Genomic DNA, 72,089 nt, shown 5'->3' with positions numbered 1-72,089 from the left:
GGTTAAAGGAAAATTAAGAAAGGAAATTAAGAAATTAAGAATTAAGAAAGGAAGGGACATTCCAATAGAGAACATGCACCCACAAAAGAGTTAAACCATTCCAAGTAACAAAGTACACTTCTAAAGTTATTCAGCCCTAAAAGTGTCAAAACAGATGTAAATGTATTGCAGCCCAGCCTTGAAGTAATTAAAATACCACACATGGCCAATCACTGCGACTACAACACACGCCAATAGACATCAATGAAGGTATGCAATTAAAATGTTAACCTGTGGGAATTAATGGTAAATTAATTAATTAATTTGTTTTGATATTTAATGCATACATATATATTTTTAGTGATAACAATTATGCATAGTTATTACTTTTTGTAAAACATTTATGAATTAAACGTAATAAAAAATAACTTACAGATTAGTGTTTCCAAAAATATAAAAGATATTTAAATTCATTAAATATATTACTTTTAACAAAGTATCCTAAAATTTCAATTCAAATAAAAATTGTAGCGTGGGTGGGTAATTTAACTTGTCAATTATTCTTTCCATTTATATTTTACATTAAAATATATTTGCATATTATTGAAAAAATAATTACAGTTTATTACATTTGGCAATACTTTCCCATAGAAGGACTCCACCGCGGTGTCAGAAATATCCACCAACAGATGAAAACTTACTAGTAGTAACTTTACACTCAGAGGGCCCTAGTCACAAGGGTAAATTTACAAGTCTAGATTTACTTATGTGTAAGTTTAATCCAACACTTTGTAGTAACTTTACTATTTTTGGCTATTCACAATTTCATATTGTAAAATAACTCCTAAGTGTATATTTATATATCCTCGTACTCTGAAAAAGGGGTTGAAGCATAATTTATTAATGTAAATTCACTTCTATTAACCTTTCACACTTTGCCAGAGGTCTCCACCAATGAGGTAAAGTATAGGGAAAAAAAGTAAATACATTTATTAAACTTTAAAAAAGAGTAAAAGTAATTCAGTGTTAAACATAATGATTTCATATAGTTTATTAAACCTATAACAAAAACCGTTACACCACTATTATTGTAAAAGTGTGATAAAATATTAGTTAATTTCAATACATTAAATCAATGTTTATTTATTTACAGATTAAAAAAAAAAACTCTAACCAACCACAAAGCTTTTATTTTTTGTTATTATCTATTAAATATTACTAAAAGTTATTTATTGAGGTAATTGTAATTACTTTATTTTTTCATAAACTAAAATTGACATTCATTTTTAAATGTTTAAATATTTATAATTAAATAGTATTTTTTCTAATTATACATAAGTTTTTTGCATTAAAATTTATAGAAACATATCTTTTAAAAGTCGAAATAAGTTAATTTATTTTAACATTATTTCCAATCAGGTTTTATTCTAAGCCCTGTCCTCCATTATTTTCGATGGAAGGGTATTGAAGTTCCATTGGTTGACCATGTGTGGTGCTGGAATTACTCCATGTCTCAGCTGGAGTATATTTATGATTATTTGGGGACCTTTTTGGCTTCAGTATTTTTAAAAGTGCAGTTTGTGTCCAGCAATTGGCTTACTCTTTTGTGGGTGGCTGTTTGACCCTCCCTGTGTCCCACCTACACCCACCCTTATCCCCTACTTTCACCTCACCAATCCCATATAATTTCAAGTGTTCTCCATTTTCCAGCCACTCTTCTCCGTTCCTCCCACATTTACTACAAAAATGTTGGCATACATATGCGTAGATCTCCGCAACTGGGGCAGAGATCCCCATGTAGAAAAGATCGGACTTAGAGATTTACCGCACATAGGTAAGAGCATCGCATTTTGAAGAAAATGTGTAGTACTATTGTGGTACTCATAAAAAGTACCTACAAATGTAGTTTATGAGTAAGCCTTTTAAATTCTGTCGTAGGAGTCTCCACCTTTTTACTGGAGGGAGTGGAGACTTTTCAAATCTACACTTAGGTGATGAATACCAAAAAAGTGTAGAGCTGCACATAGGTGTAGGAACAGATGCAAAATTAGTAAATCACACAAGTAGATTTACCCATTGTTAATTGGGCCCTATATTTTAAAAAAGATTTTCTAAAAGTGCTCAATTAAAAAAAAAATGTAGGCCTTTATGTGTGGTGAGTTTGTTAATCACTATGGACCAATTAACAAATTAGGCTAGGTCTGGATTACATCTGGAAAATGACCTCACATACACCCACCCAATTTATGTGTGATTCAGAAACCATAAACATGTATATTGATATGAAAAGAACCAGTACCATTTATACAGCTTCCAGTGTTCCAGTGTTACCCAAACAAGCTCATAAAAAGTAGTCCAAGCCACTATTTTATCTGGATTGCACTACTGCACTGCTCCATGTTTGGGGTTACCAAGAAAGGCCATTGCCCGATTGCAGAGTCCAAAATTGGGCTGCAAGACTCCAGTCACGCACAAAGCACCAGTCACCCTTAGTGGGCCCCTTGGCTCGCTCTACCACTGGATTCAAGCTAGCCTGGCTTATGATATCATGTAACCGGTCCCAGGATGCTTGTTTTACGGTCCAGGGAGGACCTGGCCTGGCAGTTCAGGCTATTCTGTTCCCATGGGGAGTAGGGTTAAGACTGATTTGCATATGGATGGGTCCAAACTAGGGTCGCATGGTGAGCAAAAAAACGATGGATTTAACCCAGAGCTGTGACTGGGGGTGAATGTTTGACAATGTTTAGCATTCCGTCCATCATCTTTTTGTGCTGCTACAAAGCACTATGAGCCTGATACGCCAATATTTAAAACTCAGCACTGATTGCCTATTAAGAAGAGAATATTGTTCAAAATTGCATTTATGTCCCACAAGCCTATTATAAGCAGGGCACTGAAATTCTCTCTGAGAAATTTGAGATCTATCTCCGGTGCAGGCCTTATCCATCTGTGAATGCTTTCCTCTTCACTGTTCCTTGAGAAAGTTTTGCTCAAAAAGGCGGTAGGGCACCGCACTTTAGGGCCCAATCAAGAAAAACTTTATTGGGCCCTAAAGTACGGAATGTTCTCCCCCTACAACTAGGGGCTGAAACTAATCATCTAAGGTTTCATAAAGACCTGAAAACATTGTTGTTTAAGTAAACAGGTTGAGTGTTTCAGTCTTATAGCCCCAGGAAACCCTGAAAGAGTAACAGTCCCCCTTTATAAATGTATCTCATCACCATCATCATCTATGTCCGTGGTACTCATAGTACAGCCTGCGGGCCACCAGCGAGCCGGCAGGCCTTCCTTGTCGGCCAGTAGACCTTGCAGGCAATGTAATGGCGTTTTTAGGTCTCGCCTGACCCAGCGCATGCGCTGGTCTGGCAAGACTTATTGAGAGGGCTCCAAAAAGTGATACCTGGCCAGCCTAGAGCTACAGCGCATGTGCGCGGGCGCGCGCGCCGCGCTTTACCGTGATTACTTTCACTTTAGCGGCCGCACGGCCGCTTTGATGTTTGAGCGTGATCGCGATCACTTTCAATTTCGCGGCCGCTTGGCATAGCCAATAGGTCTCGCTTTTGGGACCTTATAAGTAGTTAGTTATGCACTTATAAGGTCCCAAAGGCGAGACCTATTGGCTATGCCAATGCTTGTTATAAAGAGTGTCAGTAAACACGAATGAGGGCCGCTAAAGCATGCTCCGGTGGCTTTTCTGTTTTTACAGTTCCTCTGTGACTTCATGCATGGAACTGGTGGGAAGAAGGGCCCTTTAAAAGTAGGCAGTTGCGCTTTCACAGATGACTTTTAGGGGGCCTTTCGGAAAGTTTCGTGCTTCCTTTGTTGCCGATGAGGTCCCCCCATGCACAGCCCTGACGCTCTCTGCAGCCTGCTCTCTCTGACACCATTAGAGGCTGCAGCGGGGAGCTTCCCTGGATCGGGCGAGCCTGCTTCCCTCCTCACTGCCTGCAGAACTGCTCGGTGCTCTTCTCACGCTGTCTTCAGCCTGCTCTCGCCTGCACTCTCCAACGACGTTATGACTTCAGCAGGGGGCTCCCTGGATCGGACCAGCCTGCTTCCCTCCTCGCCCTCCACAGAACCGCTTGGTGGTCCATTCAAGGTAGGTACGCAGGGTGCATCCTGCTTGTTTTTCCTTCTTTTTTCCACTGCTTTCTCCTTCCTTCCTTCCCATTGTTTGGGTGCTTTCTTTGCTTTTCTTTCCCTTTTCATTACTTTTGTCTTCCTTCTTTCCTGTTTTCTGAGTTTTTTCTCTTTGCTTTACCCTCCCTTTTCACTGCTTTCTCCTGCCTTTCTTCCCATTTTCTCAGTGCTTCCTTTGCTTTTCCCTCACTTTTCTCTGCTTGCTCCTTCCACCCTTCCTGTTTTCTGTGCTTTCTCTTTGCTTTTCCTTCCCTTTTCACTGCTTTCTCCTTCCTACTTTTGTGTTATCTGAGTGCTTCCTCTTTGTTTTGCCCTCCTTTTCACTGCTCTCTCCTTCCTATCCATTTTCTGAGTGCTCTCTCTTAGCTTTCCCTCCCTTTTCACTGCTTTTTCATTCCTTCCCATTTTCTGAGTGCTTTCTTTGCTTTTCCCACCCTTTTCACTGTTTACTACTTCCTTCCTTCTCATTTTCTACGTGCTTTCTCTGCTTTTCCTTCCCTTTTCACTGCTTTCTCCTTCCTTCCTTCTCATTTTCTGCGTGCTTTCTTTGCTTTTCCCTCCCTTTTCACTGTTTTCTTCTTCCTTCCTTTCCGTTTTCTTAGTGCATGTCACTATCTCAGTGTAAGGGCCACCTTTGTCATTGCAGTTTAGTCAAGTTTCTGTACAATTTTCTCATTGTAATATTTTCAATAGCCCATTAAACCTACAATTCACAGCAAAACAGTTTTGCGACTCAATCCAGCTCTAAGGTTATGCATGCCATTTATTTCAAATCATATTTCAGTGACACATTTTCTGCATAAACCACTGGCTTTAGGAAAGCCTCCTGTGTTTTGTTTGCATTGCGCCCAGGTGGATGTGACCATTACCGGTACACAGGCTTCCATAAGTTATGTCATAAGTTCCCATTTGTATTTCATATTGCTGCATTCTTGTATAGCTGCATAGCATGCTTAGCAGATTGTATTTCCCTTTTCTGCACAAAGCAGTAATTTTTAATTTAGCGGTGTCATGACTGTGTCTGGTCTGTATCTATAGTTGCCTACAGTGTTGTGATTTGTCAGTAAAATGTATATTAGATTGGTGGGTAAACCGTCTTGCGATCTTCATATTTTTTTTACCATGCCTGGGATAATTGTCCACAATAATTCACATATGATCTCTATAACAACTTTCCACACAACGTTGCAAAAACAGCAAGTTTCCCTTTGGAAATAGTTTTTCATTTCTTTTTTTTCGCTCCTCCACTCCTTAATGACCATTTCCCATATTTATGCTTTCAGATCTCTTTTAGCCTCAATATGCTGTCATGTCAAAGCAAAAAATTCCCCACCTCTCAAATCCAAAACTTTATGTGCCCATCCCAACTCTTAAATGCTTATATGATGTGTAACCCCAGCTATATATAGCTTTACTTATTTTTGTAATGTAAAAATAAGTAAAACAAGGGTTTATAGTAGTTTTCCAAAGAGATCTTTACAAAAGAATTAAATGTAGTGCCACATCACCCCACCAATGTTAGGAATATTATTTTTGAGCCCCCTTTATCAGTATCATATTTACTGCATAGCTAGAGAAATAATAATTATTCTTTCTTTGAGATGGTGAAAACTTACTGAAATAATGCAAAGTACACAACCCCTGAAGCACCAGCTTTGCTCTTGTCTATGGCTTTGTATCTTGTGTGCTGCTGCTATTCATTGCAGCCTTTCAATGTCGGTGTTGCTACCAACTTCTAGGACTATTTCCATGTTCATTACAGGCTCCACATTTTGGGTTTGAAATCTGGATCCATACCCAATGCCAATATGTGTTGTATCAATTAAATGTTTCATTGCAATGTGCATGCCTCACTTTTTACACATTACTTTGGTGTTGCTCACAGATGTCTGTAGCGAAACACGGTGTCGGTCCATCGGTCGTGAGGAGGTGTCGGTCCATTGGTGGTGAGGCTGTGTCGGTCCTTCGGCTGTGAGGCGGTCTCAGTTGATCGGTTGTGAGGCGGTGTCGGTCCATTGGTTGTCAGGCAGAAAATCTGATTCCTGGTTCTTGTTAATTATTGCACAGTAACAAACAAGCTGGAGAGCTCCGCAATGACCAGTTGCCAAGCCTTGCAAATGACCCAGATTGATACAGAGTGAACACAGGGCATTCCGGGCAGCTTCGGAAGAAGAGTACTTGTTTGTTGAATGCCCAAAAGAGAAAGCCACCTGCTTGCTTTGAAAAGAGAAAGTAAATGTTCTTAATAGGTATAACCTGGAATGGCTGTACAAAACTCTACACTCCGGATACACTGAGAACTTCCCACTGAACTCAAAACTGCATGCTGCAAAAGTGGCATAATTAAAACAATTGCTTCTTTCCCAGCAGAAGATCTTCCTTTGCCAGACGAAGGAATCTGACGCTGTTACAGAAGCATCATTCAAAATATGCTAATTGCTTGCCAAACATAAGAAACCATTCACAGAGGCAGAGCTGGTGAAAACATTTTTCCTTTCAGCAGCTGAAATTCTATTTGAAAACAACATTAGTAAAGCCAGCATTTTAAACGAAATCGGCGCATTACAGCTATCAGATTCCACATGTGTACGCAGAATAGAGGCAATAGGTGAAAACGTCCAGGAGCAGGTGATCAAAGCAGTCAGAAAGTCACCGTTCTTCGGCATTGCCATGGATGAGTCCACAGAGATAGGTGATATAGGCCCCAGGTATTAGTTCAGGTGAGGTATTTGAACCAATTGGTTCATCCCAAAGAAGAGCTCGTGTCCCTTCTACCACTGCAAGGGCACATAAGAGGAGAAGATAGACTGGGCAGCATATGAAAGTACTTTGAAACTCGAAAACAACCTGGACTGACCCACTGGTGAATCCTTTTTTAAGGATTCAGCTGTGGGTCAGTCCACTATGTTTTCGAGTATTAACCAGGTGATAGGGACGTACCCCTTTCATGGTCCCCGCTCTCTTGTTTGTTTCTCGCAGGTACTTTGAAACACATCACATACCATTGAAAACTCTTAACAGCCTCACAACAGATGCAACTCCTGCCATGGTTGGCCATGACAGAGGCTTTGTATCTCTGCTAAAAAAGAAGCTCACCGGACAGACTGTGATAGACTTTGACTTCATTATTCATCAAGAGGTTTTGTGCCCAAATGAAGGCACAGAGAACTGAATAATGTCCTAAATGTTGCAGTGAAAATTGTTATTTTTACTCTTGCCAATGTCTTTACCTATAGACCTTTTAAAGAAATGCTGCAGGATTCCAAAGCTGAATATACAGACCTCTTGATGCACACTGACATGTGATGGCTAAGCAAAGGGAAAGAAGTTCTGGAGTGGTTCATCGCCTTGCTTCCCGAAATTGAACTCTGTAAACAGTAGAGGTCAATCATTCCCAGAACTAAAGGATGTGAAATGGCTTATTATGCTCTATTTTCTTTCAGATCTATTCACACACTTCAATGCTCTCAATTTCATGCTGCAAGGCACACAACAGCTTGTGTGCTCCATGATGAATAGTATTTACTGATTTGAAAGTAAGCTTGTGCTATTCAAAGATCAACAGAATGATGTTTATTTCACCCACTTCCCCAAACTGTTGGCTGTGATGCAGAGGATTTCAGATGCACAAGAAATGCTGTCAAATCAAACTTGGTGCATGTCTTGAGGAAATGTCTGGGGGATCGAAAGGTGATTTTCTCAATTCAGAGCCCTCACTCCTCTGTTCAGGCTGGTTGAAAACCCCTGGATGCTGAGTGCACAAAATCTTGACATTGTTGAACCTATTGGCATGAAAAGGGCGCAAGCAGTAATAGAGCTGATTGATATACAGCACAATTCAGCGCTCGAAGCATCTTTTCTGGGCCAGGCACCAGAAGAATTCCGGAAAATTGTGCCTCCTGACAAATTTTCTCTTCTTTTTACAGTTGCCCAGATAGTAGTTTGTATGTTTGGGGCAACATTTGTTTGTGAAAGTTTTTTTTCTACAATGGGAATCGAAGAGTAAACTCAGAAATAATATTATAGACTTACATCTGGATCGGCTCTAAAGGCTTGATGTTTCAGACATAGTACCAGATTACAGGACACTAATAGGAAACATGAAATATAAAATAAATTCCTAGTAAATCTGTCTTTAATTTACCTATTTTTCAGACTCAGTTAAACCTGTGCTGCATTGGCCTGTGCTGAATATCCAGTTAACGAGAATTGCCATGCAATGTCTCTTAAGATTGCTATTGTCTGATAATAATAATGTACTGTCAAAATGTCCTCCCTGTAACTTTGTAGTTACATCTGCTTTCAAAGTACAGCATTGTATTGCAATGTTTTGAAAAGGTGGTGATTTTTTATTTTTTTACTCTAGGCCCGTTCCCACTGATCCCACCAATGCAGGGCCCGGCCAAAAACCAGACTATAATTTTGGGCCCGAGAGAAAATTTGTGAGTACCCATGAACTATATACTCAGTGATAATTATATTTTTCGAATTTAGTTACCCTAGTAAGCATTCCTGCACATGTTACAGTAGAAACCAGAGAAATCACATACACATATAAGCAGCACCTGTAGGAAAGTTCCCCTTTTTGCATGGTTATCCCCACTTTTTGCGGGACACATGAGGCACTTTGGTTTGGTGTGCCTTGGGTCCCTGCCAATCAGGTTCCCAGGGCCTGTGTTCTTTCCCAAAGCTTTACCTTTGTACTTTTGTACCCACAATTGGCACATCTCTGGCCACAGGTAAGCCCCTTGTAAAAGGTACCATGGGTATCAAGGGCACTGTGACCAGGGAAGGCCTCTAAGCGCTTCAGCCAGCACCTATTGTGCCACTCTTAGGGGCCCTGTACCTTAACACTGACACACTGCGTGTTTTGGAGCAGAGAAAAGTGAAGAGTCGACATGGCACACATCCCTGTGTGCCATGCCTGCAATGCACTGCTTGTGGCCTAGGTACACCACTCATTTAACAAGCTGCACTAGACCAAAGGTGAGGATACAGTTGCATGAGCACTATAACCCTACAGTGTCTAAGCCCATTCTTAGACTTTGTGAGTGCAGTACAGCCATAAAGAGTATATTGTCTGGGAGTTGGTCATTATGAACTCCATAATAGCTTTACTGAAAACTGGGAAGTTTGGTAGAAAACCTCTCAGCACATTTAACCTACACTTATGCTGGTATTGGATTTAATCTAAAATGGACACAGAGGGCATCTTAGAGATGCCTCCTGAAAAACTACCTGCCCTGGGGTGGTTCCTGAATGGCTGCATGCCATTTGCCACCACCAGACAGGTTTCTGGACCCCTGGGTAGAGAGCCTCCGCTCTATGGGTCCAGAAACAAAGCCCATCCTGGGCAGAGGTGTCATGTCTCCTCCCTCAGGATGGGCTGGGTCCATGAAAGTGGAAGCTTCAAAGACCTGCCGCCTTTGTAAGCTGTTCTTGCATTTTCCGCCCCAGCAACTGGCTCCTACCGGTCTGAGCCCTACTTTGGTCAGAAGAATTGGCTGGAAAACCGAGCTAGAGGTGTTCCCACTTTTGCCAACTCCACCCCTCAGATGGGGGTGGCGAGGTGAAGCACACATCTCAGTCCTCTCCATCTTAGAGATGAGGGGACCCAACCAATTAGGAAGAGGCTCATGCCCCCTCCCACTGGGGAGCGGCATAATAGGGGGTGTACTCACCCCTACGAAGGGAACCATTGGTGCCGACCTGCACACCCCTGTAACGCCCCTAAATTTAGTATTTAGGGGCGACCTTGAGCTTTGCCTCCTCAGATTTGAGGAAGAAAGAAAAAGGACCGAGGAGCCATGCTGGCCCAGGAAGAAAAGGACACCAATTGCTTTGGCCCCAGCCCTACCGGCCTGTCCCAACTTCAACCTGATTCCAGCAAGAACCCCGGCATATCCAGTAGCCAGCAGCCCCCCAAAGCCCGGAGTACCTGCCCAGCAACACTTTTAAAGACTCTGTTACCCATGAGCACCCGGATTTGCTCAAGGAAAGACTTCCAACACAGAACCCGAATGCAGGCAGCTCTGCTTTTCTGCACCACTCTGCACCGGACGCCCACGGACAGAGTTCAGGTGTCCCAACACCACCAGGAGGTCGCCCTAGTGATCCTGACCTGGGATATAGTGAACCCCGACCGCCCTCAAGCTTCAAGTCAACGCTTGCAGCCTCAACCTGGAGCTGGTAAGAAGACCGACACCAAAAGACGCCCTTGCACCTGACTCCAAATGACCTTGAGTACCCAATCAATGGTGTCCAGGCATCCATCAAGAATCCAATGGACCTCTCCAGCCGGTGGTCGCCTTTAGGAAGCTTCCCTGCCCGAGCCTGCAGCATCTATTTTGAACCGAAGATCTCTATTGGAATCCACAGGGTCCCCGAGGTTTCCTTGGCACTCTGCACCCTGCCGCCCCTGTGCCGTTGGTGGTGCCACTAATATGCTGATTGTTGCCCCCTGCAATACTGTTCTTAACCCCAGAAGCTTTGTTCCCACCCACAAGTGCCCAGCTCGTAAGCAGCCCCTGATCGAAGTCCCTCTTTGACCCATTTCCTAACGTTGGGCCCCTGCACTCTTCCCCTGACTGTCCCAGTGCAGCTGGTGGTACAATTTGAGTGCCCCTCCAAACCTTGTGGAACCTTGACTCAAGCCCCAAAAATTATTCTTGCAGGTCATGTACTCACCTGCAAAATGATAAACTTCTTTTCCCCATAGGAACCAATGTTGTGAAGTTTTGGTCCTAAAAATGTTCTCTGTCGAGCCTACTTTTGTATGAAAGAAAAGTAACTATATTGTAAACCGTAAAACGGCTTACTTACTTTTGTATTGCAGGATCTATGGTGTGATATCTAGATAAATCACCCTGCATAGTCGATGTAATCCAAAAGTAATACAAAAGTAATTACTGTGCAATTTAAACTGTTTTTCAAGCATATACAGACCTGCAAGTATTGCAAATCCATTCCCAATTGCATGTTTGTGTAAAGTTTTACAATTGAAGGTATATTTACCAAGTAAGTCTTGCTTGGTTCTAGAAATAAAATTTAAGTATACCTTTTTTATACTTATTCAATTGGTCAGGATTCTGTCTCTGAGTGTGTGTAATCAGTCCTTGATTGAGTGAATACAATAAATGCTGAACACACCCTCCTGATAAGCCTAAAGGCTGGCCCACACTACCACAAAGAGAGCTGTTAGTACTTATTTAATTTAGCCTCCACTACTGGGGACTCCCTGGACTCTGTGCACTCTATACCTTACTTTGGTATAGTATATACAGAGTCAGCTTCCTAAAGCACCCACTTAGTTTAACTTAGTGGGGATACACAAATATGTGTAAATGCATTATCCTCAGTTATACATAATCTTCACCCGTATAAGGTTAGGAAAACAGGTGCACGTGAACTTTCTTCTGTGAAAAACATTCACTCACACCCACTGTAGGATTGCTCCAGTTACACCTACGGATACCAAAATGTTCTTTGAATTATTCCAAACAGGTATGACATATGGCAGTGTGAGTGTGTAATCACAGAACAGAAAAATTACAATGGTTTATGGGAAACCTAGATAAAACAAGACTGCCCTGTAATCAGCAGAGAGGTTATATAGGACAGCTTTACAACTAAGGGCCTGATTACGATGTCGGTCGGAAAGCCTCCGACCGACAGTAAGAATCTCCTAGACCCACCAATTACGATGCAGAAGAACCATTTAGTCATTCCAAATCGGTTTCGATCAGCATTCAGAGAATCCGACTCGGTCTGAGCTAATTCAAACAGCTCTACTGACCGTTACAACAAAATGGTCGCACACTGCTGACCTACTTGCGTGTTACCCCAAAGAACTGTGGTCCCTGTAGTTTAGCGTCGGCGGATACACCTATGCTCGTGTCGTGAGTGCAAGTGTGAATAGCGTTAGCCATCCCTGGACACGTGTTTCGAGGTAGTTGCCTCTCGTCAGCAGGGAGTAGGAAAGAGTGTAGGGTTGCAATGTAAGCTGCTAAAATCATTATCAGGTCCAGTACCTCACGTAGCAACGCAGGTGCGTAACCTGAGTCCGTCGACTCCCCGGCTCAGAGAGCCACTAAATAGTTACAACAAAATGGTCGCACACTGCTGACCTACCTGCGTGTTACCCCAAAGAACTGTGGTCCCTGTAGTTTAGCGTCGGCGGATACACCTATGCTCGTGTCGTGAGTGCAAGTGTGAATAGCGTTAGCCATCCCTGGACACGTGTTTCGAGGTAGTTGCCTCTCGTCAGCAGGGAGTAGGAAAGAGTGTAGGGTTGCAATGTAAGCTGCTAAAATCATTATCAGGTCTAGTACCTCACGTAGCAACGCAGGTGCGTAACCTGAGTCCGTCGACTCATAGGTGTATCCGCCGACGCTGACCTTCAGGGACCATTTTCATTGGGGGAACACGCCTGGTAGGTGTAGCAGTGTGCGACCAATCTGGTTTAACTTTATATTCAGGCTCCCTTGAGCCGGTGGAGTCGACGGACTCATGGTTACGCACCTGCGCGCTACGAGAGGTACTAGACCTGATAACGATTTTAGCAGCTTACACAGCAACCCCACACATTTTCCTACTCCCTGCTGACGAGAGGCAACTACCTCAAAACACGTGTCCAGGGATGGCACACGCCACGCATACTTGCATTCACACTCGAGCATAGGTGTATCCGCCGACGCTGACCTTCAGGGACCATTTTCATTGGGGGAACACGCCTGGTAGGTGTAGCAGTGTGCGACCAATCTGGTTTAACTTTATATTCAGGCTCCCTTGAGCCGGTGGAGTCGACGGACTCATGGTTACGCACCTGCGCGCTACGAGAGGTACTAGACCTGATAACGATTTTAGCAGCTTACACAGCAACCCCACACATTTTCCTACTCCCTGCTGACGAGAGGCAACTACCTCGAAACACGTGTCCAGGGATGGCACACGCCACGCATACTTGCATTCACACTCGAGCATAGGTGTATCCGCCGACGCTGACCTTCAGGGACCATTTTCATTGGGGGAACACGCCTGGTAGGTGTAGCAGTGTGCGACCAATCTGGTTTAACTTTATATTCAGGCTCCCTTGAGCCGGTGGAGTCGACGGACTCATGGTTACGCACCTGCGCGCTACGAGAGGTACTAGACCTGATAACGATTTTAGCAGCTTACACAGCAACCCCACACATTTTCCTACTCCCTGCTGACGAGAGGCAACTACCTCGAAACACGTGTCCAGGGATGGCACACGCCACGCATACTTGCATTCACACTCGAGCATAGGTGTATCCGCCGACGCTGACCTTCAGGGACCATTTTCATTGGGGGAACACGCCTGGTAGGTGTAGCAGTGTGCGACCAATCTGGTTTAACTTTATATTCAGGCTCCCTTGAGCCGGTGGAGTCGACGGACTCATGGTTACGCACCTGCGCGCTACGAGAGGTACTAGACCTGATAACGATTTTAGCAGCTTACACAGCAACCCCACACATTTTCCTACTCCCTGCTGACGAGAGGCAACTACCTCGAAACACGTGTCCAGGGATGGCACACGCCACGCATACTTGCATTCACACTCGAGCATAGGTGTATCCGCCGACGCTGACCTTCAGGGACCATTTTCATTGGGGGAACACGCCTGGTAGGTGTAGCAGTGTGCGACCAATCTGGTTTAACTTTATATTCAGGCTCCCTTGAGCCGGTGGAGTCGACGGACTCATGGTTACGCACCTGCGCGCTACGAGAGGTACTAGACCTGATAACGATTTTAGCAGCTTACACAGCAACCCCACACATTTTCCTACTCCCTGCTGACGAGAGGCAACTACCTCGAAACACGTGTCCAGGGATGGCACACGCCACGCATACTTGCATTCACACTCGAGCATAGGTGTATCCGCCGACGCTGACCTTCAGGGACCATTTTCATTGGGGGAACACGCCTGGTAGGTGTAGCAGTGTGCGACCAATCTGGTTTAACTTTATATTCAGGCTCCCTTGAGCCGGTGGAGTCGACGGACTCATGGTTACGCACCTGCGCGCTACGAGAGGTACTAGACCTGATAACGATTTTAGCAGCTTACACAGCAACCCCACACATTTTCCTACTCCCTGCTGACGAGAGGCAACTACCTCGAAACACGTGTCCAGGGATGGCACACGCCACGCATACTTGCATTCACACTCGAGCATAGGTGTATCCGCCGACGCTGACCTTCAGGGACCATTTTCATTGGGGGAACACGCCTGGTAGGTGTAGCAGTGTGCGACCAATCTGGTTTAACTTTATATTCCGGCTCCCTTGAGCCGGTGGAGTCGACGGACTCATGGTTACGCACCTGCGCGCTACGAGAGGTACTAGACCTGATAACGATTTTAGCAGCTTACACAGCAACCCCACACATTTTCCTACTCCCTGCTGACGAGAGGCAACTACCTCGAAACACGTGTCCAGGGATGGCACACGCCACGCATACTTGCATTCACACTCGAGCATAGGTGTATCCGCCGACGCTGACCTTCAGGGACCATTTTCATTGGGGGAACACGCCTGGTAGGTGTAGCAGTGTGCGACCAATCTGGTTTAACTTTATATTCAGGCTCCCTTGAGCCGGTGGAGTCGACGGACTCATGGTTACGCACCTGCGCGCTACGAGAGGTACTAGACCTGATAACGATTTTAGCAGCTTACACAGCAACCCCACACATTTTCCTACTCCCTGCTGACGAGAGGCAACTACCTCGAAACACGTGTCCAGGGATGGCACACGCCACGCATACTTGCATTCACACTCGAGCATAGGTGTATCCGCCGACGCTGACCTTCAGGGACCATTTTCATTGGGGGAACACGCCTGGTAGGTGTAGCAGTGTGCGACCAATCTGGTTTAACTTTATATTCAGGCTCCCTTGAGCCGGTGGAGTCGACGGACTCATGGTTACGCACCTGCGCGCTACGAGAGGTACTAGACCTGATAACGATTTTAGCAGCTTACACAGCAACCCCACACATTTTCCTACTCCCTGCTGACGAGAGGCAACTACCTCGAAACACGTGTCCAGGGATGGCACACGCCACGCATACTTGCATTCACACTCGAACATAGGTGTATCCGCCGACGCTGACCTTCAGGGACCATTTTCATTGGGGGAACACGCCTGGTAGGTGTAGCAGTGTGCGACCAATCTGGTTTAACTTTATATTCAGGCTCCCTTGAGCCGGTGGAGTCGACGGACTCATGGTTACGCACTTGCGCGCTACGAGAGGTACTAGACCTGATAACGATTTTAGCAGCTTACACAGCAACCCCACACATTTTCCTACTCCCTGCTGACGAGAGGCAACTACCTCGAAACACGTGTCCAGGGATGGCACACGCCACGCATACTTGCATTCACACTCGAGCATAGGTGTATCCGCCGACGCTGACCTTCAGGGACCATTTTCATTGGGGGAACACGCCTGGTAGGTGTAGCAGTGTGCGACCAATCTGGTTTAACTTTATATTCAGGCTCCCTTGAGCCGGTGGAGTCGACGGACTCATGGTTACGCACCTGCGCGCTACGAGAGGTACTAGACCTGATAACGATTTTAGCAGCTTACACAGCAACCCCACACATTTTCCTACTCCCTGCTGACGAGAGGCAACTACCTCGAAACACGTGTCCAGGGATGGCACACGCCACGCATACTTGCATTCACACTCGAGCATAGGTGTATCCGCCGACGCTGACCTTCAGGGACCATTTTCATTGGGGGAACACGCCTGGTAGGTGTAGCAGTGTGCGACCAATCTGGTTTAACTTTATATTCAGGCTCCCTTGAGCCGGTGGAGTCGACGGACTCATGGTTACGCACCTGCGCGCTACGAGAGGTACTAGACCTGATAACGATTTTAGCAGCTTACACAGCAACCCCACACATTTTCCTACTCCCTGCTGACGAGAGGCAACTACCTCGAAACACGTGTCCAGGGATGGCACACGCCACGCATACTTGCATTCACACTCGAGCATAGGTGTATCCGCCGACGCTGACCTTCAGGGACCATTTTCATTGGGGGAACACGCCTGGTAGGTGTAGCAGTGTGCGACCAATCTGGTTTAACTTTATATTCAGGCTCCCTTGAGCCGGTGGAGTCGACGGACTCATGGTTACGCACCTGCGCGCTACGAGAGGTACTAGACCTGATAACGATTTTAGCAGCTTACACAGCAACCCCACACATTTTCCTACTCCCTGCTGACGAGAGGCAACTACCTCGAAACACGTGTCCAGGGATGGCACACGCCACGCATACTTGCATTCACACTCGAGCATAGGTGTATCCGCCGACGCTGACCTTCAGGGACCATTTTCATTGGGGGAACACGCCTGGTAGGTGTAGCAGTGTGCGACCAATCTGGTTTAACTTTATATTCAGGCTCCCTTGAGCCGGTGGAGTCGACGGACTCATGGTTACGCACCTGCGCGCTACGAGAGGTACTAGACCTGATAACGATTTTAGCAGCTTACACAGCAACCCCACACATTTTCCTACTCCCTGCTGACGAGAGGCAACTACCTCGAAACACGTGTCCAGGGATGGCACACGCCACGCATACTTGCATTCACACTCGAGCATAGGTGTATCCGCCGACGCTGACCTTCAGGGACCATTTTCATTGGGGGAACACGCCTGGTAGGTGTAGCAGTGTGCGACCAATCTGGTTTAACTTTATATTCAGGCTCCCTTGAGCCGGTGGAGTCGACGGACTCATGGTTACGCACCTGCGCGCTACGAGAGGTACTAGACCTGATAACGATTTTAGCAGCTTACACAGCAACCCCACACATTTTCCTACTCCCTGCTGACGAGAGGCAACTACCTCGAAACACGTGTCCAGGGATGGCACACGCCACGCATACTTGCATTCACACTCGAGCATAGGTGTATCCGCCGACGCTGACCTTCAGGGACCATTTTCATTGTGGGAACACGCCTGGTAGGTGTAGCAGTGTGCGACCAATCTGGTTTAGCTCTACTGACCGTGTTTTCGACCGACCGATTATGATGTTGGATTCCTACAGCCTTTCTGACTCGGTCTGTCTGACATGAAAAGTCTGTCGGAACCTGACTTTGGGGGCCCCTAACAGGCCCCACTTCACCACCCCCGCCGCTGTGTCCCCTGTGGCCCAGCCCCCTGTCTGCCCACTGCCCATTCGCTGCCCCCGCCTCCCGCCTCCCAGCTGCTCTTCCCTCCCACCTCCCATATATGCCGCCCACTGCGCGGTGAGGAGAGCGACCCTTGAACCACCAGGTAGGTCGCTCCCTCTCCGCACAGCTCCGCCTGTGTGTCCCTGCCCCAGCTGCCACTGCTGAGGAAGTTCTAGGCCCTCCTCCACCCGCAGGCTACCACTTGCGCCTCATCCCTGGTGGCCAGTGCTAGGCCGTAAGTTTGTTCATCTTCCGCCTTATTGTTTTACTGTATTGCCTCTATTTTCATTGTTGGGTCTGTGACTGCTGCTGTCTGCTTCCCCCGCTGCCTGCACGTGGTCCTTGTCTGTTTTCTTTCCTTCTGTACCCCTCGCTGCCCCCGTGTCTCTCTGCCCGGTTTCCCCTTCTGTTCCCCTCGCTGCCCACATGTCTCTCTGCCCAGTTTTCCCTTCTGTTCCCCTCGCTGCCCCCGTGCCTCTCTGCCCGGTTTTGCCTTCTGATTCTTAGCTGCCCCTGTATTTCTGTGCCCTTTTTGCCTTCTGTGCCACTTGTTTTTTCACTGATTTTGTGCTCTTTTTGCCTCCTGTGCCACTCGTTTTTTCACAGATTTTGTGCCCTTTTTGCCTTCCTTGCCACTCGTTTTTTCACTGATTTTGTACCCTTTGCCTTCTGTGCCACTCGGTTCCCCCTCGTTTTCGTGCCCTTTTTGCCTTCTGTGCCACTCGTTTTCCATTGATTTTTGTGCCCTTTTGCCCAATTTCTTTGCCCTTTTTGCATTCTGTTCCACTCGTTTTTCCCTTGTTTTTTGGGCCTTTTTCCTTCTGTTCCATATGTCGTCCCTCACCGCCCCCGCCGCTGTGTCCCCTGCGGCCCCGCCCCCCTGACTGCCCATTCGCTGCCCCCCGCCTCCCAGCTGCTCCTCCCGCCCACCTCCCCATATATACCGGCCGCTGCGCAGCCACGCAGCGGAGGCGCTTTGCGGGCATGCCGCTGGCATGCTGAAGGCACGCCTAAGGCAAGCCCGTCTGTGCCCGTCCATGCCTGGACCGCACCCAGCACCAGAACCCCTGGCCCCCACTCCCGCCACTACGACCGCCGCCACTACGATGCCAACACGCCCCATGCTCTCAACCCCGGACGGACCCCTGCTTCAAGACCGCCCCGAAACGCACACACGGTCCTTTCACCTGCCGGAACTGCAGCTACACTAGCCTCAGAACCGACGAACCACCCGCCAAGAAAGACCGCACCCACCTGCGATGCATACTACTGAACACCCGCTCCGCGCGCAAACACGCCGTCGAGCTCTGGGACTTGCTCGACACAACATCCCCGGATGTCGCCTTCCTGACAGAGACCTGGTTGAACGACTCCTCCGCACCCGATATCGCCATAGCCATCCCAGACGGCTACAAGATCACCTGCAGAGACCGCACCAACGGAGTCAGAAGAGGAATCGCCATCGTCCACATCAGGGTCTCGACTAGCATAGACGACGCGACCAGCACCGCCGAACACATGCACTTCCAGATCCACACAGACCCCAACTCCACTCTCAGAGGCACCCTCGTCTACCGACCCCCCGAACCCCGCCCCCAGTTCAGCGACTCCATCGCCGACTTCATCAGCACGCACGCCCTGACCTCCACCGACTACATCCTCCTTGGAGACCTGAACTTTCACCTTGAGAACAACAACTCCACAACCCTGATCCATAACCTCGCCAACCTCGGACTAAAGCAACTCGTCACAACGCCCACCCACTCCGCCGGCCACACGCTCGACCCCGTCTTCTCCTCAAGCCCACACGTCTCCGTCAGCCACACCACCGAACTCCTCTGGACCGACCACCGCTGCATCCACTTCACCTTCCAGAAACCCACCACACACCACCGCACCCAACAGTTCCCCGCCGCTGATGGAGCAAAATCACCGAAGACCAACTACATGCAAACCTCGCTCTCAGCCCACCCACCGAACCCTCCAACACCGACAACGCTGCCCACAGCCTCAGACGCTGGTTTGAAGACTGCGCCAACACCCTCGACCCGCTGAAGAAACCCCCACACAGAGACACCAGGAAGGGGGCCAGCTGGTTCACCCCAGAACTCCTAGCCTCCAAGCAAGCCTGTCGGAAACTAGAGAAGAAATGGCACAGCGAACAAACTCCGGACAACCGCACAGCACACAAGGACGCCATCCGCAACCACCACCACCTCATCAGGGCAGCCAAGAGAACCTCGTTTAAAGTCTGCCTCTACAACAATGCACACAATAGCAAGGAGCTCTTCAACATCATGAAGGAACTCTCCAACCCCAGCTCCAACACCAACGACATCTTGCCGTCACAAGCCCTGTGCGACTCCCTCGCCACCTTCTTCCACCACAAGATAGCAGACATCCACAACAGCTTCAACACCCAGACAGACCCAACAGACAGCAACACAACAGACCCTCCACACACCATCGACCACGACCCCCTGTTAGCCTGGGCCAGCGTGAGCATCGATGACACCATCAAGACCATGAGCACAATCCACTCCGGCTCTCCGTCAGATCCCTTCCGGCACCATGTCTTCCACAAAGCAAGCAGCTCCATCGCACCCTACCTGCGCAACGTCATCAATCTCTCCTTCGAGACCGCGACCTTCCCAGAGAGCTGGAAACACGCCGAAATCAACGCCCTACTGAAAAAACCAAAGGCTGACCCAAGAGACCTCAAGAACTTCCGGCCCATCTCTCTGCTCCCCTTCCCGGCCAAGGTCATTGAGAAAAACGTCAACAGACAGCTAACCCGATACCTCGAAGAAACCAGAATCCTGGACCCTTCCCAGTCAGGGTTCCGCAGCAACCACAGCACCGAGACCGCCCTCATCACCGCCACCGACGACATCAGGACCCTGATGAACAACGGCGAGACTGCAGCATTCATTCTCCTAGACCTCTCCGCTGCCTTCGACACGGTATTCTACCGCACACTACAAGCACGCCTCCACGCCGCAGAGATCCGAGACAAGGCTCTGGAATGGACTACCTCCTTCCTCTCCGGCAGATCCCAGAGCGTCCGCCTCCCCCCATTCCAGTCCGAAGCCTCCGAGATCATCTGTGGCGTACCCCAGGGATCCTCCCTCAGCCCGACACTGTTCAACATTTACATGGCCCCGCTCACACACGTCGCCTGACAGCATGACCTCAACATAATCTCCTACGCCGACGACACTCAACTGATCCTCCCCCTCACCAAGGACCCCATCACCGCCAAAGCCAACCTCCACGAAGGAATGAAGGCTGTCGCCGACTGGATGAAGACCAGCCATCTGAAGCTGAACTCCGACAAGACGGAGGTCCTCATCCTCGGCCCCAACCCTTCAGCCTGGGACGACTCCTGGTGGCCGACGGCACTGGGAGCAGCCCCGACACCCACCGACCACGCACGCAACCTGGGAATCATCCTCGACTCAACGCTCTCAATGACCAAGCATGTCAACGCCGTCTCCTCCTCCTGCTTCAACACCCTCTGCATGCTCCGCAAGATCTACAGATGGATCCCGACAAATACAAGAAAGACTGTCACCCAGGCCCTCGTCAGCAGCAGACTCGACTACGGAAACGCCCTCTACGCGGGAGCCCCAACCAAGCTCATCAAACGACTACAACGCATCCAAAACGCCTCGGCACGACTGATCCTTGACATACCACGCCACGGCCACATCACCCCCCACCTGAGGGACTTGCACTGGCTCCCCGTCAGCAAGAGGATATCCTTCAAGCTCCTCACCCACGCACACAAGCCACTCCACAAGACCCGCCCAGCCTACCTCAACAGACGGCTCTCCTTCTACATCCCCAACCGCCAGCTACGCTCTGCCAACCCCTCACTCGCCACCGTCCCGCGCATCCGAAGAACAGCCACCGGCGGGAGATCCTTCTCCCACCTCACCGCCAAAACATGGAACACCCTCCCACTGAACCTACGACAGACCCAAGACCTGCTGACCTTCAGGAGGATGCTCACGACCTGGCTGTTCGATCAGTAGCGGCCCCCCCAGCACCTTGAGACCCTCGCGGGTATGTAGTGCACTTTAAAAATGACTGATTAATTGATTGATTCATCCTGAGTCCTCCGGTTTGAGGTCGAGGGGGTATCCAAGGGACCCCCCTGTAAAACCATGCACAGTGTGGCGGACACCATCGGGTGCCCACCACAGGGTGCAAGGTTTTCCGCAGACACACATTTTCCCCATTGGAGCTTGTGTTGTCGGTCAGAACACCGGTTCCCATTGAAGTCAATGGAAGCCCTTCCGAGCGGTGTCCAGAAGCATCATAATCGGTTGGCCGGAACCGCCGCTGAGTCGGTCGGGTGTTTTGGTTTCCGACCGACATCGTAATCAGGCCCTAAATGTAGCTAGTCATCAAGTCAATCAGTCAGGGGGATAGAAGAGGAAAAGGAGGATCAGGAGAGGACTTCTCACAAGAACATGAGTGCTCATTAAGGGTGTAGCAGTTCAGCGGGTTCATTTGCCCCTGCACTGAACAGGCACAGCTTCAAACAGAGCGGCTGATGAATATCATATATGAAAGTCTCAAGCAATAACACTGTATGGCATTGCATGACAAAGCACACCACAGCATGACATGAGAATCACTGTAAAAATGTGGCCATTTCAACATCAAGAGCCTCAAGGAAATAAAGCATGTAGGATTGAAGATATTTGACTGTGGTGTGTGAAGGAAGTGACCCGATTAGGGCCACCCGGATCACTCGCGACCACCTCTCAGCCTTCTTCTTATTGAAAGTACACTCGAGTGGAGTTCGGTCTGACCAGCCTTCTTAGATTGCTGCAGAGGGACTGACTTCTGCCAACAGGGCAACATATAATGTACATTTTCAGGATCGCATAAGACATGCCCAGACTGGAAGTTTCCAGTTGGTAGCCAGTGAACAATGGAGATACAGAAGGATGAGTTGCAATCCCACGACATGGTACATGTTATCTCAGTGACAAGGTTACTCAGCCTGTACCCGCCACTCTCTAAGGCCTATCTAACAAAAAAGGTATGCGATGTCAAAAACAGTCTATTCATTAGCACAGCAAGCTCAACCTTGGAAAAATAATACAGCAGCTGCTTTCGCTGAGGCAGACAAACGAGTGAGACAGAAATTAGTTTCGGTCATGGCTCAAATTGGCGGCTCAACTTAAAATGGTGCAGCGAATGCTAATTTTAAATAGCGCAATACACTAGCAGAATGGATGCATAACATTTACATTTCAACATCTGTGTGGCTTTAGGGGCTGATTACGAGTTTAGCAGTGTTCCTGTAGAACTGCCGCCATTGTGAAACCAGTAAGACCACCAAGTCTGTGGTGCACCCACCTGCCGGATGCCAAGTTGAATCCACGGTGGGCGAGCAGCAGCGGTGTCACAGTGGCAGTCTGTTAGGCTCACATGAGAGCCTAACAAGTAGACCGCTGTGGAGACAGCGCATACTGCACGTTTCTGCACAGTGTGGCATACACCATATCGTGCATGCCACACAGTCCAGAAACAAAGGTGCAGATATAAGGGGGCATAATATGTGCCCCCCTGCATGCATCCCCATGGGTAAATTCACCCACTGGGGCCCTGTTAGGGCCCCAGTACTTGCAAGTCTGCCACAAAATGGGCAGTGGAAATGCAACTTGGAATATACTCAGCGGTGCCGGCATCAGTGCCGCCAGCATATTCCTGCCCCTTTCCATACCGCCACGAGATCCTGGCATGAAAGGAATGATTCACGCAAAACATGAGGCAGTAGGGAGAAAGCGGTCACCATCTGCAACCACACGTGTGCCCCAATGTGTCTTTGCAGACCTCCACAGGCAGGGGATTGAAGTCCATGAGGTCAGTGGCTGCCAGCACAGTGCCAACTGTTACTCTCACACTGAAAGTATGGAGCATGACTTTAGGTAAGAAGGTAAGGTTCATAGTGTATAGAAGTGGGAGGGTCGCAAAAAAGTCAGGAATGGGATTTTCCAAATACTACGACTGGATTGAGATGGGTGATCGTGATGGTGGGGGGATAGTGCCATGATGCCAACTACTAGATTTTTTTAAACATTCATTTGACGTATAGAAAAGGGTTATTCAAGGCGATGGGCAAAGAGAGCATGATGTCAGACATTTTTTGTCCATGTGGCTAGGAAACGGTGTGCACTGCTGAGGATGCTGGGCAAGGATGGCATCATCAGACCTCTGTTTAACGGTGCTTGTAAACCCTTGGTGGGAAAACAACATGTTACCAACATTTTCCCAGTTTCTAATGAGAAAGTAGATAATATAAAACAAATCTGAGTATTTATAATCACGTGAGGATCGAAATGAATATATATTTAAATCATAATACAGCATGTAGACGCAGTATGCCGTATTTATACTTCCAATATTTGTAATATATTGTAAAATCTTTATCAACATCAGAAATTAATTTTGAATTTATGAAGCTTTGGTAACCCTTTCATATATCTTCCTTTCAGCTTCTCCTAGACCAAAGTTGAAGTTATATCATGCTTTAAATCTGCAACCTTAGACATGAAAACATACATCTAATATGTCGACATGACCTTTTAGTTACCGAGGGCACATCACTGCCCACAGGAGGAACAAACAACCTTCGGGTTTTTTAGTATGACAAGGGTACCGCCACAATAAAGATACCCCTTCTCTGGTATCCCTTAGCCATTTTTATCCTTTACATACACTTTCACCGTGCACATAGGACCCACCCCACATGCCCACACTCATCTAACGGCTGTTCTCAAAAAGATCTCCGCTAAAGTGACCCTTAGGGGGACCCGTAGGGCATTGCAGCGCCGGCTGATGAGGAGTAAACACCCGATGATGAAGCATGATATCCTTCGTGGTGTGTGAGGGCAACGTGAGACAAGACTTGTCGTTCCCCCTGCAGAGTGGGTTCTAGACCTAGGTTTACCCCCTTTCTTATTCCGCTACTTCTTTTACTTCTCTTGCTGGTGAGTGGATGACTTTTTGTCACCCCCACCGACGGAACAGTGACCCTCTTTTTTGGTTTGACCCCTAAGGTTAGCCCTGGACATCCCAGAGGGCAGGGTGCAATGCATTTAAAAGGAAGGACATGTACTTTTAAGTAGTAGCTGGTAGTAAAAAACTCTTAAATTCGTTTTTCACTACTGCAAGGCCTATATCTCCCATAGGATAACATTGGGATTACCTTTTTACATTTTACAAGTGTAATTTTCAAATGGGAAGATGAAACTGATTCAAGTTTTGTGTTTTTGGAATCGAAATTTATAATCCTAATTTATGGTAAAGTTGGATTTTAAATAAACATTTCGAAAATGCCACTTTTAGAAAGTTGCCATTTTCTTTCTTTAGCTATTTGGTGCCTGTAAACTGTCTCTGATCACAAGACTAGGTGCAGTTGGGATTTGTGTATTCCTCCTAGACAGCCACATATAATGGGATTTTAGGTGTGTCTCAATGGGCTATCGCTGGCAGGGTGGGAGGGAGGAGCTGGGCACAATTCCATTTACACCTGAACAGGCTGTGTCCTGTCCACAAACAAAGGGCTGCATACTCCCCTGTAGTGGGTCTGGAGCACTGTTCCCTTTAAGGTGCGCGCGCGCGCACCTCTCTTCCTGCTAGCGCGCACTGCCGTGTGGAGCACACGCACACACCGGACATCTAAAGAGAGTTTGCGCCGCCGCTTTAAAAAAGCGAGCGGCATGAAAAACTTCCTGGATGCGGCGTTTGGACTCCGGAGTGCAGGTAAGGCTGGCTGTCTGGCTTAGGGCTTGGGGCTGTTAGGAAAGCGCGGTGCGGGGCACATTGCATGCCTTTGTCTAAGTATTCATGTTAATCACAGCTCGTGAGGGGCTGTGATTAACATGAATACTTAAACTAAAGCGCACAATATGCCCCGCACTGCACTTTTCTAACAAATGAGTACAGCAAGTTTAAAAACACAGCGTGTACTTTCAGAATAAATTGAAAGTACACGCTGTGTTTTTAAACTTGCTGTACTCTTTTGAGTAAAGCACTATGTCCCAAAAAGGAGGCAAGTTTAAGGTTCAGGTACCCATAGCTGCCAAGGTTTCAGATTGCTATGTGTGACATTTTTATAATTTTAGTGGAATTATGAGTGACATTTCAACGACTATGACTTTCTTCGCAAGCAATGAAAATGCGGGAAACATAAATATCAGAAACTACAACCATTTCAGCAACGTAACTGTGACACCAAAAGCAATTTTATATAGCATAGCAAGTCAGTGCAACAGTAGGAGATCAGGACGCACACCACAACAAACACGGTTTCAGGGTGTCCTCATAGCTATGTACGTGTTTTGCATGTCAGATTCCGTCCATTTAAGCTTACTGCAGGGTTTTTTTTTCTTCAGAAAAATCCTCAGTCCAGTCCAGCCCTAGCTCGATAAGCTCACAAACAGACAAAACACTGACCTGACCTGCCACCTCAAGATCGGAAAGCACTGGTGGCAGAACAGCAACGAAAGAGATAGCTGCAACCTCATCTCAGGGGGCAAATTGCCATGGTCTCGGCTCTACCCTTTGTGCGCTGACAAAAAGCTTGAGGCCAGTGTAGGATTCATTGAAGCTCCGGGCAGCCCACCCGTCCAGCGCCAAGTTAGCTATAGATTCTCTCATTGTGGCCAGTCCAGACACAACCCCTTTCACCCTCCAGGGCACAGGCTTCCTCGCTGTACAGTTCTGGGGTCAGGAGGAGCAATCTGCTGCTCTCAGTGCTTGAATGTCTGCTGCAATTGTGTAGTGCGCATTCACTTTACAGCTGCAAACTCTGTCCTGCACCGGATAACCTAGCGGTGCTCTGGCCTGTGTCACCCGAGATTCGCTGTGGGTGGGCCGGATCAGGTGGCACCACCACTGCTCCCTGATAGCTTCATTCAGCATAGAAGCGCTACGGCTTAACTACCGAGCCGGGCGCTATACCTAAAATGCGTGACTTTCCATTTCAGTGCGGTGATGTGGGTCACCACACTGAAATACGTTAGTCCCTCGCCTGATCTGTGGCACTTGGCAGACATGCACATAAATGATGCTGTTAATGTCGGTATCTATCACACTGTGATTGACTGCTGAGCCCATTGGTTGCTCCTCAGCGCTGCAAAGTGCCCATGGAGCTATGTTTAATGTGATGCTCCTGTTACTGAGATCTTCGTGTAACCTCCAGCGCGCTGCGTTTTTTAAACTTGCTGTACTCTTTTGAGTAAAGCGCAGTGCGTGGCATATTGTGTGCTTTAGTTTAAGTATTCATGTTAATCACAGCCCCTTCACGAGCTGTGATTAACATGAATATTTAAATAAAAGCACACAATCTGCCCCGCACTGCGCTTTACTCAAAAGAGTACAGCAAGTTTAAAAACACAGCGTGTACTTTCAATTTATTCTGAAAGTACACGCTGTGTTTTTAAACTTGCTGTACTCATTTGTTTTGTTAGTAAAGCCCAGTGTTGGGCACATTGTGTGCTTTTGTCTAAGTATTCATGTTAATCACAGCTCATGAAGGGGCTGTGATTAACATGAATACAGCAGTGAACAATCAGGGTTATGGCAGAATAGAGCAGAGAAAGGTGGCGTTTCTGACTTAGTAAAATCTTATGATGGTACCACCGTTGGCGTCTTGTGCTTTTCTAAATCTGAAGTGTACATGTCTGTGTAACCAATTCATGTCATGCAGAGGAAATACATTAGAGGGAACATTGGTCTGGAGCCAGGGCAGGAAGGCAAGACCTCTGTGCACTTCAAATGCATGTCTTTGAAGACTCCCCTATTTCAAAGGCACCACTGGCTATAAGTACTGGACCTCAGCCACCACCACTGTAGTACACTTCTGGACCTGTCGATACTCTACCAGGAAGAAGGACTGCTGCTGCGTGGTTGAAGGACTGCCACTCTGCTGGACTGCACTCTTCTGGGCTCCTTTTTTGCTGTGCTAATCTGCTGCTGCTGCCCTCTCACCTGGGTGAGAAGGACTGGACCTGCATCACTTGACCCCAGAACCTAAAGTGACTCCAAGGGCTAGGTGGCTGGCCTCCTGACCTGAAACCTCAGGGGCATAACAGGCTTCCTACTCTTACACCTAGACTGCCATCTGTGAGTCTACCCTGCCAAGTGGTGCCACCCCAGTCCTGGACCTTTGGAAGTGTACCTAGGGTGCTTTCCAGTGGAACCACTGCATCTTCTCTGCTGAGCAACGCATCACTGAGCAGAAATGAAACAGCTCCGCAACTGAGCAGCGTCTCCCCGAGCAGAATCAGCACATTGCCGCTGCTGCATTTTTTGGATCCACGCAAAAGACTTGCATCACTGCTACCTCCCGCATCTTGGGACCAATGCATCGCCTTCGGAACCGCCAAAACTCTGCATCGCAGCTTCACCGCTCATCAGAATTGACACATCACCTCTGCTGGGCCTCGCATCCTCAACACAGGACTTCACATCACAAGCCCCATCAACAGAATTCTCAACATAATTGCAACAGGTCCACACACCGCAGCCAACTCACATCTCGCCTCTGCTGCACGACGCATCTTTGACGCAGATCCATGCAACGCTCTGCAACCAGGATTTAAGGTATTTTGTTCACTTGGCCTAACTCTGTCCCTTAGCCGGCCTGAGCTTCATTGCGGCTGCCAAATCTTACGAATTTGTGACAGTCCGGTGCGACCAGATATCTCCAATGGCGCTTTGTGCTTTTTGACGCTATTTTTAACTAAGAAAAATTTAAAATCAATATCTCCGGTTCTACTAATTGGATTTTTGTTATTTTGATCTTGTTTTAATTTATTAAAGTCAGATCCATTTTTATAGCCTGTTGTGGGATCTTTTTGTGCAGTATTTCACTGTTTTACTGTTTGAAGTGTTGTAGAAATACTTTAAACACAGCCTCTAATTTAAGCCTGACTGCTCTGTGTCAAGCTACCTGACCTGAGGGTGAGCACAAGTTAATTTAGGGTATACCTGCCTCTTACCCAGACTAGGATTGTGGTTGCTGCTTGACCAGGGCTCACACCCCAGTCAACCAACAACCCAGTTTCTAACAGGACCTGACACCAATTGAGTTTCTTTGTATAGGATTTCCTGTGAACATCAGGAAATCAGTCTGCCTTCCAACAAAACTTACCGGGGTTCACTACAATACCCCTTTTTTCATCTGCTCTGCATGCCCTCCAAAGATGCATGGATGCATGGAAAATCTTTGAACATATCTTTCTCTGGCAATTGGACGCTTTCAAAAGGGCGTGAAACCTTGGATAACGTCCTGTCAATTAACTTAATGGCACAAAAGGCAATTGATAGAGGGGGAAGACTTTACATCTGCAATCTCGATTTTAGTGCAGCCTTTGACAAAAGGGGTACCAGAGGGGTTCTATGGAACAAATAAAAGAATTGGGGCATACGGAGCAACTTCTGAAAGCCATCTACCATTATATACAGATATAATACAGATATCAGGGTGAAAGTGGGGATGTCACCAGGGTCTCTAGAAAGATCCCCCGTAAAATGCAGGATAAAATAAGGCTGCATACTGACACACCGTCTTTTGAACCTTTATACTACATAGTTAATTCCAGAACTGAATAAAATAAGAATCTTTCCCTCCAAGTTCGATTGTGAGCATGTTCACGTCCTCCAATACGCAGGTGACACGGTTCTTCGGCATCGTACCCCCATTGGCCTTGTGTGTTCCCCGGCTTAAATCTTAATGTCTCTAAGACTAAAGTTATATCTTTTGGAACATCTAAAAGGCAGCCTAAATGTTCCATCAGTTGTGACTGCATCGAAGAAGATAAGGGCTGTTAGTGTGTGCGGGTTTGCAAGAAAGCCTTCTGTGCCACAGTGATCAGTACAAGGCTTTGTTACACAGAGCCAGTTATTTGCGATACCAGCATCGACAAATGAACTTGAAACTTAGTAGCCCTTCTGGATTCCATTCTGGAACTGTTTAGATCAAAGTCCTTGTCGGCAATTTTATATGGATCATCCACCCATGGTGCAAGATTGCATAAGGAGCTAGAAAATATTTGATCTGCTGTCATTAAAACCACCTTTGGGCTCCCTAAATGTTCCCCCGGTATGTCAACGAAGGTTGGCATTTGGCCTTGTTAATTGCACCAGCACAGCAGATCAATCATTTATTATGCACTGGTTTGGGCTGCAAATGGCAGCACCAAGAACACTTAAGAATAGATTTTGCAGAGAGCTCTGCAGACATCTGGAGATCCCCAAAAATGATGGCACCCAGGAACTTATTCGAATCCTGGATCCCCTGAGCCTGGAGGCCTGGGATAGTGCATTGGGAAATAGCCTTTTTAAGAAATTAGCAAATTAATCTTCATTAAAAGTGTCATTTATGGAGACTGTAACAACCCTTTCAAAGTAAAAAAGAGGGGATCTCTTGTTACCCACTTTAAGATTAATTTAAGCCCCAGAGCAATGCGTCTATACACTTGAAACCAGAGACTAGTATAACATAGGAGAAAATTGGAGTACTCAGAGTGGAAAATCCTGCAAATGCTGCAGGGTATGTTGCTAAAATACTGAATTGGTCTCCCATATCTTATGTGGATGCCCATATATCATTACTCTAAGGGCCATCTTGTTAACGTTGTGTTTCCTTAGACTGGGAGGTCATACAATTAGGAAGGCGACATCTGCATGTATGATGGGACAAGACAGTCAGTTAATTTACAAGTTAGTCAAATTCATTGCTGTTACAACCCATGCCAATGACTGCAGGAGGGATAATTTGTACAAACAAAGTAATCTTCCAGTCATTAAAGTGGACCACTTGGCTTAGCTGGCATTTTCTAGCATAGAGTTCGTAGTATTTGTGCTGATAGTTTTTTTTCCTACTTTTGTTTTTATGTGTCTCTTACTGTCTTTTTTATGATTTGTAATTTTGTAAATTGAGGCCCTGACGAAGCTCGTGGTGTGTGAGCAAAACACGTTGGCTACTTGACTGTTCTGAAGAAAAATAAAGAAATGAATTTTGATAACATCTTCTCAAAACGTTTGAAGCTTTAATTTTGGACTCATTGAATGAACTGTGGAATGTTGAATTGATCGTGAGATGCTGCCTCCCTATTTTCTGTGATAATGTTCTAGCATAGGACAGCGCTATGAGTCTTTCCTTGTACACACAATGTTACTGGATTTAATGCCTTACAGCTACTTCTGTACAACCTGTAACACTTAAATGCAAAATCGTGCCCTATGTAGCCGCTTTTGAGTGATGTACAATGCTGTAATGAACAATAAGGTTATATGTTCCAGTTTTGAACTCACAATGCTGTACTAGAACCGTAGCCATAAGCCGTAGCTTTTTCCCTTCTCAAATCCATATGGCACAGATGCACTATATAGGGAGGAATTAATCAAATTGCTATGTATTTTGAACTGTGAGTAGTATTAATGAATTCTACTTTTAACTGGTAACTTCTTTTATAAACACATGAACCAGTGCTATTTTATAAGGTATTCAGCTGACAGCTAGGACTTTTCTGTTTTATAATATTGCAACTCTCATTGTTGTGGTTTTTGAACTGTATTGGGGATGATTTTAATTAGTCAAATAATAAACATTATCAATATTATTATTGTTACCAGTATGCATGGCATTGAAGATTCTTACACAAATGGTGGATATACAAGGATTTGCTATACAAGTCATTCCGCTCCACTTTACAAAATTCTAGAGAGGTGCAAGACAATCCGTCTTTGAATTACCTCACTTTTGTAGACTACAAATAGTACTTGAAGGAATGGTTACATTGGTAATTAGCCAATGGAGAAGCCAGGATTTGCAGAGCCATCTTGAGGATAACGCCAGACATCATCTTAAGTCAGATGTCAGCAAGTCAAGATGAAATGTCAGCTCAGTAAGAAAGTCCGTCATAGAAGGTCACTCCCATATCCATTACATGACGTCATTCCTATCCGGATCTATTGTCAGAAAGAGGGTGGTAGTGCCGAAAGCCTGACATTGCACCTTTGTCAAAATGGACAGCATATTGGTAGTTTGCCAAAGCAACAAACTTAAAGGTCTAAACACAGTTTTTAAAGATTCTTTCGATCGCTTACCTAAAAAATGGCCTGACTGTCCAGGATGAATAACTTCTACGCTCCCCTCCACTACTGGGGAAAACACTGCCACAAGACTGCATGGACCAACATTTTCTTTTAAATCCCTGCTAAAGCAGAGTCCCAACCAAACCACACTACTGAGGCTGGACTCTCAGCCCTAATAGATGACAGATTTTGATGCAGTTAGTGCTCTGATCCTTCAGTTAAAATCATGTCATACCATTGATCTTTCCATTTTGTTTAATAAGCAGTTACATCTTCTGGTTGTTGGGCCCATGCTGAAGTAGATTGCTTCTTTTCTGTTGGACTGCATGCACCACTTTGATTTACCTCCATTCAGACAAGAAGATAAACTTGCAACTACTTCAAGGGTTCTTCTTCGTGCCTCACTGCCATTAATAATTACAGTTACACTTCACAGTTCCACATCAATGATACTCAGATCTTCCTGTGCATTGATTCAGCTCTTGCCTCACTGGGAACCGTTCTTGAATACAGCACATGTGTATTAAGCTAAGTAGAAGAAAAATAGACTTTCTGGCGATTGTCAATAAAAGGTGTGGACTCATTGTTTCTGGTGAGACATACTGAGCGAGTGCGGACTTCCCTTCAATATGTTATGATCGTGGGGGTTAAGCCTCCGATTCGAGCCATGACCATGTTGCATTGATTCTATCTCCTTTTGGTGTCATCCTCTATATCAATTAAGCAGTTGCAGTACCTGCAAGATGGTTCTTCAAGGCTGTGATAAGAGAATCATAGTTAGGGTACATCTCTCCGGTATTAGGCAGTTACATTTGTTTCTTGCAAATCAAAGCAAACAATTGAAAGTACTCAATGGAACACACAAGGTCACCTTTAGTGGTAGGCCTACTTTTATCATTGATTTCTATGCGTGTTACATTCTCCTTCATTGCCTTTGGTTTTCTCATGTGGAATCGCTGAATGGCTGACAATTTTGAAAGGTGTACACAAGAGGACATGATTTTGCAGTCCATGCACCTCCATTCTAGGGAGTTTTCGATGTTTAAGTCTGGCTCACGTCTAGAAAATGTATAACCTTAACCAGCTAATTTGGGCCAGATTAAGTGAGCATAATACATGTAATCCTCTATTAGAAACTCCTGAATCATCAACACACGAATGCATGGTCATCATTTTCAACTTTAGTTACCCCTATTGGGCATCCCTGAGGCATGTTAGAGTAAAGGCCAGAAAGATCCCATGCAAATATGATCAACATACCCTTTGTTATAATTTAGTAGGTATACCAATTTAGCTGCAAGCAGAAAATCCAGCTATTCCCACTGTGAACTAGGAATGTCCTTTCTAAATTTTAACCTGTTTTAGTTCCATCTGTCACACTGCAACCACCAAGTTTAGTCCTCTAGCCTGATATCCATGAAACCTGCCTGACAAACAACCAGTGACCTTCTCTGAATCACCAAGTATTTAGTGGATGGATTTCCCATTTTGTTCTGAGCTGTGTTGGTTGCCATGATGCTGGATCTTATAGTCTTACTATTGATGTGTGTCCAGTTAGGAACAGTAAATCAACTACACGTGGGCGGAGCTTACAGAGTTTCTCTCTGCAGAGTTCCACCAATGAACTGGAAGTTCACACGTCATGTGCTCGAGCTGCAATTATGCTCCAGAAGCGTGAACTGCACTATGCAGTGCGCAAGAGCGCGAGGCCATACAAGTTGATTTTGCTGCCGCTTAAGTATATAATCTACTTAAGCGGCAGCAAAGCTACTCAAGAAGCAGCCTTTTACTGGAACTTCCCGTTACCACCCATTTGAAAATCGTGCTAGGGGATGCCAAATCTAACTCGTATTTCTGGAGCCTCGTGGGAAACAATATCCGCCACACAGCGATTTGCAGAATTTGACCGGGACTCGGCATTACAAGAGTAAGGCTGAGTCGCCAAATTCCACCAATTCCGGGGACAGAATGAAACATTCTGGCCAACCCTAAAATCTACATCTATCTGTTCAATTTTGGTTCTTCTCCTTAATTCAGCATTATTTAATGCATGCTTTGCAAAGGTATCTTTCATGAGCACTGAGCTAAACTATAGCTTTTTTGTAACTATTTGGCGAACTCATGTGATAAAACTCTAGTTGCTGCTTACAGTAGTTAACAAGCACTGGCAAAGCCAGAGCGTTTCACCTTTCTGATCTATTGGCAATGCTGTATGGCATCAGCAAAAGATGCTGGGCAGCATGGCCAAAAGTAAAAAAAATAAAGAGAAATAGAAGTGCGTTGATATGGTTGTTATAGGCAGCTACATAATTTTTCAAGCGTGTGTATGAATGATGACAGATGCTCACTCATGCGTCACCATGCATGCACTTGAATATAAAATGATGAATGCACCAATTTTTTTATCAGTCTGAGATGGATTGGTAAATTTTAAAAAATAGAAATACAGCAAAAGTACTTTTTCGAGGGCTGTCAGGAACTTACTTCCTGGTCCTCCCAGAAGAATACAATATATAACAAAAAATGGACCAGGTGGTGGGACAAAAGAGCAATGGGCAGCGGCGGCAGGGGAGGAATAACACTGAAATAAAGCCAACAGTAGTGTAAAAGCAGCACACAAGTCAGAGAGCAACGTGGAAGGTGGGATAAGAAGCACACGAGAAAGATAGCAACATGTGGGGATAGCTGAAAATGCAACAAAGGGAGAGCAATACGAAGCACAGGGAAATGGGGAAGAAGCACATGATAGCAAAAGTGCAAGGAAAAGGAGGAGAAACACATGAGGGAGAGAGCTGGAAAACACATGCTCCCCTATAGAGTGCTTAGTCCAAAACAAAACCGTGAGCAATGCAAGGTTACAATCATCCAATCAAAGGTAATGTAAAGCGGCTACACACCAGGGAAGGGAGAAACAGAAGAAGAGGAAGGCAAGCCATTGAATAGGAAGTCAGTAAATGAGAGCATCAATAAAGCCAACCAATGGTAAGCAACTGGGACCTCTAAGCCCACTGTAAATTCCCAATAGATTCTGCTGCCTGGTAGGCAAGACCTAAACAGCAATATATATTTTCTCTGCAGTGTACAGGGAATAATTCTCTTTTTACTTCCATAAGTAAGTGTCAATATCATAGAATTGATACATCTGATAAAGAAGGTATTTCCCAAGTTCCAGCAGTCAAACCTCACATCCCACTTATGGGCTTAAAACCCAAGATTACATAGTTGATACCAACACAGACATTCAATCAATTATAGACTAGTAAACAGTTTTGTCAGTTGCACTGAGGAGCAAAATACACACATTAAAGCAAAAAAAGTGTGTTATTTTAAGAATTTAAGATGGTGAAAGTATTTCCAAGATGATACAAACAGAAAAAAAGCTATTGAAAAATGTTCATACATAAACAGACATTGTTATAGAAATACAAATCCCCAAAATTGACAAATAAATGAATACTGCCTTTATCAGGCTATATTCAAACGTTATCATTTGACGGCTTATGCCGTGTCATGGCCTGCTATCTTTTCATCGTGCAGTTCCCGCCCCGGGCCTTGCAAACGCAGCGCTTTGGAATGTACATACCAGGCCTTCAGAAAGGTAAACTTGTCAGTGCAACATTCCCCAGGACAAAGTACTGGAAAGAAGACGTGCTGTGTTAGATCTTCGATCACAAACTAAATCAAACAGCTGCAATTTAACCCCTTAGACCAAGAATAGCATTATTTCTTGATAGGTATTCTAGATCACTGGGTTAGTCATAGGTCAGCATGACATTGCAAACGCTGCTTTCTTCATACAGTGCAGTGTTTTTGTCACTACCAAAGATACCTAAATAGAAGCACTGGCAAACCCAATGACCTTTTATACCTGAAATTGTTTTTAAATTGATTGGGGAGTTCGTGTGTGTGTTAGGATGGGTGAAAGCGAGATTGAGTCAATGCGTGGATAAATGGATGTATGTGTACATGGATGGATGGGTGAGCGACGGCATGAGCGGGTGAACTGGCGAGTGACTATGCCGTTGGATGCTGAATGGATCAATGAGTGATTAGCAGTAGCAGAAAGAGAGAGCAGCCTCCTTCCACCAACAGTGCTCCTCCGTCATACATGCACTCGCTCATCTTACACATTTATCCTTCCTTTTTTATTTATTTTTATTTTTATTGTCAAAAAGGACAGTCTTATACACAAAGAAAAGCATAATACCAGAAGCAGAGCCTTTTAACATATAATTTATGGCTCTTCTAAACAGCCCCGTATGGCCCAATGTTTTCGCAAAGCCTGAATACCCCTTGCTTTAGCCAGCACTTTTTCCCTTTCCCCAGTTTCTTTGAGAATGAGCCACCATTCCATCTCGGTAGGAGGTTTGGGAGAGATCCAGGCTCTAGCTACCGCCAGCCGGGCGGCAACCAGCATAATTGTCAATATAGACCTATTCCGACCACAATCTTCCTTATACCCTAGCATCTTTTCAGTTATTGAAAGCATGAGGTCACCCCCAAGTTTACATTTAATTGCTGCTAATATCTTATCCCAGAACATCTTTAAGGCAGGACACATAACAAACGTGAACAATGCCAGCCGCATATAGCCCACATTTAGGACAGTTCTGGCGTGTCCCTCCATGAAACCCTCCCCATCCAATATCACCTTGAGACCATCTGGCAATCCTTTCAGGGGTATAATAAAGCAAACAAAGTGTCCGAAATTGCTGGAGTCTTAGATTCACAGAGTGTACAGACCAGGCAATAGCATCCAAAGTGGCCTTCATATTCTCCATGGCAATATTTTCCCCCAGAACCTCACTCCACTGGGAGGCCAATTTCTCACAACCCTCTGCCCTACTCTGGCAAAGAGTTTGATACGCTCGCCAGGTCTGGGCGTACATACATTCCCACATATCTGACCCCAAGACACTCCGAACTGGTAAGTTTCTAACAAAATAGCCCCTAACCTGTATATATTTAAACATCAATTGTTGGGGAATATCAAACGTCAGCTGGAGATTCTCGAGTGTCTTAAAACCATTGCAATCATACAGTTGCCCGAGGAAATGCACCCCATACCTATCTCACTGACGAGCTGTACCATCCTGAAATATTCCGGGTAGCATTGGGTTACCCTAGAGAGGAAGTTTACTATGTACAAGAGATAAAGAAAATCTAGTTTTAATGCCCTGCCAAATATATACACAATCTCAAATGGTCTTGAACCGTTCATGTTTGAAATAATTAGGGTCATTAATACGATATAAAAACATCTGGCTCTCTCCCCCAAGAACCAGCCAGTGCCAAAAATCTGTTTGCTCGGAGATCAAGAGGCTGCGTAACCGGCCAACAAAAGCAGCCCAAAAGTAAAGTTTAAAATCCGGGAGGTCGAGACCACCCTGGTTATATGGGAGCTTCATCAATCCAATGGCGCGTCTTGCCTTCTTATACCCCCAAATGAAGCTGCTCAAAACCCCATCCAGTTTCTTAAAAAACAGGTTAGTAATTCGTAGCGGGATTGACCTAAAAAGATAGAGGAACTTGGGGAGTATCTTCATTTTTATAACATTGCATCTACCCAAGATGCTTAGTGGAAGCTTGTGCCACAGCTTCAGTTGTTTGGTAACAGTGGTTAATAGGGAATCATAATTTAATGAATGTATAAGCTCAAGTTTAGATGAGATTTGTACCCCCAGATAAGTGACCTTTGGGAAAACCCCTTCAACCAGAAGTTCCGGCTTAAAATTAAGAAGAACCTGAGTTTTGTTACTATTCAACTTATATCCGGAGAAGCATCCAAACCTTTTTGCCTCTCTATTAATATTTTCTATAGCCTCCCTTGGCTTTTCAGTAAAAATAGCTATATCATCAGCATTTGACGTAAATTTTAGGGGACGCTGTTCAATATACAGCGGGCAAATCATATTATTCACCAATAATGCCCGAATAAATGGCTCTATATAAAGAGCAAATAAAAGAGGGGAAAGGGGACAACCCTGCCTCGTACTGCAACGGATGTGAAAAGGAATAGTTTGGACTTTTGAATACTGTAATCTGGCCATCAGATTATGGTACATAGCCTCAACCAGCTTCTGAAATTTTCCTTAACACCCCCTTAAAATTTATCCTTCCAAGCAGTCATTTAGCATTCTTCCATTTATCCATATACGGATTCGGCTATTCATCCATGGACATACTCGCCATCTTTGCATTCAATTACCAGGCCTGGCTTCAGGATTCAGAATCTGGGAGGGCCATGACGCAGCAAGGGTGGGCAATGAAGATGAATGGGGTTGCCTATCGTCTCCCAGGTGTCTGGGAGCTGACTCTCTACTGCAGGACGGTCTTGTGCAAGTATAAAAAACATACTCTAACTACTGTTGGAGTCGCACCTATTAGTTTTACTCCGAATTTCTGTGTATCTGTGCCTATGTGCTTTATCTCTTCAGGTCTCTCGACCCACCTTTCGCTCTCCGCCTCACACTCAGCTCTCTCTGCTTCACCCTGCACTCCTGCCCGCCTCACCTTCTGCTTCCTCTCACACCATCCACTTCTCTCTCCACGTCATCCTTCTTTCTCCTTATTGTGGCCCCCCTCTCGCTCTCTCTCTGCCTTACTTTCCAACTTACTCTCCTCTCTCCACCTCACCCTCCTCTCTCGCCACCTCATGATCTTCTGTCAGAGCCACCTTCACTCCTACTGCATATGGTTAACGATTTTGTGTATGTAAAGGAATCTTGAACTGCTTCTGTACAAGTGTGTGTGTGTGTGTATGTGTGTGTGTGTGTGTGCATGTACATGCGTGGGTGTGCAGGTATGCGTAATTAGACCTTGCACTTCTGCTGTAATGGACATGTTCTTCTCTGGCAGCCCATGAGAATGCACAAGATCCACAATGAGAGCCATGTGTATTTTAAAGAGATAGTAATGAGTTGCGCAACATTTTAAAGTTGTAGATATGCCCTACTGCTGTACATTTACTCCACACAAGTGTTAGAACAATTCGAAGAACGATCAAAGTTGTCAACTTGAGTAGTATCAACCACCGTGAAACGTTGGCCTGTTTCTGTCCTCTCTGCCAAAAGTACAACTCCTGAGGTTGATGACCTGTCATTTGTTGGCTCTTTTCTCGAAGAATATCTCATTATCAGTGTCTTGAGCAGAATGTTTTTTAGGAGGAACAAAGAGGAAATGTACATTTAATGTGAGTGCTTCAAATGTGAACTGTCTCTCCTAAATTGTGAGGAGTATGTTCATGCATCTTTCACGTTCTCGTCTTTCCCACTAGTTTCTCTTAGTCCCATCACCCTCTTTCTTTCTGCATCACTCTCTCCGCCTGTCACTTTTGTTCTAACAATCTCCTCCAGTCCCTTCACTCTCCTCTTCTGGTCCCTCCACCACCATTAATGCTCTGCTTATTACCCTTCTCACTGACCCCCTTTCTTTCTCATCATACTCAACCATCAACAGTCTCATCTTTGCTTTCTTCCAACTCCTCCCCTTCTACTGACCTCTCATCGCCCCACCACATGCCTACCAGTTGCCCTAACCGCATCAAACACTTTGCTCATCACTCTCCTGCACCATCATCCTACTTCCTCAGATTCCTCCTTCATCCCCTACTCATAACATATTTATCGCCCTTTCTGCTTTGACACTCATGACCCTCTTACTCCTCTCTAATCAACCCTCTGCCCTATTTCTTCTTTTCCCTCTGCTCACTACTTAGCTATTATTTCATCCACCACTTTCCTTAACCATTATTTTGTCTTATTCTTCCTTATCTTTTCCCGTATCCTCATCTTTTCTATCCTTGCTCTCTCTTCTAATCACTCTATGTTGGAAAACGAGGCAGTATCTGTGATGCCTGCACAAATAACATGTCACATTTGTCCTTCACTGGGAACGAAACACCCTAGTGTAGTGCCTGACTCTCAGAGGGTAGCCTTGCAGAGCAGTCCAAGGCTTACTCAAGTGAGTTGGTGTGGGCTAGTAATCGTCATTACAGGTGTGCAGAAATATCACTCAATAATTGATTGTCCAGTCTGTACTTTGCTTTATAAAAGTAAGAGTACATTTATTGGACACACACACTACTCAATACTATGCACCAATTTACAAATATACATAAGCTGTTGGAATTACTTTGGGACATTGCATAACATCTCCACCCCTCCCACAGGGGCGGTGGGTTCTAGTACCACCACTCCCATGTATTGACATCATCTTGCCCCCTAATGCAGTTAGTTGAACATAACCTGGAGCGAGGGCCCTGCGCACTGGCACCATCCCAGTGGCGAACCACCCCATTATCTCAACAAGCCTTTAAAATGGGTACCCCTGCCTTGGTTATACATAACCCTGACTAAACATGTCATACTGACCATACCGTATACACCTTTACATCTTTAGTGGCTAACAGTCGGGGTTGGTCTTCACCTAAGCGCAGCAGCAAGAATACATGTTTAAACATCACTTAGAATGACAGTACTCATCACAGTTGTTGACCATTATAATGCATTGCAATTACTGCCCCTTAAGGCATCACGGATGAAATCACAGGATTAAGCATATACAGCCAGACGACCTAGCAGGAATGTCCAGCAACATAACCCCACTTTGCTTATAATCTCACATTACACATGTGACTTCCAGTCCCTCAATAGAAATAACATTGGTCAATGCACATCATGGAATAACATTAGCAATGCACCTCTCTTGCAATTGCACCTCTTCACCTCCAGGGAATGCCTTTCTCCAGACATCCTCAACTCAGCCCTTCATCCCTTGGTGCACTTCTCAATACACCCCCAGTGGTAGAACAAAAGTTCCAGTCCAGGAGGTAATTTAAATGCTGGTGGAGTCCTTGAGGGGTTATTTCTTCAGAGTCCCCAGATCTTAGGGAGGGACTTTTCTTCTTCGTGCTGGGGAAGGCTGCGTTTCTCTGCACCTCTACACTCACTTGGTGGTGACCCAGTCCTCCTGGGGCCACCACAAACTAAGAAACAGCTGTTTGTCCTTGCAGGCCGGTCAGGGCCTGCAAGGCATTATGGGGCGCTTCCTTGTCTTTAGTGACTATTATAGTAGCAGCTCCCTCGCTGCTTCAGGAAGAGCCGCGATCGCACTGCTGGCGGCATCGTTGGGGGGCCCGGTCCCACCCGGACCCCCAGGGGATGTGTCGCAGCTCGGAGAGCCCACGCCCGGCTGCTCCTGCCGTGGTGAGTGTTTCCTGCGGCTCGGGGAGCCCAACCCCGGCCGCTATTCTTCTCGCGGGGGCCATGTCCCACTTGGGCCCCCGCATTGCCAATTTGTTGGAGGGTAGCCCGGGGTGCCCACCCCCTTCTGCACTCGCCGGCTCCCCGCCTTGCCAGCACCTTTGTGTGCTACCGCGGGAGCCGGCACTCCAAGGCAGGTTTGACCGCTCCTATTGGCAGACGTGAGGCAGTCTCCTCGGCAGTGAGTCTTCTGCCTTCCCGCTACTGGGGGTAGTATGGCGGCACCCCCCCTCCTCCTCCACTCTTTGGGGCCCGGCGATGGGGTCCTGGACCACTGGGCCATCTTTACGGGGAGCGCGAAGGCGCTCCCTGACTTAGCTTCTCCTCCAGGGGCCAAGTTGGGCTCCTGGCCCCCCGCTTGGGCAATCTTCACGGGGAGCGCGACGGCGCTTGCTGGCTATACTTTTTGGCAGGGCCCGGAGTTGGGGTCCCGGGCACCTGTGTCTTCCTTGCAGGGGTGCAATGGCGCTCCCCGCCTCGTCTCCACCACACGGGAGCCCGGAGTTGGGGATCCCAGCCCGCCCGTGGAACCTCTTCACGGGGAGCGTGACGGCACTCCCCGGCTTTCGCTTTCGTAGGGGGCCAGGGTGGTCTCCTGGCACCCCTTTCGAGACACTTCACGGGCAGCACGACGGCGATCCCCGACTTTGCTTCAAGTGGGGGCAGCCCCTGGGACCTGACCCACCCCGGGGGCATCTTGGAGACCGGTGGCGGAGCCCCACGCGCTTCGTCGTCGGTCCAGCCAGAGGTCAAAGGTTGCATACCTTCTGGGGGCATATATCAGCCCCTAGGGGTCCGATCGGCACCATTCTGGCCTCCTCTCACTCCTGATGGCCAGCTCTACCCATCTGTAGCACTTTTCGTTGCCCTCCTCACCTCCAGGCAGGTGAACTGCAGCAGGGAGCTATTTTCACTGGCTTCCTGCGCCAGCCTTTTACCTGGCTCTCCTCCTGGGCCTCTCTTCTCTTTGCGCAGAGGCCCCGGCTCCTGCTCACTGGTCCTGGACCCCTCTCCTGGCGCTATTCAAGATCCTGGGACAGTCAGGGGGTTGCTCCTTCCAACTGCCCATGGCGCCAGGCTCCAGCACCCTCTGCCTCAGCAGACCACACCCCAGAGAGAGCTCCTCTAACTGTGAAAACTCATTTAAAGAATTCGGGAGGGGGCTGGCAGGAAGTCTCTGTTTTCCCTATCACACAGCAACACATCACTTCTTTGCCCCTGCTCCCTCCTTCCTGCCCAGGCCTCTGGGTTTGTTCAAAATGGCATTGTCCAGGGGTCTCATGCCACATGGTCTCTGAGAGCCCCTTCCCCCCTCGCTGCCTTCTCTCCAGAGCAGCTTGGTGCCTGGCACCAGGTGACAGCTGCTGATGGATGAACCTGTAGCTCCACCCATCTTCTCTTCTTGGAGTGGAGGCCTTTGCTCTTGGAATGCTTGTTGTGCAGGACTGGGCCTCTGATGCTACAGCTTGGGGAGGAAGGTCCTTAATTCAGCCTGGCAGGGTCAGCCCCAGCCAGGCCCTGGTTATGAGCTGACTCAGAGAAATATGACATTTCTGGATGACCCAAAAGCAGTACAAATATGACTTTGGACTCTGCAGAATACTTCTTCTCACATAAGTTACAGTGGACTTTGGTGCGTGTCTGGAATTTATAGGACCTAGGAAAGTAAAACTAGCCCATGTGTCCCCATCCTCATAAGAGAATAACGGAATAAAAACAGTAAAGCACACTGACTTTCCCTCAAATGTTTCTTCCCATTGTAGAAAGCCTATTGCATGTCACCACCCAGTTCTGCATAAGTTCTGCCACACCATTCACTTTGTAGCTGCTCCTGGGCTGCGCACGCCAGGAATCTCCCCTGCGCAGCCCTTACACTTGTGCACATGCATGTACACACGTGTCTGCATGTAACCAGCCCGGTGCCCCTTACTCTGGCTGCAGCGCAGCGGCCTACTTGCGCCAGGGGGACACCGGTAAAATACACATGCAGTCCTTTTCAACATGAGTTCACGATGGGTGAGTCCCAACTTATGAGGCTCTCCCACAGTAAAAGCTGAACAAATAGGTGTTCAAAAAGTGAAAAATCCGGACGGCTCAGATGGTCAGAACCACCTTCTAACACTCTAGGTTTCTCATCTCTGTGCCCTTTCACATTTGCTCATGTACAGATTCTAGAATGTTTGATCATGTTCACAACCCCTTAACACCATAGCTGTGAAAACTGTGGCCCTGTGATTTTCAGGACTTCTAATGAAAGCACACGCCGTGTCCACAGCTACCATTTACTCAATAGTAAATAAAATGGATCAGTGAAAGTGAGTTATGCGCTTTACCTTTCGAAATGCCTCAAAACATCACGTTTATTTGAAGCTCAAAGAAGTGTGTTTATCCAGATAAGTGACACCTTCCAGCTCAGAATTGTTATATCAATGACAGGACATAAAAATGATTTACAGCGCTTGCTGCCCCACTCTTCTACAGAAATGGAGAGCTAGGCAGCAAGATTTGAACTAGTGAAGCCGCAGATTGCAAGAGCATCTCAGTAGCAAGTGCATTAGCTCTCCGAACTATCTTAGGACGCGTCAGAGCAGCGCTGTCATCCATTTCTAGCTACTCATACAACCAAAAGACTGAATCTTTCGGGTGAGAATAAATGCACAGTCACTGGCACTTCAAGGTGTGGTCTCGGTGCCTTAAGTCCCTTGAGTTATATTAGCAGACTCAGATATTGGGTGCAGGCAGATCAGCGGCTGCAGGGGTTGCACAGTGGCAGCTAGTTATTGCCACAGGAGAGTTGCCAGTGCGGTTGAGTGAAACATGTCTAAAGAGTTTCAATAATAAAAACCTGTGACACTGACTGTGTTTTTTTAATAAACAGCACTGCAGGTTAAGCATACATCACAGCAGAAAGAAATTAAACACACCTATACACACACACACACACACACACACAACATAACATGCCTATTATTAGGAGGACTGGCCATTGACCATGATGAAGTGTTTAATTCACGGTTTAATTCTAACTCCACGCGTGCTTTGATAGTAGGATAGGTTATAAAGCGGACCGAATCACATTTCACTGCACTTTTAGCGTTTTTGATACAAAATTACATAAACCCGCTACCAAGACTGGTCCTCATAATGCCCGGTCCTCACAAAGATAGTGTTGTCTGGTTCTGTCATGGTTAACCCATGCTATTAGGACTGATCCGGTCTTCACAGCAAGGGACACACACACACACATGCACACACGCACGCGCACACACACACACACACCTACCTACCCCCAAAGGTTGGGTGAACATTTTCAATTACATTTCTGGGGATAACAGAATCCTATGAGTCTATTTCTGCAACATGGTGCCTCTTAAGTACTGTGTGATGGGAGCCTGGTTCGGTCTCTTTTCATGTAGCATGAATGTCAACAGGTACCCCTGCTGTTCAAACATGCTTGAAAACCTTCCCGCGTGACTTCACATCTATGCCAGAAATTTTGAGTAGCTCAGGTCTGAGAATGTCAGGCTTTCGGCCCTGGTGAATCATTAAAAGCTGGCTTTCTAACTGGAAATGGGCCTTGGGACCATCTTAGATGGGCCTGCCTGTCACTTATCCTTCCATTTGATTACTCATCCATTCATCCATACACCCAATCACTCCTTCTGTCCATGCAGTCAAACATCACTTTGACTAATTCTCGCATTCATTCAGTAACCAATCCACACAACCCTACCTACAAAATCACCAATCACTGCACTTTTGATGGAAAAATCCAGAGGTACATTAGCATGATATCTATTTTCCCTGTCCAAAACTATCTTGTGATAGCTCCGGCTTTTCTCCGAACCAAGCATGCATTGTGTCACTAGTCATGGCGAGCATGAGTGTAATGCCACCATACAGCAACATGCCTCTCCTTCTCCCACCTAAACCCCCTACGGACCGCCACTGCCAGAGGGACAAGCAGCCCAGACATTTCACTAACCTGGCGACCAGTCAGAACTTCCCCAGACTGAGGCCAGCGCCTCGCAGCAAGGGCATTTGAGGGAGAGGGATGCTGTAACTGAGCCCCACTCCCCTGCCCATCTGCCACAGGCACACTGCAGCACCATGATGGGTCCTGGTTGAGAGCTGCTAGTAGAACAGTGGCTTTCTTGCACTTAAAAGAATTTCACAGAGAAAACCTCCTGAAGCTCCGCCAGTTGTGGCAGCTGGACTAAGCCCAGTCATGGTTCTGGAAAGGATGCACCCCCCATCAGAGCTGCCTGGATTGGTGCGGTCTGGAAAGCTTCTAGCCTTGGCACTGCTGCCGCAAATCCTGTACGAATGTGGCACGCCAAAACAAATATGTACACACGTCTTGGAAGACAAGATGCTGTAAAGGCAATTAAAAGGGAATTCCACAAAATACCCGGTTGCAAAACACACGCCCTACTCTAACAGCACTGTTTAAAACTCTTACTGTGTTATTTATTTCAACTGAACAAGTTGCGTTTTCGTGCAAGATTAGGTGACATATTCTTCAGAAGAGTGCATATGCGCTAAAGCATTTTCAACTTCTTTGCATTAACCCGGCTCAAAGACAATGTCTGAACATAAGTCTAATAAACCAGCCTGCAGATCAGCCTTCTCTCCTTGTACCTCGAGTCTAATACGTCCATGACTACTTATTATGCTGATGTTCAACTTAAAATGTGTTTTTTTGTTTAATTAAAATGGATCATAACAGAAAACGATTCTTAAAAAATGTATTAAATTAACTCAGCATCGGGTATCACTTGACACTGGTCTGTGATTTGGTTATAATGAGAATGTGCTCCATATGGTTTCTATGGCTGTTGAGTTTTTTGTTGTTTTTGTTCTTCAGTTTTTCCATTCTAAATGTTCCGTATATGGCATTTATATTTATTTAAAGAGTTTTATATAGCGCTGGCTAGACCCGAAGGTATCAGAGCGCTTTACATAAGGTTCCACATAGTTGCAAACTTACATCAGTTACAAGTTACCAAAGATATTAATAAAAACTTTTAAGGAGCCTGGAAGAAAAGGAAAATGGAGTGAGGAAGGGAAAGAGGGGAAGGGGAAAAAGGCGTAGGGTAGAGATACAACGGAGAGACGAAGGGAAAGTCTGCCCAAGGTCCGGCTGGGTAGGTGATGGCCGAGCGGGAATCCGCAGCCCATCTCCTCTTCAGCTATCAGGTAGCTCCACCGGGCATCGGTCAAATTGCTAGGTCTCAACAGAAAACATTAAAGGGATAGAAGACGGGAAGAAGGGAGTGTAGAGGGGGAAGGGGGTAGGGTGAAGGGGAAGGAGGGGATATGACAAAGAGACGAAGAAAAGTCTGCCCAAAGTCCGGCTGGGTAGGTGACGGCCAAGGGGGAATCCACAGCCCATCTCCTCTTCAGCTAACAGGTAGCTCCACCGGGCCTCGGTCAAATAGCAGGGTCAGGCATTTGAACAAGCGCATCTACACCCAGCCCCCGCAAACATCTTTTCTAATGTTTTATGGCATAGGTACAATGGGCATTGGTTGGCCATAAACGACAAGCCCAAGAACAGAGGTTCACTGAATGCAAAAACAGAGAGGTGAGGGCATTCAGGGAGATCATTAGACCATGTCTGTGGCAGGGACATATGTGCGCAGAAGTATGGTCAGAGCTGTTCTATCTAGCAAATTCGTAAGACGCATTTAAGCATGCCCACCTGTGTCATCCCACAATATGCTCTGGGAAGATCGGAGTGGCAGACAGTCTTGAAAAATAAGCAATGGCAAAGCCAATAGGTCTTGCTTTCATGTAGTGAGTGAAGCGTTATTGGCTTTGACAGTGCTTGCTTGTTAAAAAAGTGGAAGAAAACATATTTGAAATTGAACATTGAATCAAATATCTTAATTCTGTAGAAATGGCGTAATTTATTTTTCAAATACTTTTCACACAGGAAAGTCTCCACAGAAATCAAATAGCCTGTAACATATAATCCAGTGTAAAAATAATACAGAGACCTAGTTGCAGCTTTGTAAAAGATTAGAAGAGATATCTGAGGCCGTGAATAATGAGGTTTCAAACGTGAAGGAAAAAGCTTGCCAAGGCCGACTCGAAGCTGAAACAAATGCTTTGTCCATTTGGTGTTCTGCAGAAGCCCAACGTTCAAGTACACCTTCTGCCCCAAATGCTGGCTGAATGCAGATGGCTGGCTCTTCTCCAGCACCAGAGATGCTGTCTTATTTGTGAAGTGCTGGATTTTCATCCAAAATTAATTTAAAACCAACCAGATAAATCTAATCCAATGTAAAAACTTGGCAAACATTGGCAAAAAAAAAATTGATTTGCTGTGCTTATATAGACAAGCTGGGAAGTGTGGGATTGACACAGAAAATGAGGGGGTCAGGGATGTGAAGGGAGAAGTAACACAGTTGGAGCAAACAAGATAACACAAGTACTCCCATTGGGTGAACAAAAACAGAAACAAGTATTTCCCTGACGTGAGCCATGAAAGGATAAAAGTTATCCAAGTAAAAGGAAGAAAATAGTAGACACACACAAGAAGAAGACAAACCACAATTGATTAAGAAGCAAGGAAATGGGATTAACAAGAAATCAAACAAATCAGTGAGCGAATCATAGCCTACTCTAAATATTGGCATTGTACACAACAGACTTCAAACAACAGACAGCTAAAATCTGACTTTCGGCAAGACCTAAAAAAACAGATTGCATTTTTCCAGTCTTCTAGGGGTTTGACCACAGTCTGACTGGTTACAATCACTCAGAAGAAATTCCTATGTCTAGCAGATTTCCACAAGTAAACAATTAACATTTCTGAGACCAAATAGTTTGTGGGATGATTCAAAACGTGAATAACACTTCAAAATAAACAACATTGGAAGGTTTCTGCCAACTCTATATGCAAAAGCAAGGTATGAGCCAAATTATTTCCTTGTCTGAACCTTTTGGCAGCTTTCACAAATGAACCACAAAATGGATAATGCCTCTCCTAGCTGTGCCTAAAAGGATTCTATAACATAATGTCAATAATATTAAAACAAAAAAATAGCTTCTAAAAATATTGATAACCCAAATGTTGACATCCTATACATATAACATAAAACACAAATATTGACAACAAAAATATAATCACGAAAAAAAAATAACCAAATATTGAAAGGCTCTGAAATCTGTTACAAAGGATTTAAGCAGGTTACGTCTCTGCATATGCTACCAGTGAAGTTGCCTCAGAGGGTCAGAGATGGAATCCCTTAGAGATAACTTAATCACCAGTCTTACTGACAGTGCCATCTTAACACATGGGCATGCTGGGCAGTTGCCCAGGGGCCCCATGAGCATAGTGGCCCCATGCAGACTAGAATTTAACACAAATTTTCCGTTAAACATTTTTATTCCTGTCAGTGGTTGTGTAGGCAGGGCTCAGTGCACTGCTTTGCCCGGGGGCCTAAAATGCTAAGATGGCCCTGTTTACTGCCACATTTTGCACTACCCCCAGTTTGTTTGTTACTATTTTGGTAGACCTAAATAGAAGCTGTTGCCAAAGCCAAGCCTTGTAGGTGATCACAAAAGTTGAGGACAGAATGACAGATCTTTAACAAGCGTGACACTAAAATTCCTTACCACAGAGGTAAGGGGGTCTTGTAAGTCCATTTGGCCAAAAAGTGGTAGTTCTATCAAACAGCAGGATTTACGTTTTATTGGCATTGCATTTTAAGTGGTTACTATTCATCCAGTCAATAACTTAGATGAGGACTGATTTGAAATTCAATTCTGACCCTAGAGAGTTTTTACCTAAGGATTGTATCACTTGGGTGTCCCATAAGATTCAGGGGCATATTTTGAAACCATCATACGGTAAAGCAATACACTTTGCTGCACTGTATGATAGGGTAGTAGTAATGTGCTGTATTTAACATATTACTACATATTCCTTCCTTGCTCTGACGTACCATGCACTGCCTAGCCCCAAATGCAGGCACCCTTGCATCATGGTGCAAGGGTGCTTGCGTTGTAAGCAGCGTTGTTTTTGCATAGGAAGGAACGCCTTACGGCACAAAAACAATCCCCTGAGGCATTTTCCTCTTTCTATGTGTGCTGCAGGATGCAGCACACATGGAAAGATAAAGTAACGAGGAGAAATAAAAACATTTCTCCTCGTTACGCCTCACCAGGTCTCCCAGTAATGGTAAATCTGGGAATGCGCTAAAAACCGTGGGTGGATGCGTGGGAACACCCACGCTCCACCCATAGAGCACCTCCTGGGGATAAAGTAACTCAACGCAGTGATTTACGTTGCGTTGCATTACTCTAAATTTATCAAGCTACACAAGTTTGCCTTGTGTGGCTTGATAAATCTACCTTGAGTTGTGTTGCTCTTGCACCTCATTACAACGCAACTCTTTAATAAACATGCCCCTCAATGAGGGAGATCAACAGTGTCATTTTGCTATTGAACAGGGTTGGGCTGAGACTTGAGCCCTGAGGGACCCCATATTTCAGCAGTCTGTCTCTTGAACGGAATTGTCCAACCTGTTTCCTGTTGGCAAAAAAGGATTAGAACCATCTCAAAACATGACTACAAATTCGCAGCTCAGCCAGGCACTGTAGCAGCAACATGTAACACAGTGTTGAATATTTTGACAGATCCAACAAGATTAAGACGATGTTCAAACTCTTGTCTAGGTTATTTTAATAGATTCTAAAAGGCTGACTCAGTGAGGTGAAGAAGATTGGATTGATCAAGCTATTCACTGAGTTCTGTGTTCCAACATCTTGGGAAGGGCTGGGAGCAGAGAAATGGGCTAAAGGTTTGACATGTCCTTTGTATCAGCAGCCATGTTCTTCAACAAAAACTTGACCCTGACCTGCTCCTATACTTCCAGGAGCTAAGCAAGAGTCAGCGAAGCATTAAAAAGAGAGTTACAAATAGGTGTAATGGTATTAAGAGCTCGATACAGAATTGCTGGAGGACACAGACACAAGGGTGGCCCTGATTTACAGCTCTTGATGCCAAGTTTGGATTGCTGTGGCGTAATTTCTGTGAAAATGGCAAACTTACTGTTGACTCTATGAATAGTTTAATGCTAGCAGTTCAATTTTCTTTGACTCATCCATTTTATTGATAGTAAAGGCAGCTTGAATAGCTTCTATCTTTTGCTCAAAGAAGTCAGACAGCCTATCACCCAAATCTTGTGAGGTTGTGATTTCCATAGTACATGGTATGAGGTGAAGAAACTCCTTTGCAATTCAAAAAACTTGTGTGGTTATACTCTACCATATCACTACGTTGGCCGATGTCAATAAAAAAATATCTTGATTGAAAAAAACACAGGACTGCCGCTAGCCTCCCGAATGGACCACATGTGCCGAAGGATGGGAATGGCGAAGACTGCAGACTCTGTCCACCTCTGTGAAGGTAAATGCAGACTCACAATGTGTGGGGTGGTGTCTAGGTCACTTGTCACTAAATATATGTAGTGAATAATCACTGGAGCCAAAACAATTCCGATGCACTGTTAATTCGTACAAGTCCACAGTACAGAAACCACCATGAGTGGCTCTAAGTCACACTCTCACTGTATCGATTCCCCAATTGGTCAACAATTCAAATCCTAAACGTTCCTTAGAATGTAAGCTCCACACCAGCCTTCTGCAAATAGCGGTAGGTGGTATATAGCAAAACCAAATTACTACATGACTGAAGACAAAGAGAGTGATGCTGAGGACCTTATTAGTGAGATGCAGGACATGGTTCTTATGCTGGGTGATACTGATGTGATGTGCGGTGATCAGTTTGAGTGTCTAGATCCCTATGTAGATATCCAAGTAGGGAACAAAATATTGTGAATCTTGGTTGATTCAGGTGTGAGAATCATTATGATTACTCAAGAGTTGTTTCTACTTACTTGGAAGACAGACCTTTATCGCCACCAGACCGGTCCCCAGTGTCCTACGAGGGACACAGAATAGAGTTACTGGGTTATTTTGAAGATATTTTAAGTTTTCAAATGAGATGCATTCAAAGGGAAAATCTCTGTAGCAGTTAAAGATTTGAACATACTTGAATGGTTTATCAGGGATTGTCAAAAATGGCTTGAGGCCTGAAGCAAAGGAACAGGTGTTAGTTGTCAGAAACAGCAGCAAAGTTGAATAGATGCTGAATCCATTCCCTAGCGTTTTTTTCAGGGGAACTGGGAAAGATAAAAGGGTTCAAGCATAATATTAAGATTAAGGAGGGGTGATACCCATTAAACACTAATTGAGAGGGGGTACCTTTCAGTGCGAGAGATGGCTTAGAGAAGGAACTGGGAACTTTGTCAAAAGGGGTGTTAGACTTGGCATCTTTTGGCGTGTTTCCCCTGAGATTTTGCTTTCTGACCTCCCGGTATTGACTCTGTTTTTGCTGGTGTAATGATTCTGCACACTTCTCTCACTGAAGATCAGTGGTAAAGTGCAAATGCTCCTGTGGTAAAATGTTTTATGGATTGGTGTTGCCATGATTGGCCTATTTGATTTATGTGTCCGTCCCTAGTAAAGTGCACTGCGAGTGCCAGGGCCCATAAATCAAATGCTGTTGGTGGGCTGCAGCACTGGATTGTGCCACCCACGCAAACAGCCCGTAAAGTGTAACTCTGGCCTGCCATTGCAGAGCCTGTGTGCAGCCTGGGGCTGCCATGTTGACTTGGCAAGTGCACCCACTTGCCAGTCCCTAAACCTTCCCTTTTCTACACGTGAGTCACGCCTAAGGTAGGCCCAAGGTACCCCAGTGGGCGGGGTGCATTGTATGTGAAAGGTAGGGCATGCCCTGGTGTGTCTGGCATGTCCCGATAGTGAATTACAGCCTACGTTGTTTTTCACTATTGCAAGGCTACCTGATCCCCATAGGCCAGAATGGGCCGTTTGATTATAACATCCTATAATCCGAACTGACCCAGGGAACATGGTAGAAGTTCGCGTTTAGTATGCCTGAACTCAGAATGATAAAATACATCTTTTAGTGAAGATGGTTTTAACATTCTGTGTTTGAAAATACCACTTTTAGAAAGTAGGTATTTTCTTACCTAACCATCCATCCTGCCTCTGCTAGCTTGTGTATTGTCTGTCTGGTTTGTGAGTGACAGGGGCTGGGGGAGACTCCAGGAGACAGGGTGAGTCAGCACAGGGCTGAATAGACCTATCTGCATGTAGATGGGTGGGAGGCATAGCACCTGGGTCTGAATAGGGCTGTGCCTGCCTTCCACAATGCTGGCTCCACCTCCTGTGGTGCGTCTGAGGACCCTGGCCCACACTGAAAAAAAAAAGAAGGTGCACACTGGCAGAATGCACTGAGAACTGGTTTGAACTAGGTACAGGACCCTCTGCCTGCAGAGGACAAAGGATTTGCTAGTATAAATATTGGGGCCCAGGCCCCAAGATTTCAGAACTCTTTTGGGATCAATAAGACTGCCAAGAAGAAGAGAAGGAGAAGCTGTGAGGAGGAACTACCACTTTGCTGTGTTGGCCTGCAGTGGCTGCTTCTGTCTTGGGCAGTGAAAGGACTGGACTGAACATTCTGCAATCTACTTTTGTGAGTTTCTCCAAGGGCTTGAGGTAGAGCTTGCTCCCTGTTCAAGACGTCTCAGGAACAGAAAAGACTTCAAGTTCAACGCCGTCTACGACGCCGCTGCCGACTCCGTGTCCTGAAGGCACCGCAGAGGGCACCGCCGCAACACCACAACGTGACCCTGGTATCACCGACGATGCCTGCTGATGCCGCCACCAAGCCGCTGCTCGCACCGCGCCCTGTGGGCACCACACTCCGCACCGCCTCACTTCATGACGCCGCTCCACACCGGAATCAACGCCGCTGATTGCACCATGGTTCGAGGGCACCGCTTGTAAAGTTACACGACGCACCGGCCCTCATCCCGCACAGCAGCCTTGGCCAACCGACGCTGGTGCCATCGACTCCCGTTCGTCAGCCGCCGACAGCGCATTACCAACAATGACGCCACTGCTTGCACCGTGACCTGCCAGCACCGTGAAGAGCACTGCCTTCATCTCACACCGCGACCCTGGTCTCACCAACGACGCCATCTGACACCACTACCGAGCCACTGCTCGTACCGCGACCTGAGGGCACCACACGCCCCACTGCTGCACTTCGCACTGCAGCACCCGACGCCTGCCGACGCCAGCGCTCCTGACTTAAGCAAAGAGGAGTTCGATCTGCAAAGCGTGTGACTTCGAGGGCCCCGACGACTCCTGTACTGACCTCCGGAACCAACGCCTACCAACGCCGTGTGTTCGGAAGCTCAACGAGAGGTCATCGACGCCCTGCATTTCTGAAAGGTACTGTTTGTGGGTCTTCCTGACTCCGTAGCTGGCCCGCAACGCCGCGGTCAGCCAGAACTGTTTGGATTTGTTTGCTCACGACGCCGTGATAGCCCCGGACGGAGCTATCGACATCAAGGAACTGTTTTACAAGGTTATTTTGACAACTGAGGATTTTTAAGCACTGTATTGTGGATTTTTTATCGTTTTGGTCTTGTCTTAAGTATATAAAAATATTGGCTATTTTTCTAAGCTGGTGTGGTGTCCTTTTGTAGTGCTTACACTGTATTACTGTTGGTTATATGCAAATGCTTTGCACACTGCCTCTAAGATAACCCTGACTGCTCATGCCAAGCTACCAAGGGGGTGAACAGGGGTTATTTTAGGAGGTTAACTCCCTTATCCTAACTAGGAAGAAGGATCCCTATTCGGACAAAGGTGCAAGTCCTTGCCAACTAGAGACCCCCATTTCTAACAAGGGGGCATAGTAGAACCTGTGGAATCTTCACACTGGCTTTTCCCTTTGGTGGTTGCTTGTAAGAAAAATGGAGAGTTGAAAGTTTGTGTTGACCTTTGTGCTCTTAATAAGGAGATATTGATTGATTCTCATCCCCTTCCGAAAATTATTGAGATCTTGTCATCAGTTGCTGGGGCAAAGGTTTTCACCAAAATTGATTTAGCATCAGCAAGCTAGCAGATAGAGTGGGATCCAGAACACCGACATTTCACTACTTTCATCTCCTCTTGGGGTACATATCAGTACTGTTGCATGCCAATTGTCCTGGGATCATCTGCTTCTGTATTTCTACCTCTAACGTTTACCATACTCAAAGGAATTAGTAATATATATAGCCATATTTCAAGATGATGTATTGATTTATGTCTATAATCACCAGACACATAATGCTACATAAAACCAAGTTATCACAATTTTCCAGCAGCAAGGTGTTGTGTTGAAGAGGTATTAGTTTGAATTTTTAAAAGAAACAGTTGAATACTTAGGCAATGTAATTTCTAGAGCTTGTATTCGACCGAAGTAAGGTTTGGTCACAGCCTTTCTATAAGTACCACCTCCTCCTGGAAAAGTTGGAGTTAAATCTTTCTTGGGACTCAACGTATTTTACTCGCAGATTTCGCGTCCAAGCTTAGACCCATCTCACATTTGATGAGAAGTAATGAAGAATTATTTTGGACAGCGAGGCAGCATTTCAGTGGATTAAGTCTCAGTTAGAAAGTGTCAAGACACTAAAACCTTATGATCCCTCACTCAAATATATCTTGACAGTTGATGCTCGCTGTTAGGAATTGCCCGACCTGCACATTCTTGGTTATGGCACAGAGTGTAATCCTGAAGGAAGGACACATAACTGCACAATTTTACCAGCACATCCTTTCTTGTTGGCCCGTCCTCTGCATATTGTTACCAGAAACCTACCTGCAATAATTTGGCAGCACCTCTTTTCTTGTTGGCCCGCTCCCCACATCCATTTTGTTTACTTGCCTGTAGGTGGGGAAAGTCTCTCCTTCCTCTGCTGGCCCTGCTCCTGTCTTTGGAGGTCTTGGCTTCTTCTATGTACCAGCAGATACTTACTTGCACCTTGTGCAAACAACAGACATCCCTACCCTCTTGGAGATACTCTCCTTCTTAGTTTGATCCTTCCCACATCTCCTGCCACCCTTGTGTCTGTGTGTGTGTTTGTGTGTGTGTAACCACAGGTTACAGGAACTTTATAGTTAGGCTGATATTTCACTCATACACAACTAGAGCAATGCAGGTGTTCTAGTTAGCAGAGCTACCTATAACTTGCGCTCCCGCAGTGCACTGCTGATGATGTCACATATTCCATCACTCATTACATGGTCAGTGACATCACTGATGACATCACCAATGACATTTCAAATGACATCACTGATGCTATCATCCACATAAACCCTGATGCAGCTACTCACACCCTAATATAACCTTTCATAAACCCCTTCCAAATTTCAGACTACCATTCTTGAAACCATTGATACACAAAATAACAGTGCGTGCATACCCACTGATTCAGAGGTCTACAGACACATCCACTCACTCACCCATAAAGGCACTCATGCAGCCAGTCACTCACTAATTCAGCCATTGATATATTCACTGATACACCCATGCAGCCACTCATACACTGTCAGTCACCAATAAAGCTACTTACACACCTACTCACTCACCCAAACACTCAAGCACACAGCCACTTACTCATACAGAAACACACACACACTCTCTACTCCTCATACAGATACTAACAAACACTTACTAATCTGTACAGTCGCTGACACAAGCACACACTCACCCATACAGCCACTCTCACAATCACTCACTCATACATACAGTCACATATATACTCCAACACTCACATATACTGCCTTTCACAAATGCAGTTACTCACCCATGTACTACTGAGACATCCATTCATTCACCGACACAGCCATATGCGCATTCACTCACCCATACAGTCCCTCACAGATGCACTCATGAGTCCACACCCCCTGGTATTCACCCACTCATACATCAATGCAAGGAGTCACACACACCCTCACCCACCCACACAGACACTCAGGCACCCATACAGGTACGCAGATAACTAATCAATAACCCATATAGACACTCATGTACCTACTCACCAAAGCATGCAACGCCTTACACACCAACTGACAGACTGATACACACATTCACTCAGATTAGTCACTCACTCATACTTCACTAAGACACGTCTAATCACTCACTAATACAGTCAGCCAAGTACCCACTAAATCATCCATATAGACACTCATACACCCTCTTATTCTTCGCATACACCTTGGCGTATATTACCTACTGGCCAGTAGGTAGTTATAGTTAGGACCTATTTTCCATAGGAAATCCGCAATATTCTATTTAGAATAACGTTGGCACCGATTGACGAATCTTCACAAAATTTTCCAAACTTTTGGCCAGCTCCGGTCCACTCCTATCCTGAAAATTTCACGCAGGGGCCGAGAAAAAAGGGGGGTCCCAAAACGTGTTTTCCCCATGCATTTTCCCATAGGACCTGTTGACGCAGCTACTGCCCAAACTGCTGAATGGAATTACACCAAACTTGGCAAAGAGGTAGTCCTCAGTTCAGACTTGTGCCTTTTGCTTAAATGGTGTAAATCCGTTCAGTAGTTCCTGAGAAAATTTGAGTTAAAAAGATAGATATATCTGGGCGGAGCCTATCCACACATCTCATCTTGAGATCTGATCGGCTGTCAGTACTTCATCCAAGAAGTGTTGGCAGCCATCTTGGGACCATTATATATGATAGCACCTCATTAAAACGCATTGCAGTTAATAGAAGGTTTTAAGACTTTAGTTACATTTTAAACCATTTGTTGATGGTACCATACTCATTTTAGGAATTGTGGTGTGTTCTAAGGTGATTTTACCATGTGAAAAAGCCTTCTGCTGGGATATCATGAATCATGTTTGAGAGAAAACTATTTTGACATGCTTTTCCCACAGAGGTTTGGAAGGTGATCTATAAGCTAAACTGAGAGTATATTTTCTGTTAATTCACATTATCTTTCTCAGTCATGTGAGAATGAAGTCTGACATTCTCAGTAAAACATGTACATCCAACAAGGGGAGAGACTGTCAGTTGATTCCTTTGTGTTTGGACATTTCACTCATAGAAAACCATAGAAATTCCCCTGTTATAGTTAGTTGAGCTGACTATAACTCATGCCCCCACAATGCATTGCTGATGAAGTCACATATTACATCATTCATGACATGGTCAGTGACATCACTGATGACATCACTGATGACATCTCAAATCATCGCCGGGGAGGCAACTTCAAAGGGGTATCTATCACAGAAAGAACTCTGATATGTTTTCACAAATGCCTCGGACAAATGCCAGCTGACGGACTGAATCACAAAATGGTTTTTCATTGCTTATGTAGTGTCAGTTATAAACAGTTCGCACCCAGGCTCGCATAGGGCCAGCTGCGGCCCGTCTGCTTGACTCACAGATGCAGTACTACGAGCCGTCTGCGTTATTATAGCTATCCCTTCCGTCGTACGCCACGCCACGCCACTGCGATTACGTTCCGACATTGGCCCCACATAGCTACCTGTCGCAGGCGTACTCGCTGTTGGTGTGCAGGTCAGTGGTCTAGTTCTCAACATCTCACAGCCACTCCCTCAGGGCAGGTTTGCACACACACCACACCCATCCGGCACATGCATCACAGGCCATGTGACCACGCAAATATAATAGATCGACAACGTCACATCCTTTATTGACAGTGCTGACTAGATGGCGGACGCTCCACGTGTCTCAACCATAAAGAGTCTTTGAAAAGTTGCGCAGAAGGTTAGTCGCACCCTGATCTGTATAGCCATCAGGGGCCTACCAACCCCTTGGCGCGGACTTCAGATGCCCAGGGTTAGTACCACCCAAACCTCATATGGCCATCAGGGGCCTACCACCACGTGCACACACTTGAGTTCCACAGGCTTAATGGCCCCAAAAGCTGATGTGGTCTCCGCCATCGATGACTCAGTACTCAGTGACATGTGTGAGATCTGCCAGGACGTGGAGAAGATCATGTGGTCTCCGCCATTCATGACTCAGGACTCAGCGACATCTGTGAGATACGCGGAGAAGCTGATGTTGTCTCCGCCATTCATGACTCAGGACTCAGCGACATATCTGGGATGCGCGAAGTTTTGATGGGCACATGGAGTGCCCACTGCTGCACACTCCGGTGGCACCAGGCAATTATTTGCTCATGGATGCGGAGAGGCGGCAGTGTCTCTCTCTCTCTCTCTCTCTCTCTCTCTCTGAGGTAGTTGCTGCACTTACAGTGTACACACAAAATCAATTAATAACTCTCAGTGTATTTATATTGATTGGGAATAGTGCGTCAAGTGCTGGATCTTGACGAGATACACTGCTCAGTTCGTATATTGTTCTGCACACGAAAAAAATCACATCACAACTTTCACACCAACTTCAATGCGAAACAAATTCGGGTGATAAGCCACATTAGCATCAGGTATTTTACACCTGCTTTCTGCTGGTGTTAAGCAGGACGACAACCTGCACCATGAAACGGAACACAGCCAAGAGCCACACCAGAACACCCCCAGGTGCCATAGAATCAATGAGCATGATGCAGGGATACCCATGAGGGCCACAAGACTCATCGCAACAACTCCAGGACTGCCAACACCCCCCAAACTCGCATCTGAGCAAGTGTGTCCCTGTGGTCATTGTCTTAGCATGATAGGCACGAGTGTGCTGTCATCTCAGCGTTGGCAGTGAGCCTGGACATGTAACTATGCACGCATCCTCCTGCATGCACAACTGGCATGTGCTGGTCCGGAGTACACAGGTCAGCGCAGGGGTGTGACTATCCGGCAAGGGGAACAGGGTGTCTTGGACATGTCCATGTACAGGAAGTATGGTAAGTGTGTCTCAGTGTTCTGGTGTGGCCTGCTACAAAGGCCGCAGCACTCGATGTTGTAAAGTGCCATGCACCACTTCCAAACGGCACTGTGATGGTGTAGTTTGAATGTAGCAGGACATGCGCGAATAGGCATTACAATGGTGTGCCGTACGAGTGCCCGAGATACAACAGCGCACCGTAGGAAAGTGTGGAGGCTCGTGGGAGGGAGAAGCAGCTGTTTGGCAATGCAACACACAGTGAACTCGCCCATGTACCACGTACTGGGCATCTCATCCATGATAACCACGGTTTCAGACACCCCAAAACACCAATGACCGGCCTTTGTACACATCCTGTATGAATGCAGCGTGGTTTTCACTTCTATGCTAGTTCAGTGGTGTGATGTTGGTGGGTTGTGTGACTTGTGCTCCTTATTGGTGTGTTTCATTTTGGCCATTGTTTGTCTATACTTGTGCTGTACTTAATTGTGCATGTGTGCCATTCTGCCCATCTCCTCCCGTCCCCTCACTCCCTGCTTCTTCCTCTTCCTGGTGCTGTTGTGTCTATAATTTTGTTGCTCCACACATGAACACATGTAAAGAACAAATTAGAATAGTTCCTTGATTCTTTTAGGTTTCAAAACTTCTCTCTATTGGTTTCTTTTTAATTTTCCATATAAACCATTTTTTTAAATATTCAACAACACATAGAAGTCAGAAGTGCAATGTATTCTATCAACACACTTTCTAGAACATTCTACAACACGTGCAGGTTAAAAGTTCATCAATTTTTTTAAACGTACAATATTTTTTTGCAACATTTTCTCGAACATTTAACTACACGTGCAGGTTAAAAGTTCACGATTGTTTTAAGTTCGAACAGTGCCTTCCAAATGCAAGTAGCAGCTATGGTTCATTTGAGCACATTTTATCCTATGATATGTACTCCACGTCGAAACTGCTTTTTCTTAACCAATCACAAAGATGCTTTTCCACAAAACAAATGTGCACCCTACTTTAAAAAAAAAATGCTTTTTAACTCCCAATCACGTATCGTTTTGTATGGCAAAAAAAAGTATTTCCCCATCTTTAAACATATCTCTTATTCTACCAAGGAACCGCATGAGCTACCGACATCTTTCCATACCTTCCAACCATACCTTCAAAATGCTAGTGTGGATCGTAGGACATAGCTATATTTTCAGGTGCAAGAGGTATGCAGAACACAGACGTATTGACTTAGACCTAGGTTTACAAAATGTGGACATTAAATGGTTTACACAGAGAAGATTGAAGTTCCACCAATTGCTACCTTTGGTTAAAACCTCTTTGCATCTTCCACACCCTGAACTCATGATTGTGCATTGTGGTGGAAATGACCTAGGTACATTGACTGGGGTAGGTTTGGAAATGCTTATGAAGGACACCTTTGGACTCCTCAGCTCAGCACCATGTGACTCTGGGCAATAGCTCACTTAATAGCTCACATAATTTCCACGCCAGCCTCGAGGGCCTTCAGACCCATAGGGGTGAGTAGTTTGCGCTTTACAAATACCGTATTGATTGAACACCCCCTAAGCACCATACACAAGTTACAATGTTCAAAACAAAAGTTCCTCCGAGTAGGTATAACTACATGGTGACACTACTTCCACAGGTGTGCTGCAGCGGCCAAGGCACACGACTTCACACCATAAGACACACAGTTTAGGCTCACGCTTTCATCCCCGACTCCTGCAGCAGCTCACCTTAGCAGCATCAGACTATGCAATACCTCATTTAATTTCCGTACCCAGCATTTTCAGACTGGTAGGTATGAGTAGTTCGCTTCGCACCCCCTCTATAGCACACCCTAAACACCCCCCAGAGGTGACAGTGCTCCTACCCTCCTCTTTCCCACATTTTTGCCCTTTTTCCCCATTACTCGCTTCAACGGAATCACAAAATGGTGACCAACACTTCCTAGTTGCAAACGCTCACAGCGCTCGCAGCCAATCAGCAGCAAGCTAGTGCTCGTAACGCCTCAGCCAATCAGATGGCAGAATTCCCAAATATCGATATCTGTAAATTTCGATATTTCTCAAAAACTACTGAACGGATTTACAAAAAATAAACAAAAGCGTGCTTTCTAGACCAAGACCCTTCTCCCTGCCAAATTTGGGGTAATTCCGTTCACCCGTTCGACCTGTAGCCTTGTCTAAAGTTTCCTATGGAAATGAACATTGAAAAACCCCTTTTTGGGACCGCCCTTTTTCTCGGCCCCCCCTTGACGAATCACCCCCAAACTTTCAACATAGGAGCTGATCTCAACAAAGAATTAGTTTTGAAAATTTCACGAAGATTCATCAATCGGCGACAAAGTTATTGCGAATAGAATATTGCCATTTTCCTAAAGTAACTAGGTCCTAACTACAACTACCTACTGGCAAACGCCAGTAGGTAATATAACATTCTTAAACTTTTTAGAATGACTTAGTCACTGGTTGATGTCATCAAAGATTTCATCAGTGATGTCATCAGTGATGTCTCTGTCCATGTCATGAGTGATGTAATATGTGACTTCATCAGCGGTGCATTGCGGGGGCGCAAGTTATAGTTAGCTCAGCTAACTATAACGGCTGACTTTCTCTGGTTTTGTATGAGTGAAATGTTAGTCTAACTATAACGATCCAGTGACCTGTGGTTTTATCAGTGAATTTCTAAAGTTCTTTAAATGCTAATATCTAACTATATCGTCCTGAAACCTGTGGTTTTCAGTGAATTTCTAAGGTTTTTTAAATGCTAATTTCCAACTATAACGTCCCTGAAACCTGTGCATTTCTAAGGTTTTTCAGTGCATTTCTAAGGTTTTTAACTAGCAGCCGCAGAGTGGTGGAGAAAGGGGGCTGGGCATCAAACCAGCTCCCAGGAATACCGCTGCATTTACTTACAGGAGCTACCCGGAGGGCTTCATCCCCCAACCAGCAGTGCACCAGGAGGCGTGTTTGCAGAATGTTGGAGAAAGGGGGTGTGGCCTCTGAAACCCTCTAAGCAATCCCACAGTGTGGAACTTACTGGAGGTAACCGGAGTGGTAGTTGGCCCCCATAGACATTCTTAGGGGGCAACTACCCCTCCTATTACCCCAAGTAAGTCCAACACAGCAGGAGTGCTGATATCTGATACCAGGCCACACCCCCTTTGTCCACGACTCTGCAAACTTCCTCCTGGCATGCTTTTGGTTGGGCGATGAAGTCCCCTTTGCTCCAAGGGGTCCTTTGGGGCCAACTAGCCTACTTTTTACCTCCAGTAAGCGCCACACAGTGGGATGCTGAGAGGTGGTCGCAGGCCACACACCCTTTCTTCACCACTCTGCAAACGTGCCCCCTGGTACACACCTGCTTGGGGGATGAAGTCCACTTTATTCCTGAAGTCCTCAGGACACAAAGGGACCTCATCACCCCACCAGCAGTGCACCAAGAGGCACGTTTGCAGAGTGTTGTAAAAATGGGCATGGCCTCGGACCACTTCTCAGCAATCTTACTGTGTGGGGCTTACTGGTGGGCTAGTTGGGCCCTAAGGACCTTCAGCAGCGATGGGGACTTCATGTAGTATTCTTATGTTATGCTGTAATGTTCCCTTTCACCTTGTCCCTAGCTGCTCAGCCAGTGTGAGTGTTCAGTGTAGAGTATTAGTGTGATTGACATGAGTGGAATGCTTGGGTACCTGGTGTGTGAGTGTTGTCAGTTAAAAGATGGGCTGTGCAGCTAGTAGGCTGCTCCTGTTGGGGCTTGCTGTAACTTTTACTTATGGACTTAATAAACTACATCAAACTCAACTCGGCTACGTCTTCTATGTCTCCTGAACACGTGGGGCCAGCTCACTACATTTTTGGCGACGATCTGGAGCTCATCTCACACACTAAAGGTAGTTTGATGCCATCTAAGGATGTGGAGTACAGAAGGACTACGTGTAGGGAAGGCCCTACTACATTTACTAACGAAGACTAACAAGAATCAATGTGTTAGTATGTGTTTCTATTCTTTCATCCTTCTCTCCTTTTTTTTTTCTTCAGATGCCGTATCCCTGGCTATGGGATGGTAGTGGGTCTTAGTCCCATGTCTCTTCTTTACGCACGTTTTCTTTTCTGATGTTGTATCCCTGCCTAAGGGATGGGAGTGGATCCCAGTCCCATGTCTCTGATTTATCTATTTTCTCTTTTCAGATGTCGTATCCATGCTTACGGGATGGGAGTGGGTCTTAGTCCCACGTCTCTTTTCCACGTTATTGTCACTGTTTAAGGGGTGTTTACCTTTGATACTTTTGGCATGGGTCTCCATATTCATGTAATTAGTCTTCACAGTTGTACCATTAACCCTCTTGCTTTTGGGTTATGGGGTGTTTTCCCCGTTTGTGTGTTGGACACTTCTTTGCTCTTTGGGTGTGTTTTGGATGTCAGTCCCTCCACCTCATTTTGTGTCCAGTGTGTAAGCCGCCCCGCACCTCACATTGCCATGTTGTGTTTAAGTCGCCCTGCGCTTCACCCTGTGCTTTTGCGTCGACCTGTTGTGTGTAAGTCACCCTGTGCTTCACGTTGACGTAATGTGTGCGAGTGTTACACTGTGTTGCATCTGCGTTGTTTTCTCATGCTTAACATGTTCTTGGGTGCTAGTCCCATGTAACATTAGTCTTTAGCCTGCTTAGCCTATGGGTCTGTCTCACCTTAGCATGGTCCCTTACATGAGCGGTGGCATTTTTGGCCACAGTCTCCTTAGTTGAGGAGTACTACTTGGGGTGTAGTTCACCCATAGTGTCTTAGTCTTGGGGTACGTTTCCCCTTTATTTTCAATGTGGTTGTTGCTCACTTGGTATCTGTGAGTTCTTCTTACACTACTTACTTTTTCACTTTTTGTTCTCTATTAAAGGAGGAGGATTGTGTTAGTATGTGTTTCTATTCTTTCATTCTTCTCTCCTCACTTGTTTGTCTGTTTTCCCTCTTGTGATGTGGTTTTACCATTCATCCCAGGGTTTATGGACTATTTACATCTTTTGCACATTGCTGTGTATAGTTGTTTTCATTTTAATGCTGTTCTATTTATTTTTCAATATAAAAGGGAGAGGATATGTAGTATTCTCATGTTATGCTCTAATGTTCCCTTTCACCTTGTCCCTAGCTGCTCAGCCAGTGTGAGTGTTCTGTGTAGAATGTTGGTGTGATTGACATGAGTGGAATGCTTGGGTGCCTGGTGTGTGAGTGTTATCAGTTGGAAGATGGGCTGAGCAGCTAGTAGGCTGCTCCTGTTGGGGCTTGCTGTAACTTCTACTTATGGACTTAATAAACTACATCAAACTCAACTCGGCTACGTCTTCTATGTCTCCTGAACACGTGGGGCCAGCCCACAACATTTTATCCCCCAACCAAGAGCGTGCCAGGAGGTACATTTGCAGAGTAGTGGTGAAAGGGGTGGGGCTTCCGGCGAGTTGTTTTTTTATTTGGGAAAGGGGGCCCTTCCCTTGGTGCTTTTGGACCAAGGGGACCCCGTCTCCCGGGGCCCGATCTATTGTTTAATTTTTAATTAATTAGAAAGGTAGGGGGCCTTGTCTCCCCCTCCCCATGCCGATTTCGGCCAAGGGGACTCCATCCCCTGAGACCCGGCCATTTTAGTTTACATATATATTTTTTAAACAGACACCACATACGGGATTCCTGCCCGGAGACTGCAAAAGTCCTCATTATTAAGGATGAGATAACTGCCATTGGGAAGCAGTGTGAGAGTGGGAATAATTGCGGGAACAGGAGTGCCTTTTAAATAACAAGCCAGATTGGGGGCAGAAACACAAGGGAATTACCAGCAGTGGAGTCGCGCCCTTCCCCTTTAAGAAAAACCTCTCTATCTGCTAGTTGACAACGATATGTAAAGGGCAGGGACCATAATTGATGTATGTATCTGCTCCAAAGGGGTTCGTATCTACCTACTGGAAAGTTTTTCATGCCGGCAGTGAACTGAAACATCGAGATGAGCAACAAGATAACCCTGTGTATTAAACATGCAGCAGAATGAGTTTCAGCTACGGTGAAGGGAAGTTGTTCAAATTTCTCTATATGTAGCATGGTGTAACTATCATCTTTCATAGTCATTGATTGTTGTTTATGGGTTAAATGAATGGTAAGAGTAATGCGCTATAATTTAGGTAATGCCAGGGGACACTTCGTTATTTTGGTTTTGCAGTGTCTAACCAAATTGCATAACTGATCTAATTTGGTTCTGGCCATGATACAAGGTAGGCACTTCATTCTGTACAATATCAATTACAGATGATACAATGTTATCTAAAGTATAAATACAAGATAATAATATATTAATACTGTTGTCAAAAACAGCAAGCACTTTGGGGTCGATTCCGATCTAGCTCGGATGGCCCTCCCAGAGTCATCTGTAGCCTTACCTTCCGACCAACTCGTTCCGGGAGCCGGTCTGTCCAAGCGAGGAAGTACGATGCACAAATGTGTCAATTTCCCAAGGGACACGCATGCTCCGAATCCAGCGAAATTTCCCGTACGAGCCGGCTCCGTAAACGCTGAATGGACTAGTCCGGAACCATTTCTAAAGCAGTTTCCGGCTGGCAAGTACGATGTGTACTTCCTACGCGCAGAAAAGGTCGCCACCTCCAGCACGGCACAGCATCCCGAAGAGCTATATTTCAGCTCCGATTCACGCAACAACATGATCACCGCGTACGAGACGAAGCAGCCATGTATCTGATCAGGCATGTCATCCCTATACTGTACGCCTATGGTCGAATCAACAACCGGAACTGATGTGTACGTCACAGATGGTAAGTCAGATACCTACCACACACAAAAACGTCACGATCCCGTGAAAGGCAACACACCCATAGTGGGTGGATGTCTATCCTTACCAGCATTGTCCACCCCACAGGGTGTGGATGTCTATCCCTACCAGCACTGTCCACCCCATATGGGGTGGATGTCCATCCCACCAGCAATTTCTACCCCATAAAGGGTGGATGTCTATCCCACCAACAATGTCCACCCCATAGGGGGTGGATGTCCATCCCACCAGCAATGTCCACCCTATAGGGGTGGATGTCTATCCCCACCAGCAATACCCACCCCATAGGGGGTGGAAGTCTATCTCCACCAGCAATGTACAACCCATAGGGGGTGGATGTCCATCCCACCAGCAATGTCCACCCCATAGGGGGTGGATGTCCATCCCCCAGCAATGTCCATCCCATAGGGGGTGGATATCTATCCCACCAACAATGTCCACCCCATAGGGGGTGGATGTCCATCCCACCAGCAATGCCCACCCCATAGGGGGTGGAGGGCGAACACTCCCCCACTACTGTCATGCCAAGATTGTGTATTGTGTGCAGACTGCCTGAAATAGTGACACATAAATAAAACAAATACAGAAACCCCCATCACTGTAGTGACCAAAAGCTGATTGTGGGTCTCAAACACCCATCATCGTCAGGCACATAGGGGACATGGGGCATACCACTGTAGTGACCAAAAGCTGATTGTGGGGTTCAAACACCCAGCATCGTCAGGCACATAGGGGACATGGGGTATAACCCCCCCCATCAGTGTAGTGACCAAAAGGTGAGTGTGGGGTTCAAACCACCAGCACTGTCAAGTACATAGGGAACATGGGGTATAACCCCTCCATCAGTGTAGTGACCAAAAGGTGAGTGCGGGGTTCAAACTCCCAGCATGTGCAAACAATCAGTGTAGTGACAAAGTAGTGGTTGTGTGCCAAACAAACACAGATCTGTTGAGGCAAACATTATTGTGCCTCCAAAAATATCCCTGCCATGTGGAGCCAATCAGTGCCATTGTGGGCTAACACTGCCACCAATGTTCAATTGGACAATGTAAGAAGTGACCATCAAAATGTATAAACACACATTTGTTCACAAACAGACACACATACAAAGGAAATCCTTCAGAAACCACAGTTTTGACGAGATTCTGTTCCACACGGTGACAGCAATTGCAAATCCAAAACATGATGAATGTGCAGACTGAAGATGTAGGAGTCCCAGGGACAGTAGATAAAAAAACTCAAACACACATCCACTCAATGCCCCTCAAAGCCAGTAGAAATTCATGGGCGAAGTTGCACTAAGACGACCAGCCAGCCACACACTGCGTAACAAACACAACATGTGTGTGTGTGTGTCTAAGTGTCCCTAGGCTACGCCAACATACACGATGGTGGGCTTAACTCCACTGAGACATTTGCGTGTTCAGTATAATCCAGAAGTATCTCCAGAATTGTGTTACTGAATGTTGGCAATCTGGCATTGTTTGATGATCAGGTTCACAAAAGTCACATGTGGAACAAGCTTGGTGGAAGAACAAACAATACATCAAGACGCTGACCCTCTACCACAGTACCCTCAAGGCCACTACACTGTGGTGACAGTATCCTGTCTGATGATCCTCTGTGATGATAAATTTGGATGTGGCCCATACTTCGGAGCACGCTCACTGTTGTGCACTGTGTCACGTGTCTAGCAAGAACAAATTTCATCACACATACTCACACATTACTCACAGAGCATGGCCTGAAATGTAAGGTCACAATGTAGGTATGGGCCTTGCCAAAAGGCAAGTCACATTTGGCCAGTCTAAACCCCACTCACCTTGATCAGCAGCAATGTGCATCAGCTAAGCATACATTGACTGGTGACATTGCACATGCACCCATGACAATCCCAGGGGTGGTGGTTGGATCTGTGTTTTACAAAAACAATACACATAGATAGTCATTACACCTGGTGAAATTTGTCACACCGTATAGGATGGAGTACATGTGCAAAATGTGAACTGTATCCGACACACTGGGAAATTTAACACTGTCTCAGAACAATGAAGCACTCAAGGAGACCTATAAATAAGACATGTTGCCATCAGGCGACAGGGAAGGGTAGAATCTGCTGAGCGTGAGCAGTCATACAAACATACAAGTGCCAAACTCCCAAAAACAGATGACAGATTAAAAACACCCTGATGTTGGTAGCACAGATGTGACTCAGGGAATCCAAAATATGTCAAATGTGAGTTTGCCCACAGTGCAGGCACTTATATCAAGTCAAATAGAGAAGACACCATAATGACTCTATTTGTCCCATGCACACACATCCCGGACACTCAAAGTCAAATAGGTTAACATAGCACTGGACAAATCTGCAAGCTATGCAAACAGGAACATCTGCAGGGACTACAGTCTTGGTAGAAATAGGGCTTGGAACACAGAGAGTCATGCTCACAGAACACACACCATGGGCTCAGGAAATGTCACAGATTAACACATTGCCATGAGGTGATTTCACTACCGTCGAAGATCAGCTGTGTCAAGCTTGGTGTTTGCATTGGTCTGCCATGTCAGAATGAGACTCGGACATCGATAAAACTATTACAACACACAGAATACTTTGGTCCCATCAGCCTGTGGACAGGTGTGTCTCCAAAGTCATCTGCACATAGTCAAAATCCATGTTTAGCAAGTGGCAATGATGAGACAGATGACTTGTTCATCATCAATACGATATTCTGCATGTCCATTGGAGATGTGCGTACCGTTGAAAACATTTAAAATGTGTACAAAGGTCAGCCCGACATATGTGCTAAAGTGTAAGCCAAAGATGGGAGGTTGTGAAAAGAATGTCACACTCCTTGTCCAAACCGATGTGGATCCTGACAACATGCAATTGCAGTCAGTGATGGCTCTGATACATACTGTAATAGGACACATATACATGGACCACATGCAGTCCATTACATCACAATATCATTTTTGTCCCTAAACAGTATTTCCACAGCAATTTCAGTACACTCATCAGCAACATGATGTACATGAAATGCTATTCAACAAAATAATAAAAATTAGCTTTATTCAGCATTTGCATATAAAAAACAAAAAATCAGGAAGAACAATAATGCCAATGGCCAGTCCATGTTAATGAGTCTTGCAGGGGGTTAACATGATGAGTCATCATCCATTGCTTGCCTGCACTGACATAACTAGGAAACATCTCCCCGAGGAGGGATATCTTATGAAGCAGGCCAGGCACCGCAGGGACAGAATTAGGGTGTACCAATATGGGTTATGGGAGGGATGGGAGCTACTGGAGAGTCCGTTTCAACTGCAGTGGACATGTCGGATTGAGGGGGTTGTGTATCCACTGCAGTGGACATGTTGGAATGAGGGGGTTGTGGCTCCACTGCAGTGGACATGTTGGACTGAGGGGGCGGGGCTCCACTGCAGTGCCCATGCTAGATTGAGGGAGTGGGGGCTCCACTGCATTGGACAGGTCAGATTGGGGGGTTAGGGTGTCCACTGCAGTGTCTGAAACTGACTGAGGGTGTGGTGTTGTGTGAGCGGAAGTGCTTGTGGTAGGGGGGAGGGTCTGATCATCTTGGGGATGGTGTAATGGTATGTGGGTGAACCTTGGATGGCTTATGATGGGTGAACTTTGGGAGGTGTGGCCTTGGCTTTGGAAGATGTAAATTTCATGGTGGAAGAGGAGATGGTGGGGGGGTTTTGCTTTTCTTTGTCCTGGGGATGTACGGGTGGGGGCTTAGTGTTACTACTCTTAGGGGAGGGTGTGCATGCGGCGGTGGATTTCCTCTTCCCCTTGCGAGCCTGGTCTGATGTATCTGTGGGGAAGAGGCCAAGGTCACAGAGGAAGACCCTCTGGGAAGGGGGGGTTGCAGGAGAGTCCAGGGTAGGGCTTTTGGAGGGAGAGGTAGCTGAGGAATGCAGAGTGGTTGTGGATGGGTGTGCGTGTTTTGTTGCCCCATTCCCTGTGTGTGTGATGTCAGTCCCCTGAGTGTGCATGCATGTTTGTTTGGAGTTTGTTTTAGGTTGCTGTGTGCTGCTTCTGTCTGTTTGTATGTTTGCATGTGACTGTGTGAGTGTGCTTTGGCCAGGTAGGTTAGTTTGGACTGTGGATGGGGCAGAGGTAGGAGGGGTGAGGGACTGTTGTAGGAGGGACACTGCTGCCATCAGTGAGGAGGCCATGGACTGATTTGTCCGCTGTAGGGCAGACATGTCTGATTACATGCCCTCCATGTATGACACCAATTGCGACAATAGACTGGTGTGTGCATGGAGGACACTCAGCATGGATGTCTGCCCCACATGTAACTGTCTGAGCAAGACCACAGACTCCAGACTCAGGGCAGCAGGGGTGAAAGATGCAGGGGGTGTGGTGCCTGGACCGAAGGAGACATGCTCTCTAACACGGGAGTGTCCACGGACCTTTGGAATGGGAGCAGCCGGGAGGGTGGAGATGGCGGTGGTGGCGGGGACATACTCTGCTGTTGTGGCCTCTGCTCTGGTAACACCCACCACCACAAGGGAGTCATCACTGAAACTGGATTGGTCCTAAGCTGATGTTGATGTTTCTGAGTGGCCCTCAGTGTGACTCCCCTCACCCTCTGTGCCACTGGGTCCCTCCTCCTCCTCCACAGTGGACCCTGACAGGCAAGGCGCTTCCTCATGGTCTTGGTAAGTGGAACTGACTCCTCCAGTCACCGTAGATGATGCTGTGAACAAGGAGGAGAAACAGATTCACATCACTCATCTGCACATACATGACACATGAGTTTTTTCACGGCACATCACAGAGCAAGCCCTTGCATAATGTTCATGCCACTTTTCATATTCATTGCACATATGTGAACATGTCACTTGTCCGTCTGCCAGTGAATCATGGTTACCAAACACATGATGGCAATGGAACCATCTGTTAGATGTATTTCAAATTAAACTAAATACATGGCCAACAACGCACTTTTTTGGCTGTTGTCTGATCTGTAATGCTCCTGGTTGTCAGGGCTCATTACAAACATGTCTCATCTCATGCAAGAGAGTCTAGCAGTGGCACAGCAAATGGGATGGACAAATTCATAAGTTGACATGATGAACAAACTTCCATCCCCAGTCACCATGATGGGCTTATGTCTTGAACTTCAATGCTAAAAGGGTCTGCATGCAGGACAAAAGACAAGTACAAATACCTCATCCTCAAGATTTTTCATGTGGCACACTATGCCACAGGCCTGTCCGGGTAAACAGTCTGTACTGACTCTTGTTACAGGGGCAGTGAATCTCGACTTTACAGTCAGCACCGTGTCACACTCATGTATTCATTGTTAAAGCAACATCTGTAGTGGTCAAGTACACATGTCCCCTAAGTGCTACACACATTTTAAACACTTTGACAACCTCATATTGTTCTACTGAGACATTGGAGTATATGAAGTAACAAATCTGTATACATGAACATTTTGCAAGCTCCCAAGAACAAAGTAATGCAGCATACACATATATGTTGAAGCCACCATTATGCACAGGCAAGGGATAAAACACACGTTTAATCCTGTGTATCTGATCCAATTTCCATACATTAGATGTCTGTCCATATTTAATATATTTGCCCTTGTGTGATTATAAAATGTATGCCTGTACACACTGACACAGAGTCAGACACATGAATCTAAATTTTGCAATGGTTAAAGTGTTGCCTGACACACAAAAATAGGATGTGACAGTGTCTCAGATGGCCTGAGTTGGCATGCCTGTCCTTGGTCCATATGAAACATGGGATTAGCCGGAGCACTAGGCAGGGGACTATGCATTTTGAATGCTTATCCATTTCATTTCTCTGAGGCATCAATATTGGTCTTACCTGCTGCACGGGTGTGTAGTATTATTCTCACAAACCTGTTTTGACCCAGAACAGCAATTCGAACATTTATGTATGTACCACACAGAGTGCAGGTCATATTTCTGTCAACGTGCTGACATATGTCAGACAATCACCTCACTCATGATGGTCAGCTCAATGAACCTGTTGTATATGGTGTTGTTCACATTAACCTTGGACTACAGCAAATACACAGGACCCAAGTGACACATGTCACAGACGGAAAGGGACACACCTGGGCATCACATGAGAATGGGGCATCAGTCCTTTTTGCCCATAAGTGTTGTCTCATTGGCCAGGTCTAAACTGGGGTGGCATGGTGAGCAAAAGAATGATGGATTTAACCCAGATCTCTTGACTGGGGGTGAATGTTTGATTTGTTCTGCATTCCGACCATCAATTGTGTGTCTTTTGCTTTCTCGCCCTAAGTGCGCCGGGTGTGCCCAGACGTGGGTCCCGGCCTCACTGTGCCACTGGAATCAAGCTATCCTGGCTAAGAGGGGTGATACCCCGAAACTGGTCCTAGGATGCTTGTTTCCGGTCCAGGGAGGACCTGGCTTGGCAGTTTAGGCTGGACTGTTCCCATGAGGCACATGGTCAAGACTGATTTGCATATGGCCAGGTCTAAACTGGGATGGCATGGTGAGCAAAAGAATGATGGATTTAACTTGACTGGGGGTGAATGTTTTGATTTGCATTCCGTCATCAATTGTGTGTCTTTTGCATAAGTGTTGTCTCAGCAGACATACGACCTGTGAGAGTGTTATCAGGCTGAGGGAGTGCAACATGCATGTCAGATATAGTTCAGCAAAATGGCAAGAACTCACCCCTCCTTGCTGCTGTCTGGGCTTCAACTGCCCATCCAGATCAGGGAAGACCACTGTC

This window comes from Triturus cristatus, chromosome 4_2, assembly GCF_964204655.1.
Source record: "Triturus cristatus chromosome 4_2, aTriCri1.1, whole genome shotgun sequence".
Taxonomy (NCBI): domain Eukaryota; kingdom Metazoa; phylum Chordata; class Amphibia; order Caudata; family Salamandridae; genus Triturus; species Triturus cristatus.
Note: the sequence above shows the minus strand (reverse complement) of the source record.